This window comes from Myotis lucifugus, unplaced genomic scaffold, assembly GCF_000147115.1.
Source record: "Myotis lucifugus unplaced genomic scaffold, Myoluc2.0 scaffold_127, whole genome shotgun sequence".
Taxonomy (NCBI): Eukaryota; Metazoa; Chordata; class Mammalia; order Chiroptera; family Vespertilionidae; genus Myotis; species Myotis lucifugus.
In genome coordinates this window covers 2,550,557-2,622,645 of record NW_005871175.1, presented here as the reverse complement: position 1 = coordinate 2,622,645, position 72,089 = coordinate 2,550,557, and the positions used below count along the sequence as shown (strand labels likewise).

The 72,089-nt window shown below is 37.1% G+C and overlaps 1 protein-coding gene and 1 pseudogene across 3 annotated transcripts; one reads left to right on the top strand and one right to left on the bottom strand.

Moving 5' to 3' along the window:
• Nucleotides 1–21,071: 21,071 nt before the first annotated feature.
• On the bottom strand, nucleotides 21,072–54,558 carry CHIC2 (cysteine rich hydrophobic domain 2). 3 transcript variants are annotated; one of them, XM_014460199.2, is made up of 6 exons: nucleotides 51,760–51,812; nucleotides 49,339–49,393; nucleotides 49,122–49,193; nucleotides 25,919–25,975; nucleotides 25,693–25,752; nucleotides 21,072–22,487 (listed from the first exon to the last, which is right to left on the bottom strand). In XM_014460199.2, exons 1-6 carry the CDS (start codon nucleotides 51,795–51,797, stop codon nucleotides 22,437–22,439), a joined length of 333 nt encoding a protein of 110 aa, XP_014315685.1. In that variant the 5' UTR covers nucleotides 51,798–51,812; the 3' UTR covers nucleotides 21,072–22,436. The 3 variants fall into 3 exon arrangements, with proteins under 3 accessions (XP_014315685.1, XP_014315684.1, XP_014315683.1); XM_014460198.2 differs by lacking the exon at nucleotides 51,760–51,812 and adding an exon at nucleotides 54,521–54,558 and having other exon boundaries at nucleotides 21,075–22,487; nucleotides 49,038–49,193; XM_014460197.2 differs by having other exon boundaries at nucleotides 21,075–22,487; nucleotides 49,038–49,193.
• On the top strand, nucleotides 38,576–39,483 carry LOC102418260 (annotated as a pseudogene).
• Nucleotides 54,559–72,089: the final 17,531 nt, after the last annotated feature.

The following is a 72,089-nucleotide window of genomic DNA, read 5'->3' as shown; positions in this document are numbered from 1 at the left end:
CTTAAATTATTGTGTTACAACTATTCAGTTCAGAACCCCTGGAATCCCTTGCCCCTCTCTCTTTGTCACACTTGCTTAGCAAAACTGCAGTCTTGGCAAAACCCTACTCCTTGTGCCAGAACAGTTGACTACACCTGTGCTGACTGGCCTTGTTTTGAGTTCATGGTCGCTAACCCTTCAGTGGGCCTTGAATGCTGCCTCACATGTATAGTATGTCCCTCCCCCTGCCCTTCGCTTACTGTCCTGTTCTGGAGAACAAGTTCATACTTCCTCCTCCCCCTCCTCTTGGCTGATTACTTTGCTTCCCACTTCTCTAAGAAATCTGAGAGAACCAGATGAAAACTTCCACACCCACATCTACCCACCCCCACATTCCCTGCCATTTTGCCTGTTGCCATAGGCCTCCCTGAGTCCACCCAGAGCCCATCCCTCGCCCACTCAAGCACGTCCCTTTAGCAACTTTTTCTCCTCTTTCTTGCATCATCAACATTCACTCAACTGGATCCTTCACACAACTGGATAATGAGCACACAAACTTGCTATTATTTCTCCCTTAGCCACCCCCTTGCCCTCACCGCCGCCAGTCATCTGGTCAGACAGGCTCCCCCTTTCCCTCGGGGTTCTGACAATAGCTCCAAGGTCCTATACAACTAGTCCCCGGGTTCCTGCAGTTACTTCTCCCCCTCCAAGGCACACTGCTTCTTTGCTCTGCGTTCAATGTGCCTGGCAGGCTCCTGCCCTCTGGCCTTTGGACTGGCTATTCCCTTTGCCTAAAACATTCTGTCTCTAGATGTGGCTTAATCCCTCACCAACTTCAAATCTTTGCTCAGCATCACCTTCTCAATGAGGCCTGCACTGCTACCCTCGTGTACTCTATATAAACTTCCAGCCCATGCCCACGCTCCTATACCACCCGACTGCCTATGGGACTCTTACCCCACACGATTATTTTTCTTAGCACATGGAACTTCTAACATATCAGATACTTATTTTATTATGTTTATGGGGTTTTGTTTTGTTTTGCCTCCCATCCTTCTACCCTTGCTAGACTATATAAGCCTCATAGACCAGGATCTTTATTCTGTTCACTGATGTATCCCAAGCACGTAGAGCAATGCCTGGCAGAGTCGGCATTCAGTACGTGCTGAATGAATGAAATATTTTACTTAAACTTCCCAGGAGCCTCAGGAGTTAGGGTTTATGTTATCCTTATTTTATATATGAAGAAATGAGGCAGGAGGGGTTTTACAATGTACCCAGGTTCATAACACACGAAACAGGAACAGGTAGGAACCCCGTGTTTCTGACACCACAGTCCGCTTGCTAAATGGCCATCTCATGTGGCCTCTTCCATTGGGCCTGCCTCAGAGTTTGGAATGAACATGTTGAATTATATTCACCATAAAAAAAAAAAACCACCATCTAGTGCAGTGATGGCGAACCTTTTGAGCTCGGCGCGTCAGCACTTTGAAAAACCCTAATTTAACTCTGGTGCCGTGTCACATACAGAAATTTTTTGATATAGAAATTTTTTGATATTTGCAACCATAGTAAAACAAAGACTTATATTTTTGATATTTATTTTATATATTTAAATGCCATTTAACAAAGAAAAATCAACCAAAAAAATGAGTTCGCGTGTCACCTCTGACACGCGTGTCATAAGTTCGCCATCACTGATCTAGTGCCATCGTGTCCTCTTTGGTCCCCTCGGGGCATGTGACCCTTTGATAGTTTTGATCCAAGGTAGTAAGCTACTCATTTGACTCTCTCACTCCAGAAGAAATCAGGCTGAAAAGTCAGCCAGAGGGATTGGTTTTCAGCCATGTATCCACTCATTTATTCCATGTATACTTACTGAGCTCAATATACTGAGGCTATACCGAGCACTGCGCATTTCGATGCAGTCAGAAAGCCAGATTTCTCCCTAAAATCACCAGGAAGGGGACAATGCCCTCATCATTTTTGGACCTAAATCTACAGATTAAAGATGATCTTCTCTTTGACTTCGTCAGAACTAATGGCACTTTCCGAGCCCTAGAAAATCCTCCTGTCTGGGCCCTGCCCTGAGGCCTCCCTCCAACCCACGAGGAGTAAGGAAGCGAGTGTGCAGGGCCAGGCCCCTGCGTCTGTTGAGCTTCATGCCTGACGGCTGCTTGTTCTGAATAGCCTTGCGCTGGAATTTGGAAGGAATGTGTGCAGCCTCCATATGAAGCTCAGTTTGGCTTCAGGGACCATTTTAATTAAATTAATTATCTCTAGAAGAAACACTTAGAGCCATTTAAGCCTAAACAATAGGCACTTGTTCTCACTTCTAATAGGAGTTGCCTTGTGCAGAGTTCTCTTGGGGGAGCTGAGAACAATACCCCCACCATCTATTTAAGGAAGGCCCTCCCCTCCTGCTCCCTCTCCCTCCTCTTCTGCTCCCTCTTCATCTGCAGTGAAGGGGCGTTCAGAGAAGAGAGGTGCAGAGCCTGAGAGATGAGATGAGAAGCGAATGTCCGGAATCTGCATAAAAGCTCCCTACTGCTTCACTGGCTTCCTACCTGTGCACGTCTGCATTTCAGTGGCTGAGCCTGAGTCCTCGGCCTGGCTCATAGGGTCTGCACGGCCAGGAGGAAGGGTCCCATCCTAGCGGCCCTGTTGCTGCCCTACAGAAATGGGTGTCACCACGTTCCTATTACACTTTCCTGCCCATTTCCTCTGAGTATTTCCTTGTTTGTAAGAACTCTAACTTGATTTTTCTTTAAATTGATCTGGCTAATTTGTTCCATTCTATCTGTTCTTTTTTTCAATTACAGTGCTAAGTCAACATCCCCCACCTCCATCTCATCCCCTGCTCCTCACTGCCAGCCAAGCACCACAGCCCTGGCCCTAGAAAGAGGAGGGTGGCCGCAGGGAGGGTCCCTTCACCCTCAAGTTCACTCTTCAGAGCTGAGCATCATCTTCCAGGACGCATCACTCCTTTGTGGGAAAGGCTTGATACTGCAGATATGTTTCGTTATAAGCAAAGGAGGGAATGTTTAACGCCTTTCTGTGCTGTGCTAAGCCCTCCTCCCTGAGCCGTCCCTCTGAGTTTGATTTACTCTCCGCAGAGCCTTAAATGACCCCATTCTTTGGTGGCTCTCCCAGTGCGCAGGGGACATGGCACACAGCAGAGAGCCCGAAAGGCAGTCACTACTGTAGACTCCCTGACAGTGGCAGTACAGGTACCATAGGGCTGGGCTTGCTGGAATGCGTGCACACTAAGGATCAGAGCTTGTCAGCTTAGCTTCACAGGCTCACAGTGTGCAGCTGGTGCTGGAAGAGATGGCCAAAGCCGGGGCCACAGGCTGAGCAGGTGCCACCCAGCTCTGCCTATCTAGTTAGCAAGCAGGACATTGTTTTCAATATAAATGGTGACTCCACTATACTTGAACTAAAGTGATAAGTAATAAGGACACTCGGGATTATTTTAAATTTGCTTTTGTTATCTTCTAATTTATTAATAATGGGCAAGTAATCGAGAAAAGGAAAAAAAAGCAGACTTGTTTTATCTTCCACAGTTATTTTAAGAAAACAAGTTTTGTTGTCATTAAAACCTCATGACTAATTGTTAAGGTCTGTTTCTTCTTCTTTTTTATTTATTTTTTCTGGAATGATCTCATTCCCAACCTATTTGGCAAAACTGTTTCATTGTTTTGCACACAGTAAAGTTGCAAAGTAATGACCATTTTAAAAAGTTTTCCTAACCTGCCTGTGGATCATTTTGTTTTGTGCCCTAACAATACTGATGAAAACTGTGCCCTTTTACAGGCGAGGAGGGAGCTGAGACCTCGTGAAAGGTAACAGCAAAGTGAGCGTTATAAGAGACTAGATTGAGACAACCCTTAACGCAGGAGCTGCTAAACTTGCATTTAGCCTGTGAGTGACCTGGTTCCTAAGATTAACTCTCTTAGGATACAGAAGAGTTTCCACATTTGAAAACAAATTTGGAATAAGGGGGGAAAGGTGAGGTAAATAAAAGTAATAAACATACTCTACTTTCCACTTTTAAATGCTCAGTAAAGTTGACTCAGCACACACACATTCTTACATTAGGAGATACATTTGGGTTAATTACAACCAAGTTTCATTGTTTCACCAGCTTGAAAAAAACACCTTCTACAATTTCGAGAAAATTCATTTTGTGGTTGGGAAAAAAAAAGAGTATTGTTCTCTTGGGCCTATCGTCTAAACTTTATTTTGGACAAACACAAAAAGGGTAGAAATGTTTGTGCTGCTGCTCTTTCCTGTGTTTTTCCTCAGAGGACTGTCTGTGTGTGGTCTAAAATGATGACCTGTCAGAGATTTACATATTTTCAAAGGAGACTCAAGCCTTTGTCCCATTTCCCTTCACATCACAAAATACTGCATTACCTTCTCTAAGCCACCTCAGGGGAGTACACTTTATTTAAATCAAGGGTCGACCCAAGTCCTCCAGTGTGCAGATTTTTATGGCAGTGTCTCCATCTCTTGTTTTGGCCCATATTAATAACTTATGGGTGAGCTTCCTACCTGATGTTCATTCAAAGTACCATCATCCTTCTTTTCATTCTGAAGGGGGTTTGGAGACTTAAGTTTTTAACAGTGACTAGTATAGGTGAAAGCAGTGGGCAAGCTTCTCAGAGTGAGGCCTGAGGGAATAAGCCAGGAGCACACAGAGCCCGGGGAAAAACAAGCACCTTTCCTGCAGCCAAAGCTGTGGGTAAACCAGTGCGATATGGAAACAAACGTGGCTACAAAACTTAACTAGTCAACAAATACTTATTGAGCACTTATCTATGCCAGGCAATGCTCTTGCTGCTGGGACTACACATATCAAATGACAAAAATATAAGATGAATGCGGATAGTGAAAAGTATAATCAAGAAAACAAAGTAAGATACTGGCGGGGTAGAGGGGCTTGGATGGGGGGCTTGGGAAAGGTTTCACTGTTGAAGGGACATTTGTGCTGAGACCTGAATAAGAGGAGCCGGTCATTCTGGCAGAGGCAGCAATGAATGAAAGACCCCCTAGGGGACAAAAGGAGGACAAAACTTGGCCCTTTTGAGCATCCAAAACAGACCACGCGGCCAGACTGAAGTGGGCGACACTGGGTGCTGGGAGTAGGAAATGATGTCAAAAGCAAGCAAGGGCCAGCTGATGTCGGCAGTTGGGAGAACAGTTAAGAGGCTACTGACATAATTCAGGTAAGAACTGACAAAAGATGATGGGAGCTTAGACAAAAGTGAAAGCAATGATATGGAGAGTAACCAATGTACTGAGGATGTGTTGCCGAGGTACATTTTGGGGAATAGGGTAAACAACTCCTGCTTTTTTTGTCTTGAATATCTGAGCAAAAGGAGGTGAGAAAGAAGGAAGAACAGTATTCACAGGGAACAAACCAAGAGGCTGCTTTGACCATTTTAAGTGTGAAATGCCTAATTGCTATTCAAGTGGAGAAGTGTAAAGTTGGCACCTAGATATCTAAATTTATAGCTCAGTGGAAAGGTCAGAGCTGATGATATGAATTTGCATGTAGACGGTATCTGAGCCATGGATTAGACGAAATTGGGTAGAAAAGGAGAAGAGCTGAAGTCCTAGAGCTGGGCCCTGGAACACACAACATTTTTGCCCATCAGTAGATGAGTAGATAAAAAAGCTGTGGTACATTTACACCATGGAATACTATGCAACAGTAAAAAAAAAAAAAAAAAAAGGATCTCTTACCCTTTGAGACAGCAGAGAGGGACCTGGAGAGTATTATGCTAATCCAGTCAGAGAAAGACAAGTATCACATGATCTCACTCATATGTGGAATCTAATGAAAATAAACTGATGAACAAAATAGATCCAGAGACATAGAAGCATGGAACAGACTGATCTCAGAAGGAATGCAGGGTGGAGGGGTGGGGTGGGAAGTGATTAACCAGAGAACTTACTGGTATATGCATATAGGCACTGCCCATGGACACAGGCAATAGTGTGGTAAAGGCTGGGGAGGGGTGCGTGTGGGATGGGAGGGGTCAATGGGAACAAAGGTGGAGGTGGCATCTGTAATACTTTAAACAATAAATTTCTTTAAAAAGAGTTAAGGGGAAGGAGGAGCAGGAGACTGGAAGAGCATGCTGTCAGAGAGGACAAGAGAGATGCATAAAGATGGAATGGTCAGCTGAGAAAATGCTTTGGAGTAACAGAAAAGTAACTACTGAAGTGGCAAAGTGGAGGCATCTGGTAATCTTGACAAGAGCAGTTTCAGGGGAGGGGTAACTAAAACCTAGTAGGGGTCCGCAGAGGCAAGCTGGAATGAGCAAACCTTTTGGTTCATTGGTCAACACTCAACCACTGAGCCACACTGGTCTGGCAGTCTTTCATATTCTTAATGTTGTTTTCTGAGTTTTTATCTTTGGAAATCTGATCCAAAGATTTACTTCTGTTTTCAGAGTTTTGTAGTTTTAGCTCTCACATTTAGGTCTATAATCCATTTTTAATTAATTTTTGTGTATACGGGTTTAAATTCATTCTTTTGCATGTAGCTATCCAGTTGTTCCTATACCATCCTTTGATCTACATATTGTACTTACTAGTATACCAGTACCGCACTCTTGATTACTGTTGCTTTGTAGTTAAGTATTGAAATAATGAAATATAAGTTCTTCAACTTTGTTCTATCTCAAGACATTTTTTGTTATTCTGGGTCCCTTGCATTTTCATATAAATATTAGGATCAGTTTGTCAATTTCTGGGGGAAAAACACAGGAAGCAAGAATTTTGATAGGGATTGCATTGAATTTATAGGTCAGTTTAAAAAGAATTGTCATCTTAATATTGAGTCTTCCAATTCATAAACATGTAATGTCTCTCCATTTATTAAGATCCTTTTACTTCCTTCAGAAATGTTTTTATAGTTCGCAGTGTAGAAGTCTTGCACTTTTGTTACATTTATTTCTAAGTATTTTACGCTATTGTGAAAGGATTGTCTTAATTTTTTTAGAATTGGTCCTAGAAGCACATTTCACACACACACACACACACACACACACACACACACACACACACACACACTAGAGGCCCGGTGCATGATTTTGTGCACTGGTGGGGTCCCTGGGCATGGCTTGCAGGAATTGGGCTGAAACTGGCAGTCCAACACCGCCTGCCTCTCCCGCTTATCCTGGCTCTGCTGCGCCTGCCACAGGCTCCCGCCCAATCAGTCCTGATTGGGAGAGGCTCGCACTGCCGTAGCCCTGCTCGCCAGCCATGAACCCTGCATCTGGTGACAGTCCCAAAGGGGCTGGGGGGGCAGTACACAATCAGCCCTCCGGGTGGGTGGTGGGATTCCCTTGCTGGGCCTGGGATCAGGATCCTACTGACATTCATGCTGGTTGTGGGGAGCCACCCAGCGGCCACCTTTATATCATTTCTTCCTTGCAGAGCATCTAGGGAGGGGAAGCGGCCACGGTGCCTGAGGCTGACGTCCAGGAGGCCAGCGGTGTTATCGGGATTGTGCTGGTGGTGCCCGTCCCTCGGTGCCTGGGTGCCTGTCCCTCGGTGCCTGGCCTGTTCTCTGGAGATTGGACCTGCAGGACTTCTGAGGGAGTGAGTGGCTGCTGCTGGTCTGGTGGGCCACCGGGACGGGTCAATCAGCTGAGCGGAACTCCTGCTGTGGGAGCACACTGAGCACTAGGGGGCAGCTCCTGCGTTGAGCATCTACCCCCAGTGGTCAGTGTGCATCATAGCAACCGGTGAACCAGTCGTTCGGTCATTGGTCACTTAGGCTTTTATATATATAGATTTTCCTGTGAACTTGATAAAGTTGTTAGTTCTAGCAGTAGCTTGGTGGATATCTCAGCATTTTCTACATATACTAATTCATGCCATCTAACAAGGACAGTTTTTCTTCTGCCTTTTTGACCAAATGCCCTTTATTTCTTTTTCTTGACTTAGCACACTAAGACTTCAAGTACAATGTTGAGTAGGAGTGGTAAGAGAAGAAATACTTTTCTTATTCCCAATCTTTAGAGGAAAGCATTCAGTCTTGCACCTAATAAGTATGACATGAGCTGTAGGGTGTTGATACATCCTATCTGGATAAGGAAGTTTCCTTCTATTTCCATTTTGTTGACATTTTTTATCATGTATGGATGTTGGATTTTGTGAAATGCTTTTTCTCGTCTTACTCAGATATTTGTAAGGTGCTGTAGATTGTTTTAATAATTGATCACTTTTAAAAAATTTGATTGATTTGAGAGAAACAATGATTTGTTGTTCCACTTATTTATGCATTAATTGGTTGATTTTATATGTGCCCTGACCAGAGATTGAACCTGCAACCTTGGCACATTGGGATGACACTCTAACCTACTGAGCTACCCAGCCACAGTGGTGCTGTAGGGTTTTGTTTTTTTTACAAAACCCTTGATTCTCCTTTTTTAGTAATTCCTGGTCATGTGACTTGTTATAAGGGTTCAGAACCATAAAAGCCTTTATTACCCTGGCTCCAACGGAGGGAGGGCAGAGGACTAGAGTCTCATGAAGAGTCTGAGGCTTGTGGCTCTGGGCAGAGTGCTGAAGGGTCAGCTGCCAGGATCCCTGTGCTGAGTCATTCTTCCACACGGCAGACACCATCTTTCTTGTGTGGAGCACTCCTCTCCTTGCTGCATCAGCCTGGGGGAAAGCAATAGCCCCACCCTCTCGCCCACTTTATAGGGCTTATACCCTGCTGAGGAATCAGCTGCCTTGGCTGGGGTGTAGAGGTCTGAGCAGACTCAGGGGGTGTCAGTGACAGTTGTGTGGCTTTGGGGTGGAGACCAGTTCCCCCACTCCCCCATGAATCTATCACTTCTTCTTCACAAGAGATCTACTCTAAGTTCTTAAATAAGAGAGTCTAGTCAAAAAGCAGTCAGTAAAAACAATTCTAGACATTACTTTCTGCAATTGAGTAGTTAACACACTTTAAATTCATAGGATACATGATTTTACTCTCAGAAAACATGTTCTTCAATTATGGCCTAAAGCCATAATGTCACTATTACTGATGCCAATAACCAAAACTAGGGCCTTCCCCATCATTTCTCAGGCATCTTGTCAATTTACCCTCAAATGGCAGCTTACTTGATGGCCCACATAGACCTGATTTCCACCGCTTTAATTCATTACATTAGTCAGCCACTATTTCCTCCATGCTTTCAAATTCTTTGTAACTTCAGAGAACTTCCCAAAGTATAACATGCTTGAAAGAATGGCAAGCTGGAGTTGAATAATTCTATTCTAATCTCTAGTGGATGTTAATCATCAACTACTACATTTTTTTATATTCTCGCTCAGTACTGAGATTAATTTCTGTCCATGTGGATGCAGAACTAGAATGGCAAGTCTGTGGAGAACTGGCTTACCACATAGCTGAGCAATGGTGCTCAGAGTACCCTTCATCAGCCCGAAGACTTTGTCATATAAGGAACATTACACAAAGTGTGCAAGGATTTATAATGTAAAGCACAGTTCACCAAGATTAATGTGACTATACATTACAATTAGCTTATGCTTTAAAATAAAAAGGGAAATTAATGGCGAGGAAACAGGATATAGTTAGCATTACCTTATTCACTGTTTGCTTGAAAAATGCAATGAGCGCGCGCGCGCACGCGCACACACACACACACACACACACACACACCAGTATTTGCAGACCTGCCTTTGTAATTTAAAATGTTAATGAAATGTAAATGTTCTCTATACAAAATTCATGAATGTTCAACTCTAAGCTGCACTGTGTCCAACCTTGTTGGAGTCCTTTTTGTTTTATTAGTACAAAAAATCTCTCATTGTCCGTCTCTTCCATTTCATCACTACCATATATTTGACAATCACAGAAAATACATTTGATGATCACAATCAGATGGTGTCAGTAAAACATAAAATAACTTTAATTTAGAAAACACACCCCTCGCAAACTTTGGTAATGAAATCAGGTTTTAGGGTTCCAAGCTATTCATCACGAAGAGAATGTGTTTAATCTGATGTGAAGTTGGCTACCCAGCAGTCTAGTCAGGCTGTAGAATGTTTAACTCAGGATCTGGTAGGCTGCCAGACATTCTAAATGTTTTCACATGGACCAGCAAGACATAATTTCATGTCTAAGTCACAGTTCTCAGGTTGGGCAATAGGTAGAGAGCTAAAGTTTCTTCACTTGTGGAGTTAAGTATTTTGTTTTTTGGATTTTTTTGGTGTTGTGTTGTAACATTTTGCCTTTAGGTACTTTAGGCATAGATGATACTCTTTCTGGATTTCAATCACTTTTAGTTTTTTTTTTTATTGCTAAGTTTGCAAAAGGGAAAATTCTATTTATAGTATTTATTGCAGGAAATACCCCATATATGTATACTAGCGGTCACATGTCTGGAGTTTTAGTCCTAGCACTGTCACTAATAATCTGTGAGCTCAGACAAGTGACAAACTCCCTCGGTTAGAATGGAAAGGGAAGATGTCTTACCATAATTGGGAAATTTTTTAAATCATATACATGCTCTCCTTCCCTCTCTTTCCAGTTCTAAGTGATGGGGTTTGGGGGAGAATATAGTCATGTATGTTTAAAAACAAAACACTCTCCAGTTGACAGTTGATTATAATGCACATTCCCACTGGACACCTCTGGGGTTTCTTCCAGCTCTGAGATCCCAGCTTTTCTTAAGTGGGTGTGCAGAATTGGAAAATAAGATTGTGCTTTCCTACACACACTTTCTTCAAATCTCTTTCCTAGTGCAGCTTAATTATTGATGGTTTCGACAGTATTTAAAAACATGCCATGCATTTATAAGTTACCTAACTCATCTCTGCTCTAAGCAATGTATAGAAGAAATACTGGTCAATCAGGGCATAACTGGTTGATTTCTTACACTTGTATTCTTTTATACATCACCTTCCAGCACATAATAGTATGCTACAAACAGAAGACTGGGAAAAACTGGTTTTTCAAAGTTCATAAATATTACTGATACACTTTCTTATCTTTGGGAAATAATTTTATAAGTGTTACAGTTTGATGCTCAGAATAAAATTATACTATTTGTTTTATGTGCATGAACAGAACAAGTTTGCCTTCCTCTTCAGAGCAGTCTTTTTAAGTGTGAAAATTTTAAAGTGTAAAGTAATTTAAAAGTAAGTTTCAATAAATCATTTCTAATTTGGGGAAAGAAAAAAAAAACCCAAACTCTCAATATAAACCATAAAAATATTTTGTTTCTCACTACCTTTCACCTATAATTAATTCTTAGCTTTTTTCTCATTCTTACAATTCTTAAATTTAGGATTATACCATAAAAGAATAGTATCATTAATATGGAAACCACTGACAAATACAGCCGTAAGTACCAGATTGAAAATAAAATTCATTCCTATATTTTTAAAGTTTAGTCTTTAAGATGGAGATTAATTTTAAAAGCTTTAAAAATATTACAGGGGGGGAAATCAACCAGAAGTACATGTAAACCAAAATTTGGGGACATAAGACAAAAAAATAATACATTTAGTCTCAAAATTTGAATTTTATCCATGAAGCACAACAGTTGACAGGCATCTTTTTATTGGGGGGGGGGGGAGGAGATCTGAAAAGACATTATAATTATAGGAATTAAGAATTTCCTTTTCAGATTTTTAAAATAAATTTTTTATTTCCCATTGATAGCAGAATGCCTCTGCTATTTAGGCTTCTTGCCCAGACCATTCATTATTAAAGAACTGATAATTAGACTTTTAAATTGTTTTAACAGAAATACTCATTTTTATCGACTCATTTTTCATCTTCAAATAAGAGGGTTGTTCTTGTAACCCTTGATATTGCCTCCCTTACGATCAATTTTTAAATTCCTCAGACCTGTGCAGCAATTTTTCTTCAGTTTTATATTCATAATTTAAAAGGCCTAAAATTCATTCAAGTTGTATCAGTGCAGTATTTGTTCTCTGATTAAAAAACCCTGTGGATGAACACCAGCATGTCCGAACAATGTAACCACTCAAAGGGTATTACTGTGCCACAAAGGAATACCTTAGCACCTTCAGATACTGCAACCTAAGCCAATCACTTCACTGGTTCAAGGCAGGTCTAGTTGGCATTCTCCTTTCACTCACAGAAAGAATATGAGTTTCATAATAAGAAGAAAGTTTTTGGAGTCTAGAATATCATACAAAGTAAGGAGCATATAACTAAAACCTTCAGTTTAATCTGCCTAACATCCTTCTCACCTAAAATGACACACCAACAAAAATATTCCAATATGCTAGTTCCCATAACCAAAGAACTGGGTGATCCCTGGAGCTTCTTTAAAGGACAACTAAAGGTTGTAAGATATAGATGGTCTAGTCTTAAGTCACACTCTAGGAATGATTTGAAGAGATTTAGGGGTGAGAGGAACCATCTCTTTGCCACCTCAGAAAGTGTCTCCCTTTTTAATGGCCCTATATTAGTCAATGAGGTAACTATGGTGTGCCAGCCTGGGCTCCAAAAAGTGGGTGGTCTTTGCAGAGGGAGGTGCTCACTCACTCTACCTCTGGCCAGGGCCAGTTCCTGCAGCTGGACCTAAGGCAGCCCACAGACTACACTAGGCACATTTCTTCATTTCTCACTTGAGTGCCCTTCTTTAGTTCCCTTTCAACTGCCCACTTTATATCGGCTTCATTACACCACCGCTCCATTTGTAATGTAAATTGGGAAACTCGGGGAAGTTTTTCTTTTGGCCTTGTCTACGGAAGAATACAGAGAGGTATTCAAAACGTATTAACACAAATCAATGGCACCAATAAAAGCAAAATCTCCTTAGCAACATAATCTTGATTGCAAAAGGAGAACTGAGAGCATTTAGCAGAACACAGGCCCACATGGAATACGCATTTGTCTGGAAGAATCCAGCACAAAGCCTAAAAGAGAGATTTTGAAAAAATCCAAAATTAACTCACAGGGAACAGTTACTCTTTTTTTCAAAAGTACACAATTGGCTACATTAAATCTATCGTGTGCTTTTGCCTCAGCAACATTGTATCACACCGCTTTGCAAACTGAAATTACAACACCCTGCATGCTTCACATGAGTTGCAGGGTGTTTTTTGTTTGTTTTGTTGTGTGTTTTTTTGAAGTTTTTTTTCCTTCGTTGATTTCTTTAGTAAAGCAAACAAAAAAGTCTCAAGAAATATTCATCTCACATACAATGTAAAGAAAATTGAATGGCTATCTAACTATCTAAGACTATCTTTTCGGCTTTCTAAGATAGTTTAACTACTGCAAGCAGCAATGGCATTTTTGCTTAAGTCTCCATTTGTGAAAAAGGAAACTTAATATACTGCTGAGAATTCTCATTTTTCTTGGTAGGATAAAAAAAGTGAATAAAAAATAGAAATTCGGAAAATAAGGAATTATTTATAAACTATAATACTGAGATGACTCAAGGAAACATAGAAATAACCCACGAACACAAAATTTCCCTCTTAGTTTTTAAATGTTTAAAATAGAATCAATCTGATTTTGTATTTTAAGTAAAACAATCCAGGTGGCGGAGGTAAAAGCATCTTTACTTCCTACTGCAAAAGAGATGCCTTAGTGAACTGAATTACAAATACTTTATTTAAAATTAAGTATATATATATGCATATATACACACATATATCTTTTCCCATATATATGAAATTATTTCTTAAATGTTTACACTAGAATCTGGGTCAATCAAGTAAAATGAAAAAATAAAAATGTGTATGACAAATAGTCATTTGATACAATGTAACAGATAAACTTTACTGCTAAATATGTATATTTATAGGGTGGTAATTAGATTTCTGCCTCCCCTTGAACACTTAAAAAGCAATATGAAATCTAAATAGAATAACTGAGAACCCTATAAAAAGCTGCATTGGCTTTTAAATTTTAGGGACAACTTAAGATCTTTGGGAAAATGTCAATTATATAAGCCGAAGGACTTGTATGCATGCATATAAGCATAACCAATGGACATAAGACACTGGGGGGTAGGGGAGGCCAGGGGATTGTCAAGGGCGGGGGGGTGGGGGGGGAAGGACACATATGTAATACCCTTTGTAATACTTTAAGCAATAAAACAATTTAAAAAAAAGTTGTATTTTTTTCCTATTCTTTTTTCCAACTATAATGCAAGCTCATGAACACACAATATAATATTTTTGTTAAGTTTATTGCACATATTTCCTAAACTCATATTCATGTCAATTATTTTATTCCCAGATATTTGAACAGGTCGTGTCCACAGAAGAAATATGTATGTGCATTCATTCATATGGCCATTTCAACAAACATTACTAGTTTTGTCAATATCCTTTTAGTGGTTTAATCTCTAAGTTCCAGACTCTTTTTTCTAACTTCATCTAAATTGGTTTAAATTTATATTTAATATATTATAGTACTTAAACTAGCCCATATTTTAGTTCTAAGAATGAAATTATGTGCTGAAGTCATGTGTTAAAACAGACTCACTTAAAAACAACAACTTGCCTGGCCATTGTGGCTCAGTGGTTGAGCATCGACCTGTGAACCAGGAGGTAACGGTTCGATTCCCAGTAGGAGCATATGCCTAGGTTGCAGTCTCAATCAGTTTGTGCAGGAGGCAGCCAATCAATGATTCTCTCTCATCATTGATGTTTCCATCTCTCTCTCTCCCTGCCTCTCTGAAATCATTAAAAATATATTTTTTAAAAAATAACAACTCAACTAAAAGCATGTGACCAAGGTTCAAATTAGAACTCCATGTGTTTACTAGAAAAATTTGTCAATGAAGACTTAATTTTATAAGACTCAATATACAGCAATCAACATAGGGCCAAAAACCAAGCCACCCTAAATATTACCCATCTACATATTTCTTCACAATTATGACAGCCAACAAATTTTCATCTAATCAAAAAAATCTTTTTAACAAACACAGGTTATGTTTGGCAATGGCTTTAATTTCTTAATAGTGAAAAATATAATACATACCTTTAAAATTCAAGTTTGTACCAAAGTTATTTTCATTTTTTAAAATGTTACTAGACTTAGCTGAATGTAGCTAGAATTACCTGAAAGCATAATAGAGACCCTGGTCATGGGTGTGCATAATTGCCCAATCAGAAGTTCCTGATGAATTATACTTGAGAGCTATTCCATGCTCATTAAGGACATAGGAACAAATTCCTAGAATCATTTATTTAGTATTTTAATTGTTTGTCGCACAATTATAAAAGATAAACAGAATACCTTATTCAAGGTAGCCTCCCACTATCTTTTCAAAAGACATGATAGCAGAGGAAAACTAGAACATTTTTCTTTTTTAAAAAATAATTTCCATTATAATACACAAAGAATGTAATAAAAAGAAAGCTGTGTATGTGTAATTCCTGGCCACTGCATAACTTTCCCACTTGTAAACCAAAGTACAGGTAGGATAACAAAGTAGTTATTTCTCTTGGCCAGATTTCAGCATATTGCTTTCCAATCATGTTTACTTTGCTTCCACTGCCAATTTCACAATGCTAAACTCTTCTGAGAGGGCAAAATATCATTAACTCCAACAAATGTAAAAATAAATGGAAAATTTTAAGAGATTTTTGATAACTTCAGTTAAAACAAACTCCTGTTTATGAAGACTCCATGGCAATGCAATGAAACTAATTAAGTAAGATGCTACTAAAAGAGAAAGAGGAGGTGGTCTTTTATTTAGTATGAAAGATTTCTTGAGGAAATAGGCTACTCTTTCCTTCTAGAACATTTTAAGTCTATATAGTATTTACGTCAAAAAGAATTTGAGCTAGTTTTACTAAATTAAGAACCAGTAAGAGAGATAATAGGAGATAAAAATCTGCAGTTTGAGGTTACATTATTGTACAATAAAAATAGTACCCAAAACAGTGACACATTACTTATGTTCTCCTGAAAGCTGGTTGATATTACTTCTTTAAAAAGAAGGGGGGGAAAAAAGCAACAGATAGCTTATCTGCCAAAATGAATGCCTGGTGTGGTTAGTTCATTAAAATATTTCTGAGATAATTTCTGAGCTAGGAAAGTGCCTGCCGGTGTAACACAGCAGTTGAGCATCAACTCAGGAACCAAGAGGCCGCCTGTTCAATTCCTGATCAGGGCACATGCCCAGGTTGCGGGCTGGATCCCCTACAGGGGGTGTGCAGGAGGCAGCTGATCCGATATTTCTCTCTCATCAATATTTCTCTCTATCCCTCTCCCTTCCTCTCTCTAAAAAATCAATAAAAACGTATTTTTAAAAAAGAGCTAGGAAAGTAATATACTATATTTTTTATAAAGGGAAAAAAAGACTCATCTCTCAAATTCAGATAAAGCACCATGTTTATAATGTAGAGAAAAACTTGTTTTTAAGGCATGATTTTGCTTAAGTATCTGAGATGAAACAATAGTTTAAAAGGTATTAGAAAAAAGCTTTTCTCAATTACTATATTTAATGTCTGTCTGATTTTAAAACATGCAAAGCTTTACTATAGGTAGATATAGGGAGTATTCATTCTAATGCTTTAATTTTAAATGTAAAATTTGAAAGTAGCTCAGGTTTTTGCTGACACTGAAAATAAGTCAAAAAAGCTACTCAATCATTAGTAGTAAACATCTAGCTACTCCTACTTTTATACAGGATGTAATAAATAACAGCATAATAAATGATTTTAAAATACGAGGTAGTCATAGTATCTTCCTTTTGTGGAAATGAAAATAAAAGCAAAGAGGCCGAGTATCTTGATGATCTTGCAGAACATAGAAATGAATTAAAAATCAGGATTAGCATTCTGAATTTGTTTTCAGAATTGTCTATTAAGGCTATAAACAAACTCTGTTGTTTCAATTCACCATGGGGGAGGGGGTGGAATATTGTTCCCTATTGCAGAAACAAGTACACTGAAATATGACTAACAAACAATATATAGGCTTCTCTTAAGTTACTATCTAAAAATCTTTGTAAAAGTACAGAACAAGATAACTCAAAATTTAAAGACAAATCTCCTTCAAATATCCATTTATATGTTCCTAAAAATAATAGTTGGCTACTGTATATACAAAAATTAAAAGTTACTTTATATCCTTTTTAAAAGGGTAAACACAAACTATTATGGGATAATTAATAGTTTGGTTTAGGACTGGCCTTTAATCTATTCTTTCTTCCCTAATACTACATATAAATCAGCTTTCTTCAGAAATGGTGGTTTTGAGAAGCCCCATATGTAACTATCCTATTACTTCCTCCCTGAAATGTCTGGACTGATAGGAACTGTTGAAAAGAAAAATGCCAATTACACCACTGCACCAAATTGGAAATTTAAGTTAAGACACTCCATTTTAAAAATGCAAGTACCACCTTAGCAGAATTGAAAGTGTCAGCTCTTCATCACTTAATGTGACTGACTCACTTTAACTGGCCTTCTGAACACCTAGCTAAGAATGAGGAAGAATTAACATTCTTACTGAGAGCTTTGGGGAAGGATAATAGAAAGGCAATTCTGGACTATGTCCCTGCCTGAGGGGAGACTCTGGACATCAAGAGGGCAGCAAAAGGACCCACAGTGCTTCAGTAGGATAGGAGAAGGAAAGAGGCCTCAGGACTAGATGCTGGAATTCAGCTAAAGACAGTTTTAAACACACTGTACTTTTGATTTAGTACTACTGACAAACAGTTGAGCCAAAGCAAACATGTATAGTGAAAATCAGGTATGCAGCTAAATGTTATAATTGTGAAGCAGAATACCATAAATGCTGAAACAGTCTGTACACAATGTTATATAAAACTAGTGTGAACTCATGTGGCTGTGGGTCCAACTGTTCATGTTACTCTAACATTTTTTATAACCAGAAATTGATAAGAAATATCAAAATTTTATACCATTACCTTGTGTCTACTAATATAAAGAAGCAGTCAGAAGCTCTGTACAAATAACACTGAAAACACAACTATGGAAAAAGTTGTGGTTGTTCTTGATTTAAAATTATTCAATTACAAAACTAGTTTTTATACTAAGAAAATGAAATCATTGTTTACTGTTATTCAAAGTTTGAACACTTACTGATTTTAGACCTAAATCACATGTTCATATTTTAAATTAATGAACCCAGTCATTAAAGAATCTTAATAAAGCATCTGATGACCATTTTATATGGGTAAGGTGAGCCTCTTGTGAGGGTGGGGCAATATCTACCTTAGAAGCTAAATGGGCCCTTAAGTTTTACTATTGTCGTTAGGTTTTGGAGTATATATATATAAGCCAAATATATATAATTCATGTATTAAATTGAATAGAGTTTGCTAGGTACATTATTTGATAAAAGAATGTTTCTACACAGGAATGGTGACTGATTGTAAAATGCCAGTAATACATAAACAAAGATCCTAAGTTGTTCATTTAGCCTATGTAAAATCTATACATTAGATTTTCTGCCAATATTTTTCCATGGTCAGTTCTAAAAGTACCTATGATTCATGCTTCACAAACTTTAAGGCAGAAAACATGAACAGAAGAACAATCATCATTTTAAATATTTCTAATTTCCAGTAACATGGGCACTTATATTCATGACTCAAGAAAGGATAAGCCAGAGGGGTTATACTGGAGGCTACTAGCCCAGATACTCAAGCTCAAGGCATAACTGACTTATGGTAATACCACATATTAAGCATTCAGGGTTTTTTTCTATATATACATTAGAAATTATAAGAGTGCACATTTCTAGGGAATCTATATATATAAAAGCCAAAGCAACCAAACAACTGGTTGACCAGTCACTATGACGCATACTGACCACCAGGGCGCAGACACTCAACGCAGGAGCTGCCCCCTGGTGGTTAGTGCGCTACCCACAGTGGGAGCGCCGCTTGGCTGACTGGCATGAGCGGCTGCTCCCACTGCGAACCCCGGGCTGACGGGCAGGAACCCAGGCTGCGATTGTCGTCTCCTCACTCCCTGCTGCCTCCTCCAGATGCCCGCAGGCTGCGCAGCACTGCCACCACCTGGACTCACAGACCTGACCCAAGAGGCTGGGAGGCGGGTTCATGGCCGCCGCCGGACTGAGGCCTACTCTGCCGCCTCTCAGTGCTACTGTCCCTGGGCCCGGCCCCAATCAGGTCCCCTGGAGAGCCAAGTGCTCCGTCTCCACAGAAGATGCCAGACCAGGGAGCGGCTGCTCAGAGGGCAGATCCACAGCTGCTTGGCTGGGCTCCCACAACAGGCTGATCCCTGTCGGCCACGCCCCCCACCAGTGCAGGAATCCCGTGCACCAGGCCTCTAGTATGCATATAAGATCTTTGGTTTGCCCTAGCCGGCTTGGCTCAGTGGATAGAGTGTCAGCCTGCAGACTGAAGGGTCCCAGGTTCGATTCCGATTCCGGCCGAGGGCACCGAGGGCACATGCCTGGGTTGCGGGCTCGTTCCCCAGTGGGGGGTGTGCAGGAGGCAGCCAATCAATGATTCTCTCTCATCACTGATGTTTCTATCTCTCTCTCCTTCTCCCTTCCTCTCTGAAATCAATAAAGAAATATATTTAAAAAAAAAAAAAAAGATCTTTGGTTAATCTCTTCCTGCCCTCCCCACTCCCCCCTGATATTCATCAGTCTATTCCATGTTTCCATGTCTGTGCATTGAGCGTCTCCGCCCTGGTGGTCAGTGTGCATCATAGCAAACGGTCAAATGGTCACGTAGGCTTTTATATATATAGAGGCCCAATGCACAAAATCTGTGCAAGGGGCTTGGCCCTTGCAGCCCAGTTGCCTCGGCCGGCCCTCGCAGCCCCTCGCAGCCTCAGCTGACCCTTGCAGCCCTGGCTTTATCCGGAAGGATGTCCAGACAGTCATTCTGCTGTTTGGTGTAATTAGCATATTAACTCTTTATTATATAGGACTAGAGGCCCAGTGCACGGATTCGCGCACTGGTGGGGTCCCTCAGCCTGCACCCTCTTGCAATCCAGGATCCCTCAGGGATAGGGCCAAAACTGGCGGTATGACATCCCCCAAGGGATGTAGTAGTGCGCAAAGCAGCAGGTGGCCCGGGAGGAGCCTGCGCCGCTCCTCTCATCCCGGCCCCACTGTGCCTGCTGCCACTGCTGCTGCTCGGTAAGCTCGCTGAGCAGCACTCCCGCTGTGGGAGCACACTGACCACCAGGGGGCAGCTCCTGCGTTGAGCGTCTGCCCCCTGGTAGTCAGGGCGTGTCATAGCGACTGGTTGACTGGTTGTTCGGTTGCTTTGGCTTTTATATATATAGACTAGTGGCCCAGTGCATGGATTCGTGCACTGGTGGGGTCCCTTGGCCTGGCCTGTGGGGATCGAGCCAAAACCAGCAGTCCAACATCCCCCAAGGGGACCCGGACTGCAAGAGGGCGCAGGCCAGGCTGAGGGACCCCACCAGTGCATGAATCTATGCACCAGGCCTCTAGTCTTTAATAAAATTAAGGCTTTTAAAAATCCTATACTTAATATTATCAACTATGAAACTATCTTACTATTAAATATTCTTAAGGGAATAAAAATTATAACTTACAGAAGACTAATAATAGGAGAAAAATTATGTCTCAAAAGGTACAATTCTTCTTATAAAGCTAATCAATATGCTGTTCTACAAATTTATAAAATTTTAGATATGGAACACTATGTTGCATAGTCTATAGTCATATTTTTCTGCTCTTGCTGAATACTGAGGCAGATTTAGCATTCCCCATACAATTTTCCACACTGAAACCAGAGAAATACTAGAGCTTTTGAATAGCATTACCTTTTAATTGCATTACTTTAAGGTGTCAGGCCACACCCTAGACATAAGGTAAATGAAGTGAGAAGTGTTTAGATTCTTTCTACTTTGAGCTCTTCAGAAGAAAAATGTTTTATAAATTCAAGTTGTTAAGTATTTTAGGGGGCAAGGGAAAGAAATAATTCTCATATAAAAAAAAAATCTTAGTTTTTAAGATAGTTCCTAATGTCCAATATATGAAATATAATACTGGCATTCAACTATTCAAATTTATATAGAATTACAGTACTTTGGAGAAGTACAAAGAAATACTTTAAAAAATACAGGTATATAAATTAATGAAACTGGTATTTAAAAAATTTAATACAAGGAAAAAAGGTATAGTGGTACCAATTCTCAATACAAATTATTAAGCACAGTTTATATAATTTCAAAAGTTATTCACATTATTGCTCGATACCACAGCTGTATGGAACAAGTTCTTGACACACATTAAAATTTGTATAATTTCAAGTTTATAAAAACAAAAATTTACACATAGGCCATTCAGAAAGTTTTAAAATGCATGGACATATGTACAACCAAAAAGAGAAAAAAAATGTATGTTTGTATATATGTAAAAGAAACAAGCTGATCTAATTTAAACTTAAATGTCACCTTCTCAATAAAAAAAAAAAAAAGTACACATAACTGGACCAAAAGCAAACTAGTAGATAAAAACAGTACTAAATACGCCTTCCATTTTTTAGTAATAATCTGTTCTAAATATCAATGGGGTATTAAACACCAGCTTATTTTTAATTCTAGAATTTTTACTTTCTTTCAAAACTTTTTAGAAACATATATCCATTCTACAACTGTGTTAGGAGAAATATTTTCCTTAGAAACTTTTTAAAGGAGTATTTCCATACTTTTGTATATAAGATTTGATAAACAAAAAATAACCCAAATAAGGCATTATCATCTTGATAAAAAATATACACAGATTGTAATGATACTAAATTTTTATGATCCTGAGCTCTAGTAACCATTAGATGCATGCATACCATTCACTGATTTGTCTATTCTAATAAAAAATAATTTAATTCTGCCTTGCTACCTTTGAAACCAGAAATCCTTTCAAAACTTTTTTATACGTCTTCATAATGTTACAAATATTTCCGCTGTAAACAGAGCATTAGGAATTGTATGAGAAAGGATATGTTAAATGACAAAAAGCTATTAAAGAAAACTTACTATTTTAAAAGAATAACTGTTAAATTTAAAAAGGGTGAGAAAGAATACAAAGAGTGTGCTTGCTATAAATGATGAGTAGAGTCTTACAAAGGTGTTTTTCTATATTAAGGAATTAATAAATAAAAGACTGTGTATACCTTGGTGATAAAATAAAAAAGGCTGGCCATTTTTTATGCTAAGTTCAAATGTATTTTTTTTTGATAATACAAAAAAGTAACCTTGAAAATCAGAATACATAACAGAAAAGAGCACAATAACTTAAGTATTAAACATCTGTATGAAATAACTGTTGCAAAGTTGGACAAAAATGCACACTTAGAACATGCGGTTATTAAAAAAAAAAAAAAGAAAAAAACACCACACGATTCTGTAGAACCAATGTTATGTCACCACCAGAAGAGCACCAAGCAAGGCACCATTGGAAAGACAACATACTTGGAAAGTCTCTATAAATAAAGTAAATGCTAATCTGGTCGAAAAATTGGTGTCTTTGGTAAAAATTCTATGAGGATGACCTGTAGAAGGAGAAAAGAAAAAGTTTTAAAAATATTTAAATAGATTTTTATCTTAATAAAACTTCAGTTATATTCCAATATTTAAAACAATTTTGATAGTGCCTCTGACACACAGAATACATGCATGAATAAAGGAGAAAACAGAACTAGCACTTACTAATTATAAGTGTTTCATACTATCTGGATTTATTTAATCCCAACAACTTTTCTTATGAGGCAAACATTATCATCCTCATTTTACAGATGAGGAAACTGATGATCTGAGAAGGGTAACACCATAGATGTTAAGTCACTATTTGAACAAAGGTCATTCTTAACTGCAAAGTATTGCCTTTTCTACTATACTATGTGGCTGCAGCTTCTACCCATTCATCTAACCCAATTCCATGGGTCATTAGGTTCTAGAGTTGCTCTCATTTTACTGTAGCAGGATATGTGATCTCTATATAAAAGGTATTGATCCCTTCTCTCTTAATTTTTTAAAAGTCCTTTTCTTAAGTTAACAAAATTAAAGGTTGAAATTTGTTCCCAAGGACCTTTTACAAAAAAAGCTAAAGGAGCCCTACCCGGTTTGGCTCAGTGGATAGAGAGCTGGCCTGCAGACTTAAGGTCCCAGGTTCGATTCCAGTCAAGGGCACATGCCTGGGTTGTGGGATTGATCCCCAGCAGGGGGTGTGAAGGAGGCAGCCAATCAATGATTCTCTCTCATCAATGATGTTTCTATCTATCTCTCCCTTCCTCTCTGAAAGCAAAAAAATATATTAAAAAAACAAACAAAACAAAAAAACTAAAGGAAAATCAACAAAGAGAGAACACAGTAACACAGAAAGACCAGAGCTAATTTTTATTCCAAACTTGAACTGTCTTAAATTCCAATCAATTATTTCCCTTTTCCAACTCTGTATAAAATAGGTGCTAACAAAAAAAATTATTTGATTTGAACATTTCCAAGTTTGGTGAACTCATTTTCTTTTTCAGAAACTGTCTCTAAAAATTGATAATTAAATGTTTAAACTACTTATAAGTCAACATTCAATAAATACTTCTATATTTCAAACGTGTCCCCAATCAAGCAGTCTACACAGTTTCAGCTCCTGGATGTAGGCATTACATTTTACAGTGTATATGACAGAACGGAAAATAAATGCTATCTTTGGCCATATTTGCATTATTTTTTAAAGAATATAATGCATAGAAATTGGCCACTTTGTTGCATTCCTTCTAAATCATAGTGCTCTACCACATCAGAATAAAAGAAAAATTGGTATCAAGTTGATATTTTTCTAGATTATCTCCAATGTTCAAAATATAATCAAGGAGAACTATTTTCCTTTAACAAGTGAAATATCTGTAAGCTAAAGAAAAGTTCAGGTCAAAGAGAAATACATGATAAGAATACCCCAATTCATTAGATAAGAAGCCCTCTCTCCTTACTAGATTATTTGTTATCTTAAGTTTTTAAAATTATTTGTTAGAAAGTTTTTGCAATTATGCTATTCTCCCATTCAACTACCACAAATATATATATATTGAAATGTTTAGAAAAATATAAATTTTTAACAATTTTTAAAAAATTGTATTACTCTTCTGAGTATCTTCTATGATGGTATGGAAAATATAATGGTTTTAATAGTAGAGTTTAATTATCTAAAAACTCATAAAAAATTAAAGGAAACTACTTTACAAACAAAGCACACAGCTCATGATGTTTTGAAAGGTTAGTAAATTATTTTATTTTTAGTTAAAAAAATATAAAACAAAGATGAATATAAGAAGCATATTTTATGAATGAATGACATTCCTATAGTTCTATCTGGAAATAATTGCATTGGGAATAACTTTTGTTTTTCTTTCCAATATAAATTTAGAAATGTGAAAAAATAAATTTTAAAAGCCTTAGTTTTTTAAGCTTAGTGGTTGAGCTTATAGAGAAATTTTTTCACAAAATGCTTTAAATTTCTTACATATCCATTCCTCCCGCCAAAACACATAAACTATCTCTGATGAAAATATAAGACTAGCATTTTCATAGGTCAATCTAAAAACAAGTTATTTGACTATATTTCATTATTATTATAAAGTATCAAGTGTCTTTCTCATCAGTATAAAGTAACATGTTTTATATAAAAGATGATGATAAATTTTAAATTATTTGGTTCACTGAATATAGACCTATTCTATGAAAAAAGAGGTATTTTTAAGATGTCTTTTATGTTCAAAGCTAAAAATGAGATTTGATTGTATGATAATGAAAGAAAGGGTAAATACTATAGAGCAAAATGATATTATGACAATTTCCAACTATTTAAGCACTGTTTTAATCAATCTTTTATACACATACACACTATCTCTGATAGCTTAACTGTATCAAATAGAATTTGTCAGAAATGATGTGCCAGGCACTTCACAAAGACTATGACTTTAATTTCAACAATCAATTCTTCCTTAGATGTTTTTCAGGTAATATAATAACTTTTGATATTTAAAATAAAACACCCAAGCTCAAGACAAAATAAATAAAAATTCATAATTATTCTGAATTTTTCAAAAGGAGAAAAATTGTTCAAGTAAATTAAAGAGTCGGTAGATTAAATATCATACTGAATTAAGTTCTCAAATTCATTATATACATGTGCCAACTTGGATATCTTTTAAAGAATAAACAAAAGACAGGCAAAATCCCACCTCCTACATACTTTAAGGATAATTTTTATAAAACAATATTCTAATAACACTTTAAAAGATCCTTTAAAGGCCACTGAGGTATGGGTAGTTAAAATTTATAAAGGCTAAAGGTTTCTTAAGCTCCAATGGCTTGGCTGAAAGGTTTTCTTCCACACTTGGAAACTTGATTAGCATTATATAAAAAAGCCATATCTGACTTGCTGCGTAACCAAAGTTGTGGTTATTCTTTATACAGCACCTAAAATTTCACACTCCATCAACACATGTTCAGGCTATTTTATCTTGGCAATTAATTTATTATTTTTCAGAACACAGTGAAGCCTTGTTTTCAAGTCATTCATAACTTTATAAATCAGTCTTGCACATGAAACCATGCATCTGTGAACCGTAGAAAATCCTTGCACTCAGGAGATTAAGCTCCTGACACCTTTGCTGATTAATAATCATGGAAAGAATAAGATCAGAAGCAAAATAAATGATCATTTAATAGAGAAACTCACAAAACAGCCCTTTAACTTACATATTCCATCATGTTATTCGTTTCACATTTCCTTTTGCTCAGTCTCCAGTGCAAGCACAGCTAGACAAGAAGGAGAGTAAAAGAAGAAAAATGAGCTCTAGTTTATTGCAGCAAACAGACTAACCCATTTGTCCACCTTTCATATTTTTAGTTCAACAAAAGCATCTGTTTCCATACTGTGCAATTCAGACCCCAACAGTACGAAGCTGCTCCCTGTGGTACTCACCTTGTGGTATAACCTATTGTTTTCCCATTCTAATAACTTCTCAATCGATCTTCGTGTCTGGAAGACAAATGAGAAAAAAGTTTACTCTTGACTGGTTTTAGAAAAACTGTTTTGCAGCTGCTTTTTGTGTGAGAAGAGAGGTATAAGACAGTGACTGAATATAGGGTGGCCTATAACACTATCAACAGTCAAGCATTAAATAGTAATCTAAATACAAATAGTACTCTAATAAAGATACGTTTTGTTTTTAGCATTGATTCCTTTTTTCGCTGTTTCAAACTAACCTCTGATTTAAAACTATCAAACTCTAAAAAGCTAGTTATCTACCAAATGATATAAATTTAAATCCCCATTTAGTTCAAAAATAGATTTGCAATACTGAAATAATATGTAAGTGTTAGGTATTAAAACAGGAGCAAATCTGTATTTAAACCCACAAGAATGATAACAATATTAAACTCTTAATCAACACTACTGTTAAAGAAATTAACTGAGAAATTTATGTTTAAGATTACTTGACTTTTGCAATATGTACTATACAGCATGAAATGTTTCTTGCTTGGGAATAAGAATAAAGGAAAGGATAATTCATGGTGCCAGGTGTTAGGATGAGACTGACACAGCTGCAGGTGCAAAAAGGACAGTGTTTCCACAAGAATCAAATGCAACTTGGTACAGCTGCAGCTTCCTCACAAGGGAAGGAAAAAAGCATATAACACTATTAATGTGGCACAACTAAATAAGTACTAATAATCAAATTGTAAAAAACTGCATATCAAGCAAGGATGAGCTAGGTGAGAAACTGTAGGATCAAGCTGGTTTTCAATAGTCAAATGTTACATAAGAAAATAGTAGCTACTATTAACTACTTACCATATTACCTTTCAGCATGTTGAACATGCTGAAGACACATCACAGGCACATAGGTGCCAACTATATTTCATAACTACCAGTGAATTATCACTACCACCTTACATTCCCCAAGTATATGTCATAAAAATCAGAAAACCAACTAACTCTTTGGATAATAATACAACAATGACTAATTTATTACATTATTTTTTAACGTTTTTGGGGGGCAAGAATTTTAAAGGGAAAAAAGTGCCCTTGCTAACAATGATCAGCAGACCTCACTTGTTTCTTTGTAAAGATAGCCTTTTAGAGGCAGCTCTCCTTTTAAATGAAAATAGGGCAGCAGTTATGGTCACACTTTTTGTTAATTTAGTTGCCAGTCAGCCCCAAATCAAAAGAAAATAAGGCTGCAGAGTGTAATTAACATTCAGTTCAGTCGTTTTGTCCCTTGTCTAGCCCCCAAGCTTTGTTAAAATTGCCATCTGAATGCTGAAGGCTGTAGGGAAATCGATTTGATTCTAATCGCACCATGAAAAGAACATGATCTAACTGCTTTCAGCCCTCCGTAAATCTGTACTAGGTCTTTAGCACAATGCAACTTCTAATTTAAAAAGCACTGAATGTCTCGTCAATGACTTTGTGAAGAAAAAAGAACAAGGAGCAGACATAAAAATTCCAATAGTTGTTTAAGCATTAAAGTTCATTTGCATCACAGCAAACCTGAAAAGGGCTGACCTCTCAAACCGCCTCTCAGGTCTATGAAGTTGTAGCCTTGACAAGCTCACATTGACAGAGCTCATTGACTCTGAAAGGCTACTCTATCAATGGTGAAAAATGGCAATAGGTTCTACTCTGAGCAGGCATCTGCCTGCCCACCCGCTGCTAAACCAATGGCAAAACCGATTCAAAACCTGAATCTACCTTGTAATCTTCCTTTCTAGGACCTTTTAATAATAGATTAAGATTACTATACAATTTGAGGTTTTCCTTTTACTGATGGTTTAAGAATCGGGGGCTGGGGGTGAAAGAACTAGGGTGGGAAGAACAAGCTTTACAAGTCTTGTTTAATATTAAAGTATAAAAATTAAAAGCGTAAAACTACATTCTGAAAAATTTCATTACTCAAAGAAAAAATGTGTAGTTCCCACTATCATCTTTTCATCATAAATTTAAACCCATGTTATATTATAAAAAGAAAGAACCTCATTGCGAATGAATCTCGTGATGTATATGATACACACACTCACACACAATTTAAACATTTTTAAATATTTACTTTAAGTAACTTAAATCAACTAGCAGTATCTGAATAAAAATATTTACATAGAAATTCTGAATACACTCTTTGCCTCTAATTAGGAGTTTAATGATTTAATAATAGGGTTTGGTATAATAATTGCATCTTACAATATTTAAGAATGCTAAACCAAACAAACCCTGCTATGGCATATTCTGGATAGGCATCTAAATATAAAATATTTATAAAATTATCTAAATAAAAAATATTTCTATACAATTGACAGTCTGAAGTAAAAGCTGTGAATTGGCACCTTCTAATCTTGCTGTAAGACCTCTTTCCTGCTTGACAGGTGAAAAAAAAAGCACTTGCACGTGCAGCTTAATTAATCATTACACTTGACATTTCCATGATTTACAGTGAGGAGCAGGTGAGAACAGACAAAACCAGAAAGAAACCCTTGATCGGAGTGGAACATTTCTAGCACACTAAGGTGACAAGTACATAGATTCTATCAGAAAGAAAGGAAGAAGAAAGAAAGAGAGAAAGAAAGAAAGAAAGCAAGAAACTGTGCCACAAATTATTTGTTAGTAACAACAAAAGCTCAAATTAAATGGAAAAAAAACTTTAACTACTGAGAATGTTTAATATTCTGTAATTATTTTTAGTTAACAAAATCAAAATATATTTTCAAGATTAAACACAATACCAATTTGGCAGATACTAATAAAAAATATACGACACTTCAGCATTTATAAGAGCTATTTAAAAGCCTTTAAGCATGAAAAAAAGCACTTTATAATTGCAGTATTCTGTCCACAGGGTTGCCAGATATTATTTCTAATAAAATGTACGATTCAACATTGCCAAACTCTATAATTACTACTGAGTAAGCAAACTTAAGCATATAAAAACCTGTCCTTGATTTTTAAAAGTGTATTATCGACCACTAAATTCAACATAAATTAAAACAAACTAATCTTCATTAGAAAAAAATACTATGTATAGAGTCTGCCAACATGACATATATAAAAAAAAATCTTTCGGTATTCTAGGCCAGTGGATTTCTAAAAATAAGTCATCTTAATTTCTTAAAAAGAATTTGGTGCTTGTGAAAAGCACCAGATTGATAGTCATGGGAACTAAAAATCTTCTATTTAATAGAAAGAACAGAGGAAAGGGCAGTGCAAGCTTCAGTGCAAGCTTCCCTACAGTGGGCCTTAATCCTTTTCAGTGCTCACACCCTAGGGGTGAGAGGACAGGTTAGTGGTTCTTAACCAATGAATTCTCACTCATTCTGCATAAGATGATCAACAAAAAAATCTCATTTTATCGTGAATTATTATCCTTAATTAAAAGGGCCAAGACCACCAACTCACAACATGCAAGCAAAACAAGTTTTTTATGAGAATGACATCACATCACTAACCTGGTCTGTACGAGGACAGCTCCCACCCATCTCCCTCATCACAGAGCTCACTTAAACTTTTTTCACATATTTCCTTATTTCAACACCTTGCTAATCATATTTTTCTCACTGGTGAACTAATTCTAATATAGCCATTAAGCAATTTTAAAGTAAAAATTAACCAAGATTCAAACATCATTTCAATTATTAAATACCTATTTATTAAATAGATTTAACTTGAATAGCAAGTAGTAGCAACAGTTCTTTTTAAATTAGAACATAATGGTTCTTTTTAAATTAGAACATAAGTCAAAACATGAAAACTACAAGAGAAGTAAATGGCCTATAATTCACAAAATAGCTAATTACATAATAAATAATCAACAATTAATTTTAGGTATAGCATACCCCTTTATCAACTTCCAAAGACCCTGTATAGTAAGCTTACACTTGTAAAATACATATTCACTTAGAAATAATAAGTTACAATGGAAAATAAGGGTTTTCTGAAAATGAAAATTTATCTTACTATGAAGAAGCATTTTTGTAAATTTTTCTACATCTCATAACTTTTGAGAAATAAATTATTAAACAAATTATGTGCAATTAGATATAAATAAGTCTTTCAGGGAAGCAAGAAATCTTTTTAAAAATTTGAATGTATTACTTTCCTACTTTATTACCACTAGTACTTATAGCATACTCATTACTAATAATTCATTTATTTATAATCAGTCATTTGAAAAAGTGGTTTTTCAAATACATGATTTTCTAAAGTTGCTAATAAAATCAATGGGAATCTCATAGATTTTAAAGTACTTAGAGCCAAAGGGAAAAAAATGTGGAAGCTGTAACAAAATTTCTCTGAAATTCCCCCCCCTCCCCCCCGTAAGATAGCATTATAATCAGGTTTCAGAACATAAATATGCTAATATATGTTAACAAAATGTATAAATAAAATATCTCACTAATTACTATAAAAGTTAAACTATTTAAACTTGAAATTTATTTGAATAGTACTTATTCATAACATCACAGAATGTCAAAGTACAATTTAAACAATTTCTTATTTAAAACTGGTTTTAATTTTAAGCTCCCAAATTATAATGCATTAAGCTTTCACAAGAATAATGCTTTGAATGTATTCATAATCTTAGTTTTTAATTTTTCAGCATTTTTAAGAACTATACTTATCTCTTGACATCTGTACAAATTCAAATTACTAATATAAGTGAAACAAAAATGTTCTTAATTATAAGTCATTAGAAGAAAACCATCTAAAATTTTAAGTAAGTTATTTTAACGTAAGATAAAATTACTTGATTCACCTGTTTGTTCTGCATTAATAGAAATCTTATATTGCTGTGATGTGCAGAAAATTAAATTGCATATCTCAGTATCATGATACATGAAAAATCTGGACTCACCAAAAAGATAAACTAAAATATGGTCAGATTCCTCAAAAAAATTTCTAAACAAATTTCCTTGTACTTAAAGGCTCCTTTTAGGCGCCAAAAACACACAATGGAGAAAAGAAGGCCTCTTCAATAAATGGTAATGGGATAATTGGAAAGCCACATGCAAAGAATGAAACTAAATTAGTTTGTCCCATGTATAAAGATTAATTCAAAATGAATCAAAGATCTAACTATAAGATCTAAAACAATAAATTACACAGAAGGAAAACACAGGTACTAAATTTATGGACTTGGACATAGGAAACATTTTATGAATTTGACCCCCAAAACAAGGAAAGTAAAGGCAAAAATAAAATGGGACTGCATCCAACTAAAAAGCTTCTGCATGGCAAAAGAAAAATACAAAACAAAAAGGCAGCCAACCACATGTGAGATGTTTGCAAACAACAGCTCCAAAACAAGGGTTAATATCTAAAATATATAAAGAACTCATACAATTCAACACCAAACAAACAATCCAATTAAAAAATGAGCAGAGGACCTGAACAGACACGTCTCCCAAGAAGACATACAAATGGCCAACAGATATAAGAAAAGATGTTTAACTTTACTAGCTATTAGGGAAATTCAAATCAAAACTACAATGAGCCCTAGCTGGTATGGTTCACAGTTGGTTGGGCGCCAGCCTGTGCATCAAAAGTTTGCTGGTTCCATTCCCGGTCAGGGCACATGCCCAGGTTGAGGGCTCAATCTCTGGTGTGGAGCATGCAGGAGGCAGCCATTCTGCCTCTCATATCAATGTTTCTATCTCTCTCCCCCACCCCCTTCCTCTTACTCTAAGAACCAATAAAAATTTTAAAAAGTACAATGAAATACCACCTCACACCTATTAGAATGGCTATTATCAACAAGACAGTAATAACAAGTGTTGGAGAGGTTGTGGGGGAAAAGGAATTCTCATTCGCTGCTGGTAGGAATATAAACTGGTATAGCTACTATGGAAAATAGTATGGCGGTTCCTCAAAAAACTAAGAATAGAGTTATCATGACCCAGGAATCCCTCTTCTGGGCATCAACCTGAAAAACCCCAAAACATTTATTCACAAAGATACATGCACCCTATGTTCATTGCAGTATTACTCTCAGTGGCCAAGATATGGAGAACACCAAAGTGTCCAACAATAGAGGATTGGATAGAGAAGGTGTGGTGCATATATACTATGGACTACTACTCACCATAAGAAAAGACATAATACTGCCATTTGTGACAACATGGATGGACCTTGAGAATATTATGCCAAACGAAATAAGTCAGTCGGACAAAACTAAGAACTACATGATTTCACTCATATGTAGGATATAAACAGAAACTCATAGACACTAGGCAACAGTATGATGGTTACCAGAGGGAAGCGGGTGGGGCGGAGGTAATAAAGAGTAGAGGAGGCCAAATATATGGTAACAGAAGATGATTTTACTTTGGGTGGTGGGCACACAATGCGATATACAGATCCATGTATCATAGAAATGTACACTTAAAACCTATATGGTCTTATTAAACAATGTCACCTCAATAAATTTAATTAAAAAGATAAATAAAAAATAAAGCTATAGTAATAAAAAAAGGCTCTTTTAAAAAACTTTTATGTGATGAAAGAAGGTGAAGGGATTAGCCAAAGAGCATATAGGCATAACCCACAGACACAGACAGCAGTGTGGTGATGGCCAGAGGGAAGGGGAGGCAGGGGCAGGGAGAGGGTGGGCAAAGGGCAGGAAAATGGGGACATCTGTAATAGTGTCAAGAATAAAAATAAAGTTTAAAAAAGGCTTCTTTTAAAATTTTTATGTAAACATTACTTTTGAACATATATTTTTTATTGATTTCAGAGAGGAAGGGAGAGGGAGAGAGAAAAACATCAATGATGAAAGAGAATCATTGAATGGCTGCCTCCTGCATGATCCCCAGTAGGGGATCGAGCCCCCAACCTGGGCATCTACCCTGACCAGGAATCAAACGGTGATCTCCTGGTTCATAGGTCAATGCTGAACCACAGCCACACCCACCAGGCTATAACTAACTTTTAAATAACCTAGATACACTACAACATCCACCAAAGTATGATTAGAACAACCCTCTTAGTACTGTTTGTTAAAATAGTTTTAGATGAATATTAATTAAATACCTGCAAACCTTTTGCATATAAAAAATCCTCTGAGCAGTGATTTATAGGAACTACTCTTAAAGACAAAGGTATACTTAAATCAATTTCATAAAGAGTTTATGACCTAGGCTAGTAGTTCTTAACTTTTCTAGGTTATTGTGAGTACTTTACAAATGACAAAAGGCACATACACACAAATATAAAATGTTGCACACAATTTTAAGGGGGTTAGCCACACACCTCTGATAAAATTTCAGAAAATACTGTTAACATCCCAAAAAACTAAAACTGACTTTCTATTGACAGCAGAAAATTAGAAAAACTGTACATAAGACAAATGAATTTTAGATAACACAAAAAATATTACTATCAGGGATTTTGAAAAACTACATGATTACACAAGGAAGAATCACTTGATCAGGATCAACAAGTGGGGGAGGAGGGAATTATCTACCAACTGATTATAATGGACAACTGGAGAAACAAAAATGGGTAAGGAATAGTATCCGTTGATCTTCACTTTTGGTTTGATGCTAGGTAGGTGTCTTTCCTTTGTTACCTTATTTAATCTTCACAACAAACCTATTAAGGCAGCTTGTATTACTTTCTTTTTACATATGAAAATTACAGTTTAGAGGGGTAACTTAAAGCTAAACTATGAAATAGTGGAACTAAGATTTAAAACCAGGATTGTATGGCCTTCAGCATCATGCTCATTCCATCATACTATAGAGCCAAGAATTTGTAAAGAATCTGTAACTTGTTGACTAACATGTGTATGACATGCAAGGTATGTTAAGCCACTAATTAAGCTATTGTGCTTGAACAATCAAATTTACTCTAAAATTTGTAAAACAAAATGTACTGTAAAACTAAATTTTTTTTAAGCTCTAATATACTGTGATTCTAAGGCCTGAAATACCCATTCTACTTTATTCTGCAGTCTCAATATACTGACAATGCAATTTTAAATATGAAGTTTCAAACAAAATGTTAAAAAAAGATAGAAACAATCACATCATTTCCCTCCAAACATGCAAAAAACGGCATAATTCTTTACATAAAGGTAATTGGAGACATATACTTCTAGGTAGGATGTAGTAGCTAATGTCAAGCCAACATTCCCACTACAAATAGAAATGGATGAATTAAAGAAGAAAAAACCACATTACTTTAAAAATATCAGAAAATTCCATTACCAACAGGACTAGATAAAATAAAATCCAAAGATGGAAAAAAAGCCCTTCCTAGCCCTGACTGGTTTGGCTCAGTGGATAGCCCTGACTGGTTTGGCTCAGTGGATAGAGTGTGGGGCCATGGACTGAAAGGTCCCGGGTTCAATTCTGGTCGAGGGCATGTACCTTGGTTGCAAGCTCGATCCCCAGTAAGGGGTGTGCAGGAGGCAGCTGATCGATGTTTCTCTCTCATCGATGTTTCTAACTCTCTATCCCTCTCCCTTCCGCTCTGTAAAAAATCAAAAATAAATAAATAAATAAATAAATAAAATAAATAAAAAAAAAAATATATATATATATATACAGCCCTTCCTAAATCATTTGATGATTGATTACTGGCCATTTTCTTTCTTTTCTGATTCTAAGGGTGGGAAGAAAAGGTATATCAATATAGTGTGAACAGGTTGTGCAGGCTGGCTCAATGGATTAGAAATTAGTTGTGCCCTAAAATGCAGAGCAATTTTCTCTAGAGACATTACTGAGTTCTGGGGCAGCAAGAAGGGTGGGGGACAAAGCCTGAAAGGCAGAGAAAAATTAGTCACAGTCTACACTGCTTAGGAAACAAAATTCTGCTTAGGAGGGGTCAGGGGTAAGGGGAGAGGATCAGCATCAAACACATGACTGGTCTCCCCGCTCAAGAAACTTGAACCTGCATGGAATGAAAGGCTAAAATGCCAAACTCAAAATATGCTAAGGATACAAGTTTTAGGATAAAGGTGAACTGAATATTATTAAAACTTGCAACCCAGCTCAATCTTTTAGTACACCAAAGTGACCATTTCCCTCACACTATCTCCCTAATACAGAAAAGATGAGACAATTGACTGTCAAGTTAACTATGATTAATATGTTCAATAAAATAGAAGGAACAGAATATTCATTTCAGAATAAAGTGAGTGAAAACAATTTTAGAAGAGAATTCTATATATTAGACTCAAATATAGAATATTAAACATATCTGAAACTAAGAATTCATTGGATTAACAGAATGGACACTGAAGAAGCTAGGCAAATCTTTCTACAAACCACTACACTAATACAGTAGGTCCTTGGGTTACGTCGGAGATCCGTACGGCACGACACCTACATAAGCACCTATGTCACTCACATGGAGTACATACACAGCAGTAATGAAGTGAAACAGCAAAAAAAATTTAAAAGATAACAGTTCCTGACCTTTACTTGTGGTAAATAAATAATAAAAAACATAAAGCACATATGTACATACATCGAAATGATAGAACCTTTTTTTTTCATAAATAAATGGGAGATGGAGACATAACCACAAAACGACGTACGTCGAATACGGAGTAACCGAGGACTGCCTGTACTATCTTCTAAATATTCAGACAGAACTGAATTTCAGCTAGCTCTTGGCAAAACACATTTTCAAATGAGTCTAACACAAATTTAAAGTCCCAGCCCCTGCACATTTAAGACTCAAAGTTTACACTCTTTTGAGTATCCTTTTTCATGATGAGAATTTAGTAACATTTTTTCCAGTTAAAAGCAAATTGTCAGTGTAATTCACACTAATGACTGTAATTTATTTCGTTTCTATAAGTCAGTTTTCTAAATTTCAAGCTTAAAGTATTCTTCAGAATGAAACAGCAACAAATATATTCCTCTGGTTATGAGACATCTTTCAGAGAAGTAAAAACTGATGTTTACAGAGAGTGAACTGATTAATTAGTCACTCAGAAAAGTGCTACTTTCCAAACCAGTTCTTTCTAGCACCAAAGTACAGGTCCCAGCTACCACATGTTGCAGCCTACTTCCTTCCCTATACTGTATACTTCCCTATACCTAAGTGAATGAGTCTAAGGGGAATAGAAATATACACTATTTATGAAAAAGTCCTTACAGAGCACTTTTAGAAAGTCACACAATACTAATCATACGCAAAAGAGAGATTAAAGCACTAAAAATGGAGGAAAAACAAGATTAAGAAGTTGGTGTATAAAGTCTAAAATGTAGGGTTCTTCAGTCAGAAGGGATATGGCTAAGAGCATACATAAACAAAGTCTATAAAGTCACTAATATTGGGATATAATATATATGTGCAAAATCTCGGAAGGCTAAAACTAATAGTTACTTTAGGATAGAAAACAAAATACTATAACACATCATACAGTAAAATTATGACACTTGTTTCCTCAAAAGATGAGTCAGACTGAAAGCACATACAAGTCATAGAGAGTTCACTTACTTGGACATCAATTTTTTAAACTATAATACTATAATTAGGACACAATCAAGAAGCAAAATATAAACAAAAGTATAAAAAAATTAAAAAATAAATGTCAAAATCTATTTAATGAAGCATTTTATTCACTTGTAAGCTCCTCGGGCTCTTACAAAGAACCTACTAAAAGGCTGAGGTTTCCTGTTTTATTGTCTTCCAAGCACCACTATTTGTAATTATCTCATTGCTTTTTATCTCTTTTTATGTCCACAAGAGGAACCTTATAACCTCTAAATAGCATTTGTCATCTAAATGGCATCTAAACAGTACCGAGTCTCACAGTGCAGGTTCAGAAATATGAGTTAATGAATAAGTAACTTTCAGTAAATGGCACACTAGCAGCATAAAGAACTAGCAGCCAGCCCTAGTAGGTTTGGCTCAGTGGATAAAGCATCAGCCTGCGTACTGAATGGTCCAGGTTCGATTCTGGTCAATGGCACATGCCCGGGTTGTGGGCTTGATCCCCAGTAGGAGATTGCAGGAAGCAGCCAATTGATTATTCTCGCTCATCACTGATGTTTCTATCCCTCCCTCTCCCTTCTTCTCTGAAATCAATAAAAATATTTTTTTAAAATAAAAGAATCAGGTGTTGAACAAATAAAATTACAACTTAAAAAAAATGGCAGCTAAAACCAGCAATTTCTTAAGACAAATATGCTTATCTTCCAAGAGTATCAATATTCATTTTAAAGTTTCTATTAAAGCAAATATATGCAAAATACAACTGAAATTTCAAATGGGTGTTTGAAATATAATACAAGACTTCAAATACATTTTGTGGTTATAGGTGGCCAGTTCATATTTCTAGACCCTAAGGACACACATTTATTATCTTCTGATATTAGAGCTTCATGAAAAATATTGTAAGTACTGACAGACTTAAACTATCTCTGTACTTACCTACCAATTCTCCAAAGACTAGATGCTCTTTAAGTAGAGTATTAGTATACATCTTTCTATTCCTATCACCTAGCATAGTACTTATATGTCAAGACCACTTCTATTAAAAACAAAAAACATTCAAACTCTCATTTTCAGCACAGATAAAGCAATAGCTTTACCTCTAGCCTGAAACAACAACAAAAAAGAGACAGAAATATATGAAACTGTTTTCAAGACAATGTACAATGGGAAATGAAAGACAATGGTTCCTGAGAAACGAGAAATAAGTCAGATGGGCCCTATAATTCCTAAGCTTATGAGAGCTCCAGGTGGCAATGAATGGAGAGCTCAGACAAAGCCTGGAGATTCCCTGAATTAAGGAGCCAGCTGAGAGTCTAGGGAGACCAAGACAGCTAGAAGCCACAGAACAGATCACCAGAGAAGAGACTGCTAAAAAGATAATGAACTCCAAAGATCTGAACATAGTCCCTACTGACTATTTCAGTGAGTACTGAGCAGCATATGCAAATAAGGAAACTACCAGAGGTGGAGCAAAGAACTACTAAGGAAGAATTAGAGAAAACAGTGCCCAAAGCTCACAAAGATCTGGCACAGTGCCTCTTTCCATCAGCCAGACTAGAAAACATTGTAATTCTCAAGCCACTGAGTACACTATCCAGGAGGGTCTTGCCTCATTAATAGGTAATAACTAGCCCTAGACTAAACACTGCTCTGGCTCCTCAAAAAGTTCAATACAGGGTGGAGCAAAAGTAGGTTTACAGTTCTGAGTATGAAAAACACAGAGGTTATTCTTGTATTATTAATTATTATTTCCCATACAAACAACCTACTTTTACCCCACCCTATATAGACTTATCTTATAACCCCACACTCCTACGTATATACCCTAAAGAACTGAAAACAAATATCAAATGAATACATATACATCCATGTTCATAGCAGTAGCAGTCAACCTTTGGATGGGAATAGCCCATTAATGGATGAATGAATAAACAAATTGTGGTATATCCATATAGTGGAATATTATTCAGCCATAAAAAATAATGAAGTATTGATACATGCTACAACATGGATGAACCTCAAAAACATTATGCTAAATGAAAGAAGCCAGACACAAAAGGTCATATAATGTATGGCTCCATTTATATAAAATATCCAGCTGGTAGTAGCGGTTGGAAGCGGGCTACAGGAAGGCCAGTCCTCAGAGCAGGCGAATCCGGCGGGAATCAGCGCCATCAGAACTGCCACCATGACTGTGGGCAAGAGCAGCAAGACGCTGCAGCACATCAACTACAGGATGAGATGCATCCTGCAAGACGGTCAGATCTTCATTGGCACCTTCAAGGCTTTTGACAAGCATATGAATTTGATCCTATGTGATTGTGATGAATTCAGGAAGATCAAGCCAAAGAACTTAAAACATGCTGAAAGAGAAGTGAGTCCTCGGGCTGGTGCTTCTTCTAGGGGAGAACCTGGTCTCAATGACAGTAGAGGGACCTCCTCCCAAAGATACTGGCATTGCCTGAGTGCCGCTTGCTAGAGCTGCTGGGGGCCCAGGAATCGGCAGGGCTGCTGGCAGAGGAATCCCAGCTGGTGTTCCCATGCCCCAGGCCCCTGCAGGACTTGCAGGGCCAGTTTGTGGGGTTGGTGGACCATCCCAACAGGTGATGACCCCATAAGCAAGAGGCACTGTTGCAGCTGCTGCCACAGCTAGTATTGCAGGGGCCCCAACCCAGTACCCACCGGGCCGTGGAGGTCCTCCTCCACCTATGGGCCAAGGGGCACCCCCTCCAGGCATGATGGGTCCACCTCCTGGTATAAGGCCTCCCATGGGTCCCCCAAGGGGGATCCCCCCTGGACGAGGAACTCCAATGGGCATGCCCCCTCCAGGAATGAGGCCCCCTCCACCAGGAATGCGAGGTCTTCTTTGATCCTTGGCCACAGAGTTACAGAAGTAGCTCCACAGAGGCGTGGTCCCGGTTCACCAGGGCCACACTACCACAGACAGGTTAGTTGGTTATGCTGTTGTACTTCGAATCTCACCAGATTGTCTGGTTTCCCTTACAGGGCCCCCTCCCCCAGGAATGCACCCACCAAGGCCCTAGACCAGGGGTGGGCAAACTTTTTGACTCGAGGGCCACAATGGGTTCTTAAACTGGACCGGAGGGCCGGAACAAAAGCATGGATGGAGTGTTTGTGTGAACTAATATAAATTCAAAGTAAACATCATTACATAAAAGGGTACGGTCTTTTTTTTTTTTAGTTTTATTCATTTCAAACGGGCCGGATCCGGCCCCGCAGGCCGTAGTTTGCCCACGGCTGCCCTAGACTCATCTTGGCCCTCCTCAGCTCCCTGCCTGTTTCCTGAAAGCCTGTACATAGTCCTTTTATTTCTGTGTGCCCTGTGAAACAAAATTTCTTAATAAACTCTTAATAGGATAAAAATTAATTAATTAAATAAAATATCCAAAGTAGATAAATAAGAGTCAGAACATAGATTGGTGGTAGCCAGGGGCTGGAGGGAGAGGATAATAAAAAGAAACTGATTAATGGGTAAGGGGTTTTAGTTTGAATTGATGGAACTGTTTTAGAACGAGATAACAGTTGCACAACACTGTGAATGTACTAAATACCAATGAATTGTTCACTTTATCATGGTTACTTTTCTGTTATGTGAATTTCACCTCAATAAATTCTTTTTAAAAATAAAAAGGTGGAAAAATGAAAACTAAGAATTAATGAGGGAAAAAGAAAACAAAAGCAAAATGAAAGACTTAAATGTAGCTGTATCAATAATTCCAGTAAATAGTCCAAAATCCCTAATTAAAAGGCAAAAATTGTCAGACTGAATAAAAAAGCAAAACCCAACACTGCCTATAAAAAAATGAACTTTAATTAAAAGGCATAAACATGGGGAAAAATGTAAATGGAAGAAATATGCCATTGCTAACATTAATCAAAAGAATGTTGTTGGAATGACTATATTACTATTAACAAAGAAGATTTCAGAGAAAAAAATGTTTCTGGAGATAAAGAAGGTCAACATCTATTACTGGTAAAATCTCTCCACAAACTACTAGAATAAAATTTCCCCAAGCTGAAAAAAGACATCTAAAAATCCCTATAATTAACATGATACAGAATAATGAAAGTGTGGCTGCATTCCCCCTAAGATCAGGAGCCAGACAAGGATATCTGTTCTTACAACTGCTAATCAATGTTTTCTGGAGAGTCTAGTCCAGTGATGGCGAACCTATGACACGTGTGTCAGAGGTGACACGCAAACTCATTTTTTTGGTTGATTTTTCTTTGTTAAATGGCATTTAAATATATAAAATAAATATCAAAAATTTAAGTCTTTGTTTTACTATGGTTGCAAATATCAAAAAATTTCTATATGTGACACGGCACCAGAGTTAAGTTAGGGTTTTTCAAAATGCTGACACGCCGAGCTCAAAAGGTTCGCCATCACTAGTCAGTGTAGTAAAACACAAAAAAATCTACAGAAAGCATCCAGATTAGAATGAAAGAATAATGTCTTCATTGCAGACGATATGACTGTCTAAGAAGAATTTCAGGAGTCTACAAAAAAGTTAATGAAACTAATAATTTGAATTTAGCAAATTATACCCTAACAAGGAAAAATAAATAATTGAAAAATTTTAAACATATACCACTTAAAATAAACATAATAAATACTTATAGATAAGTCTGAAAAAATATATCCAAGACATGTACACTAAAACTACATAGCGTTGTTCAGAAAAATATTCAAAGACTTAAGAAAACGAGATACTGTTTCATGGGTCAGAAGATTAAGTATTTTTAAGATGCCAATTTCCCCAAATTGATCCATAAATTCAATGCAATCCAAACTAAAATCCCAATAGGATTTTTTGGTAGAAATTCACTAATTCTAAAATTCATATGAAATACAAACAATCTAGAAAAGCAAAACAATTTTGAAAAAAGTAGTACAAAGTTTAAGAACTTGCACCACCCAATTTTAAAACATAATTATAAAGCTACAATACTCAAGACAGTGTGGTATTAGCATCAAGATACATATAAAGATCAATGGAACAGAACAGAGCCAAGAAATAGACACATACATATACTGAAAACTGATTTCCAACAAAGGTCCAAAGGCAATACAGTGAAGAAAGAATAGTCTTTAAAACAAATGTTATTGAAGCAACTGGGTGTCTATATGCAAAATAAAAAGAACTTCAATCCATACACTGCACCATATAAAAAAATTATCTCAAATGAATCATAGATTTAAACGTAAAACTTAAACCTATAAAAGTCCTAGATAAAACACTGAAAAATATCTTTGTACATAGACTTAGGGAGACATACTAGGTATTACACAACAGCATAATCCATAAAAGAATGAATTGGATTTTATTACAATTAAAAACTTCTGCTCTTGAAAAGACTGTCAGAGGATGAAAAGACAGACCACTGGTTGGGAAAAATCTTTGCAAAATATAAACTTGCAACCAGAATACATAAAGAATTCTCAAAACTCGACAATAAAAAAACAACTCAATAAAATAAAATAAAAACACGGGCAAAAGTTAGAAGACACTTCACCAAAGAAGATACACAAGTGCCAAATAAGCATGAAAAGATGCTCAATATCACTAATCATTAGGAAAATGCAAATTAAAGCCATAACGATAATATTAGAATTATTGAAATAAAAATATTAACTAAATATTGACAAGGATGTAGCAGAACAAACTATCATGCACTGCTGGTGGTAGTGTAAAATAATACCATCATTTTTGAAAAGTTAAACAGATATATATCATATAGTCAAGCCACTCCATTCTTAGAAATTTTTACTCAAAAGAGGATATATGTCTACAGCAAGACTCAAAAAGAATATTCATAGCAGCTTTCTTTATATAAACCAAAAGAGGAAATAACACAAATGTCCTTCAAATGTGGTACAGCTATGCAATAGAGTATTATTCAACATGTAAAGGGAATGAACTATTAATCCAACAATATGGATGAACCTTGAAATAATTATGAGTAAAAGAAGACAGAAAAGAATACATACTGTATGATTCCATTTACACGAATTCTAGAAAATGCAAACTAATCTAAAGTGTCAGAAAGCATATCAGCATTTGCCTAAAAGAAACAAGAAGATTACAAAGAGAAACAAGGAAACTTTTAAATGTTTAACAGGTTCACTGACTTGATGTATACATGTATGTATGTGCTAACATGTGACCAAACTTACCAATGATACACTTTAAATATGTGCAGTTTACTGTATACCAATTACACCTCAATAAAGGTACTAAAAATATATATAAAAAAATTAAAGATGTTATTATCAAGATATATTGTATTTGAAGACATAAAACAAAACTTAACACATAAAAAATGTGTTATGGCATACCTCTCCATTTACTTACATCTTCTATTTTTTTTACCATTTTGTAGTTTTTGCATACCATACAGATCATGCACATATTGTGTTAGTTTTATATGCATGAATTCCTTGGTGTTTGGTGCTATTGTTAATGCTATTTTAAAATTTTTTAATTTCCAATTGTTCAAACTCACATTTTTAAATCCCAGTAATGGTTTTTCTGTAGATTTTTATGGGATTTTCTACAGAGATAACCATGTTGTCGGAAAACAGTGACAGTTTTATTTCTTGGTTTTTAATCTGCATACCTTTTGTTTTTTTTACTCTGCTTTTCACTGGGTAGGATTTCCAGTAAATGTTGAATAGGGATGACATGAGTGGATTATTTGCTTTAGTCCTGATTTTCTCTATTGTTTCCTGTTTTCTTATTTTTTTTTATACAATACAGAAACATTTGTAAATCATATAGTTGAGGGGTCTTAGTATTTTAATGACTACATACATATACACTGAGTGGCCAGATTATTATGACCCCCTGACGTTTGTAGGCAAATTAGCTATAATTTCACGCTGAAGTTGCTAGAGGGCCAGACCATTATAAATAGGAAAGCAGGTTGTTTACCACAGTAGAAGTGATTTTTTTCTGAAGATATGGGTAAACAATGTGATTTAACAGCCTTTGAACGTGGGATATATATGAACGTGAGTGGCCAGATTATTATGACCACCCCATCAGTACTTCGTTGGGCCACCTTTTGCCTTTAATACTACGGTGATTCTTCTTGGCATTGACTCCACGAGATGTTGAAAGGTGATGCGAGGAATCTGACACCATGCCTGATGAATAGCACTGTCCAGTTCTATGAGATTTGATGGTTGTGGAACCAGCTGCCTGATGGCTCTTTTAATTTCGTCCCACAAATGCTCAATTGGATTGAGATCCAGTGATTGTGGGGGCCACCTAAGCAAGGTAAAGTCTCCCTCATGTTCTTGAAACCACTCCTGCACAACACGAGCACCATGGCATGGCGCACTGTCTTGTTGGAAGAAGCCATCTCCATTGGAATACGCCATCAACATGATAGGATGAACCTGATCAGCAATGATACTTAGGTATGTTGTGCTATTCAGACGTTGTTCCACATGAATTAAAGGGCCCAAATCATGCCAGGAAAACATGCCCCGAACAATAACACTGCCCCCACCAGCTTGAAGGGTTGTACTCATGCATGTGGGGTGCATGCTTTCATGCTGTTTCCACCAAATTCTCACTCTGCCATCTGCATGATGCAACTGGAAACGTGATTCATCGGACCACATGACTTTTTTCCAATGCTCGACTGTCCAATCCTTGTGTTCCTGTGCGAATTGGAGAGGTTTTATCTTGGTAACTGCAGACAGCAAAGGTGTTTGAACAGGCCTTCGGCTTCCATATCCCATACGATGCAGTGTACGGCTATTTTGCCTACAAACATCAGGTGGTCATAATAATCTGGCCACTCATGTTCAAATATATCCCACGTTCAAAGGCTGTTAAATCATGTTGTTTACCCATATCTTCAGAAAAAAATCACTTCTTCTGTTGTGGTAAACAACCTGCTTCCCTATTTATAATGGTCTGGCCCTCTAGCAACTTCAGCGCGAAATTATAGCTAATCTGCCTACAAACCTCAGGGGGTCATAATAATCTGGCCACTCAGTGTGTGTATGTGTGTGTGTGTCCTATATAATAAAAGAGGAACATGTAAATTGACTGTCCCTCTGATACACTCACCAGACAATCAGGAGTGAGTATGCAAATTAACCCAACAAAGATGGAATTTGCATACACAGGCGTTGGAATTTGCAAAGGGTTAATTTGCATACACAGGCGTTGGGTGGAGAGCTCCCTCGGACGCTCCCCCTAAGCCGCTGGGTGGAGAGCAGAGAGGAGAGCTGGCGGAGAGTGGAGCAGCTTGGGGAACTTGGCTCCCCAAGCCGCCAGACCGAGAGCAGAGAGGGAGAGCTGGCGGCTTGGAGGACTTGGCAGAGTGGGAGGCCATGGGACGAAGACAGAGCAGGAAGGGAAAACCAAGAGCGCGGAGAGCACCAGGAATTCTGGGAATAGTAGTGCTGGTGGCAGCCTCAGGACCGGAAGTGGAAGCCCAGAGCGAGGGGAGCACTGGGAATGCTGGGAATCGTAGTTCTGGAGGCAGACAGCTCTCCTAGACACTAGAGCAAAGTGAGCCTGGAGCAAGTTACTGTTGTGGTGAGGGATGGAGGGAAAGCAAAGGTGAGAGACATAAGTAAAATCAGAGTGTCTAGGAATAATTAAAGTGAAGATATCCTAAAACTTCCAGGAAATCTCCACCAATGAAGCAAAGAAAAAAAAAATGCCTCTATTATTCTGTGAGCAACAAACCAAACTGAGTTGAGGTCTCAGACAATTCGTTCATATGATTGCAAAGACAGAAAGAAACTCCCAGATTGGAGAGGGCTCCCAGAATGGAGAGGGTGCAGGTCGGGCTGAGGGACCCCCACACCTCCCAGTGCACAAATGTCGTGCACCGGGCCTCTAATATATACACACACACATACACACATACACACACACACACACACACACACACACACACACACAAAGCTAATATGTTAAGTGTCTGACTGTCCAACCAGTCGCTATAACACACACTGACATCCAGGGGGCAGACACTCAACACAGGAGCTGCTGTGACTCGCACTGGCCATTTACAGAGAAACGGCACCACGGACCTAGTGCCGACAAAGCAACACTCGGCTTCTCCTAAGTGGGACACAGGTCCCGTCACCACCCTGGAGCAACACCCCACCAAATCACAGCTGACGCTGCCGAGACCCCATGGCACAAAATGCAGCCCACAGCCCATCCCAGCCCAGCCCAGCCCAGAAATGGTGGCTGTGGGCAACGGGTAATGACATCACATAGCAACGCCCAGCTTCCTCTCCCTAGCAACTAGCCTCCTTGGAGTTTCTTCAGCCTAGGAACACAACTTGCTTTATAGCCAGGTGGAAACATTTTACACTTTAACCAAATGTCTGTGAAGCCTTTTTCCGTGCCTCATCTCATTTGATCCTCACAGAAGTCCTGGAGTAGGTAGATAGGAGACTTGGTGAAATCCTATTTTCAGTAGCCAGAAAACGGAGATTTAGAAAGCTTAGAAATTTGACCCGGCTAAAAAGAAGAAATGGTGGACCTTGAAAATGACTTCAGGTTTTCTCACTGCACAGAATATAGTCAAACACTGCTGCAGTTAAATATTTTACCCTTTGTTCTCCCTGTGTGATCTACAATAATAATCTGCCTTGTGTTTATATTTATTGCTGTGTTGCTGATAATTACCTGAAAGAGAAGTTGGGGTGCTTCATTGGGCTGGAAAAAGTTTAGCTAAATCAGAAAGCAGGTCTAATTAAGCAAGTTTATCTATATATATAAATCTCTTGCTGGTGCCAATCGCACACGTGTGTTTCGATCTGTCATTGTCAATCGTGAATTTGGTTGACACTTCTATTATAAAGAAAGGGCGAATAGCAATATTAAAATATTTCTTCTAATTAATTTCCTTTCATTGTGCATGAATCCGTGCACCAGGCCACTAGTATGTTTTATATAATTGGCTCTCTTTAGAATCCTATGTATTTTATACATTTAAAATACATTAAATCTTGTAAAATACCAATAAAACATTATTCTAAGAAATTGTTCATAGGCTTCCGGAGACTACCATAGGTGTCCATGACAAATAAAAGATTAAAAATCCCACCCTAGCCATTTTACTCAGTGTTTAGAGCATTGGCGCTCTAACTGAAGGATCACAGGTTCAATTCTGGTCAAAACATGTACCTTCGTTGTAGGCTCGATCCCTGACCCCAGTCAGGGTGTGTGTGGGAGACAACCAATCGATATGTCTCTCTCACATCAATGGTTCTCTCTCTCTGTCTCTCCCTGTCCCTTTCATTTTCTCTTAAAATATCCTTGGATGAGGATTAACAGGAAAAAAAAAAAAAAGGTTAAAATCCATGCTGTAAATTACCCTGCTCCTATCTTACAAAGCACCCCTTTTTCAGGGTCTCTAATACCCTTCATACATGCATGAAGTGTCACCCTCTCCATGATTATATAGTTGACACCCAGAACAGAGAAATGCATAGCTTTTTTAAGCAATAATCATAATTGTTTATGTTTACTAGATAGTAGAGTCCATATAAAATTAAATGTATCAAATAAACATTCCATCTAACCACCTATATAGAGAGACCTTAAGTCAAATACTACAATGTCAAATGAAATATACTTTCTGAAACTACAATGGGAAAAGCCTGAAAATATCAATCTACCTTATTCCCAAATAAAAAAAGTTTAATGAAAACATCTGAAAAATGATCTTAAGTTGCTAAAAACATGGAGAATATGAAGTTTACTTTTTGTTTTCTCAATCCTATACTGTGCACACATTGCAGTATCTTGTTTACTCATTTAAAATGTGAAAAACAGAGGATATCAAATGATGAGTGGATAAAAAAAATGTGGAACATTTACACAATGTAATACCACTCAGCCGTAAAAAGGAAGGAAATCTTACCTTTTGTGACAGCATGAATGGACCTGGAAAGTATTATGCTAATTGAAATAAGCCAGTCAAAGAAAGACAAATACCATATTATTTCACTTACATGTGGAATCTAATGAACAAAATAAACTAACAAACAAAATAGAAACAGACTCAGATACAGAGAACAGATTGACAGTTGTCAGAGGGGAGGGGGTTGGGGGACTGAATGAAAAAAGTTAAAAGATTAAACCAAAAAACGAACAACAAAAAAATCAACTCATAGACACAGACAACAGTAAGGTGATTACCAGAGGGAAAAGGAGACTTCAGGGGGATGTAGAAGAGGATAAAGGGCGGGGGGGGGGGGGGGGGTGGACCAATGGTAATGGAAGAAAATTTGACTTTGGATGGTGAACACACAATATATAGATGATGTATTATAGAACTGTACACTTGAAACTTATATAATTTTATTAACCAATATCACCCTAATCAATCCAATAAAAACTTTTAAAAAGTAAAAAAACAAACAAACAAAAAAGAGAAATTTCGAATGAATCCTTGGGTTAAATGACAGAAAAGTATAAACCAAGTGATATACAGTAGTCATTTAGACAACAGAAACACCCAAACAGTTGGAAGTGAGAGGATCTAAACTACAAGAGCTACAAATTCAACTACAAATCCAATAACAACCAAAAATTTAAAAAGTTTAAAAATCAAAAAATTCTACAGTCTGAAGATGATCTGGTGAAAATAGAAATTATCTCCTTCCTATCAATAAGAAGTACTAGTTTAAAAATATTTTCAGTAGAAATATACCTTATTTTATAACAAAAATCAAGGGACAAACAGAATTTGCTTTTCTATATTCCTATCATTTGAAGATGAAATGTAGCCACACAATTATAGTCATTCAATTTCAACTTAACAGTATTTCATTTTTATACATATAATTACCATAACTTTAAAAAACTTTAACAAAAATGTAATACATTCAATCGATACCAATTTTTTATGTCGCTACCAACATCTTGAAAATTTTACTATAAGCACTCAAATTACAACACTTTAGATCATATTTTCTGATTACAAAATCATTATGTACTCATCACAGGAAACTTGTAAAATACAAAAGAAAGAAAACAGAATTCCCCATAATCTTACCAATTATAAATAAGCATTGTAATAATTTTATTTCTTTTATGGGAAGTATCTTATATATTAATAATAATGCTACTAATCAATATTAGACCCTTACTTTGAGCTACTTAGCTAAGAGCTTTAAAAATACTATTTTATTTTATCCTTATAACAACCCTGTTTCAGGTGAATATTTCCATTTTACAGATATGTCAACAAGAATTTAAAGAGGTTAGGAAACATGCCTAAGGTCACAAAGATAAGTGGTACAGCTGAATCCAGCATTTTAAATTATTATCCTATGCCACCATCAATATATACATACATAGAATGCTGTATTCTACCTACTCTAAAGTAATTTTAGATGGCTATTTAATATTAACAGCATGTGAGCATACCATAATTTAATTAATCACTCCTCTACTAGATCAGATTATTTTTGTATAGTATTCAGGATAGGATGACTCATTCAATACAAAAAAATAAAAACAGATAAATGCAAGACTTGCTTGTCTACTTCGAAATTTATATTAAAATATATAATTCAACTTACTCTTTTACTGAGACAAATAACTGGCCACATACTGCAACCTAATGTGCAGCAGCAACAAAGGCAGCCACAAAGTAGCCAACGTACATTAACAGGAAGGTTCTTCTTAAGACAACTGTTAACTCTGTTGATGCTGGCTTTAAATTCTTCAGGAGCTACCTAAAAAAAATTAAGAAATAACAACATAGCAATATTAATGTCAATAAACATGCATCATTAGTATAAATCTTTTTCCTAATTTGTTAGGAAAAGACTTCAATTTTGAGGTGTATAAATAGTATCTAAATAATTAACAGACACTCACTTTTCCAGTTAATGAAGAAGGAAATTCTGATTCAAATTTGTTGCTCAGTCCAAATCTATTTTAAAAAGGAGAAAAATGTTATTGCATGTCATTGCTGCACAAAATAGACCATTTAACTTAATCAAGGGTCAAGTAAATAGCAGCTTCATATACAGAATTACCACAGAAAATTGAGACACAAAAACATTCTAATCAGCAATATATGAAATGTAACAAGCAATTTAAGCAGCTGAATCAAAACTTTTGTATCATAAGAGGCTGAGAATAACTTGTTTGGGGTTATCTTTGCGAAACAAATATTATATAATGAAAAACAACACAATGTTTAAATGTTCAAATTTGTCAAAATTATGAAGGTTCTTCCAACTAAGAAACAAAGCTAAAATCTCTATTAATTACTCTTTAGGTCAAGAGTATTTGTTAACACTCAATATTAGCAGTAACATGTCTAAAAATGCAAACTGATTAGTTAACACTTTCTGAGATCTACACTTACAGCCAGAGAATGCAAAAACACCTGAAACAATGTGGTAGCTGGCCTGGCTATTTAAACTTTCAAATTTTAAGACATTTGCTATCTATACTCCCAAAGAAATGAAACCCAAGTAGTGCATTTTAATATCCTTAAGTGTTTAAATGTCTGAAAAGATCATGAGAATTGACTGGGCACATGACTACTTCTTCACATAAGTTATTAGGTAAGAATAAAATAAATACTAAGACACATTGGCAATAGCAGATCACCCTGGAAATAAATATTGAGATTCTTCAATATGATGACTTTTGTTGGACCCTAGAGCCAAAATTCTTTTAGTTTCATTGAGAGATAATTGACACATAATATATTAATTTAAGGTGTACAACACAATGGTTTGATACATGTGCATATTATTAAATGATTGCCAAATGAATTTAGTTAATATCACCTCACATAGTTACAAAAAATTTTTTCCTATGATGAGAACCTTTAAAATTCACTGTCTTAACAATCCTTAAATAGACAATACTGTACATTGGGTAGCTGGCACTGGTAAAAGGGATCCCCTGAGATTCTGTATTAAACAGCTGGCTAGATTAGGAATTTCTTATTCAACCATCTAGTAGAGCTGGACAGGGAAATCAAATGAATAAGGCAGGTTGTGTGAAGGCAATAGGAATGATGGGGCCTAGCTGCCGGGAGGGGAGGGGAAAGGAGAGAAAGGGAAGGGGAGACCAGATCCAGCTGATTACTGTCAATCTAGAAGGCAGACCCACTTTTGACAGACTGTATGATTTTCTTTTTCCAAGAGGAGTTGGAAAACCAGATTCCTATGCACTTTCCCATCTCTAAAACACTGTGCAAGTCAAATAAAAAACTTCTGTGGATCAGGTTGTGGTTTGCATCATGTCTAGACTTCCCTACCTGTGAACAGTGGGTTCTGAGACCATTTCTTTATCATCTTAAGTACTTTCATATACTATTTAATAGCAGCATTGAAATAACATTAATCTATCTTTAAAAATAATGGATACTATTTACAAAAAAGATTATAATACAATTACCTAGGTCCAAGCCCAAGTTCTTTTCACACTAAACATAAACTGGCAACCATTACTGTTTAATGTAATTCTGGCACTAATGCCATTCTCTTTCTAAGATTGGACGATTGAGCTAAACCTATTTTCTGTCTATGTAGGGGCCTCAGAGCAATGTGGTTCTACTGGAAAAAGCCTCCAGATAACCCTCTTCCAATCTTAAAGATCCTCCCAGGAGGAAGAGGTGTGAAGAGCTTGCTGATAGTTCTCAGTGAGGTCTCTACGATAATGTAATTCCTTTTCATCTATTTCCTTTAAGGAAACATTCAACAAATGTTTGCATATTCAACCTTCTTAATATAAACTTCCTTCTCTTACATGATCTCCCTCGGTCTGGAGGTTTTCTCCTTCAATCAATAGTTTCCATTTCAACCAGGTTTATTATTGCAATTAATTAACCATCTCCTTCCAACTGGTCTTTGACATCTTCTAGAAAAGCAATAACCAGATACCTCCAAGTCTCCCAAAGAAAAAGGTCCTCCTTACAGTCCCAGTGATTAAATATTTAAAGCAGAGAATACCTATAATTTGCTAGTTTATATGCTAAGTTGAAGACAGCAGTCCAGTATGAGTTTCAACCCTAATTTCCTTTCTTTCCAGTGCCTGGATACTTCCTCATTGGGTGAGTGGCTGAATGTTGACGCTTTGCCCAGGGAGCACTATGAGCTAACTGCCCTGCTGTTCCTGCAAGCAGAACTTTAAGCCAGGCTAGTAGTTAGCTATTTTTCCAAGTTAAGAACTGGTAATTTCAAGAATATTCTTTTGGCACTCAGTTCCTTTTCTCACACATTTTGTTAAGTTGTATCTTAAGAATAGATAGTAATTCTTCCTCTTCCTTCATCTCACCCCCAAAGTAATGTCCCAGGAAAGATGAAAAGTAACATGATTCACACCAGAAGGGAGTGTTCAGCTTTTCCAGCAACCATTAATTCAGTTTGGTGCTGATAATTTTCCATTCTCCCTTGCTTGTGTTTCTACCAGCTAAACAAGAATACCTGAAAGAAGGGTCAAGAAAATGCTGCTGTTAGGATACAAAATCAACGCCAAGAAATCTATGGCATTTCTATACACCAATAGTGAACTTACAGAAAGAGAGACTAAAAAAGCAATCCCATTTACCATCACACCAAAAAAATTAAGATACCTAGGAATAACCCTAACTAAAGAGGTAAAAGACCTCTACTCAGAAAACTACAGGACGTTGAAAAAAGAGATAGAGGAAGACATAAACAGATGGAAGAACAAACCATGTTCATTGACTGGTAGAAGCAACATCATTAAAATGTCCATACTACCCAAAGCAATCTATAAATTCAACACACTTCCCATTAAAATACCAACAGCATATTTCACAGACCTAGAACGAACTCTCCAAAAATTCATCTGGGATTAAAAAAAAAAAGACCCCAAATAGCTGCAGCGATCCTGAGAAAGAAGAACAAAGTAGGTGGGATCTCAGTAACTGATCAAGCTGTATTACAAAGCCACTGTTCTCAAAACTGCCTGGTACTGGCACAAGAACAGACATATAGATCAATGGAATAGAATAGAGACCCCAGAAATCGACCCGAACCAATATGCTCAATTAATATTTGACAAAGGAGGCAAAAACATACAATGAAGTCAAGACAGTCTCTTCAATAAATGGTGTTGGGAAAATTGGACAGATACATGCAAAAAAAAATGAAACTAGACCACCAACTTACACCATACACAAAAATAAACTCAAAATGGATAAAGGACTTAAATGTAAGATGGGAAACCATAAAAATACTAGAGGAATCCAAAGGCAACAAGATCTCAGACATATGCCAAAGCAATTTCTTCACCGATACAGCTCCTAGGGCATTGGAAACTAAAGAGAAAATAAACAAATGGGACTACATCAAAATGAAAAGCTTCTGCACAGCAAAAGAAACCATCAACAAAACAACAAGAAAGCCCACTGCATGGGAGAACATATTTGCCAATGTTATCACCAATAAGGGTTTAATCTCCAACATTTATAAGGAATTCTTACAACTTAACAAAAGGAAGATAAACAATCCAATCAAAAAATGGGCAAAGGACCTAAATAGACACTTTTCAAAAGAGGACATTTAGAAAGCCAAGAGACACATGAAAACATGCTCAAAGTCACTAATCATCCGAGAAATGCAAATCAAAACAACAATGAGGTATCATCTCATACCTGTCAGAATGGCTACATCAACAAATCAACAAACGACAAGTGCTGGAGAGGATGTGGAGAAAACAGAACACTCGTGCACTGCTGGAGGGAATGCAGACTGGTGCAGCCACTATGGAAGACAGTATGGAGTTTCCTCAAAAAGTTAAAGATGGAACTCCCATTTGACCCAGTGATCCCACTTCTAGGAATATATCCCAAGAAACCAGAAACACCAATCAGAAAGGATATATGCATCTCTATGTTCATAGCAGCACAATTTACCATAGCGAAGATCTGGAAACAGTCTAAGTGCCCATCAGCAGATGAATGGATTAGAAAACTATGGTACATCTACACAATGGAATACTATGCTGCTGTAAAAAGGAAGGAATTCTTACCATTTGCAACAGCATGGATGGAACTGGAGAGCATTATGCTAAGTGAAATAAGCCAGTCAATGAAAGAAAAATACTACATGATCTCACTCATTTATGGATAATAAGGACCATTATAAACTGATGAACAAAAATAGATACAGAGGCAGAGCAGCCTCGAACAGACTGTCAAACTACAGCCGGAAGGCTGGGGAGGGTTGGGGGGTGGGGGGTGGGGGGGTAAGAGATCAACCGAAGGACTTGTATGCATGCATATAAGCATAACCAATGGACATAAGACACTGGGGGGTAGGGGAGGCCGGGGGTTAGGGGGTGGGGGGGAGGAGACATATGTAATACTCTTTGTAATACTTTAAGCCAGGGGTCCTCAAACTTTTTAAACAGGGGGCCAGTTCACTGTCCGTCAGACCGTTGGAGGGCCGGACTATAGTTTAAAAAAACTATGAACAAATTCCTATGCACACTGCACATATCTTATTTTGAAGTAAAAAAACAAAACGGGAACAAATACAATATTTGTATTTGCATGTGGCCTGCGGGCCGTAGTTTGAGGACCCCTGCTTTAAGCAATAAAAATAAATAAATAAAATAAAATAAAAAAGAAAAAAAAAGAAAATGCTGCTGGTTAGTGGACTTAGAGCCTCCCCAACAAATTCCAACAGCAATTTGCTTTCCCTTTTTAAAATTTCTAAACAATATTCAAGTGAAATACTTCATGACTACAGGCAGAATGGGCAAAGATAATCAGGTACCCTTTCCTCATCTCCATTTGAAATATAGTATTCTGCTGCAGGGGTATTTAAATGTTTGGTGTCAGTACCTCTTTGCTTTTTTAAATCCTTGAGGACCTCAATGACCTTTCAAATGTATGCGGTTTACATTTATTGATATTTTGGATTAGACATTAAAATTAAGACATCTGAAACATTTTAAAATTGAATCCAAAATTTTTTATAGCCCATTATATGCTAACAAAAATAACACTTTTATGCAAAATACCTGTTTTTCAACACAAAAATCTTTAGTGAGGAATGTATCTTACATTTGCACGTATCTTTTTAACATCTGACAATGGAACACAGCTGGATTCTCACATCTCTTTCTGCATTCAACCTGTGATATGCTCTTTTGGTTGATGTTGATGAAGAAAATTGGGCCTTGCCAGATATGTCATTTAAAAATATATTTACTATACCAAAACCTGACAGATGGCAGTCTCTTATGGTTTTACAAGGAGGAAGCTAAAAGTCTATCAATGAACTTTTAATACTCTGCTAAATTTAAAATCTATTGGCATATATTTTGAATGAATTTTTTTTTACCCAGACCTGATTTTGTAACTTCATTCATTTGTCAAATGCTGACATACTTTATTTTATAATATAGGAATCATCACATTCATTAATATGATCACTGACCTCATCAGAAAGGTCTTTACGTATTGGGAAGCTGTCCAGCTCACATTGGCAGATACAAATTTTCTAAAATTCTAATTTTCCTCTGAAAAGTTGAAATTTTTATTGACAACAAATGCTATAAGTTGTTTTCCTTGAAATGACAGTCTTGCTTTATTTTTTTTAAAAAGGGGGGACAGCGGATGCTGAATGTTATTTAGCACTAAACAAAAGAAAAAATAAGCTACCACCTATACCTTAAAAAATGACTTGAAACCCTATTAATAGATGGCTTTTTCCCCTCGCTTTGAGTGTTACTAGTGGACATAAACAATGGCTATGAATTGTAATAGGTATCCTTGGTATATAAAAGCAATAAAGGCGGAAGAAGGAAAAATACAGGGAAAAGTGGATTAAGAGAAGAAGGAAAGAGATAAAAAAAAAAAAAAGAAAGTTTGGATTGGCCAACTGCTACCAACAACTGTTTTATTTATTATCCAATACCTATTAATTGCCAGTCTCTTAGTATGAAAGAAAATGACATGCTATAACTACATCTATTATTATTGCCTAAAAGACCTTTTCTTGAATCATGGCTAAAATACTCATGACCTTGGAATTGATAAAATACATAAACTATTTTCAAAGAATGGCAATATGCCAGAGATAAAATGCATTGAACTTAACATATTTTACTCTTACCTATTACAAGTTTACAAGTCTACTTAGTATTCCCAGAAAAGAGAAGTCTTCGAAATCACAACTATTAAACACCTTTTATGTAACATCTCATGATCACAAGGTCCTACAAAAAAAGACTTATCTCACTTTTTAAAAAAATTTTTAAAGAAAGCATGCACAAGTCAAATTTTTTACTTTTATATAACTTGAGGTAATTTTGAAAGTTCATGTAATATACCTGATAAAGCTTTGCAGAGGGACTGTAACTTCACACCTAAATCTAAGTGGCATTTTGAAACAGGCTTGTTTTACCCATATCCTACCTACTGCCATTTCACAGTCACCTGGTTCCTATAATCTGTAGCCATAACTCAAAGTGTAAGCCACTCCAATCTGATCGCCTGCACTCTCATCTTCATCCAATTCAGAATCTCCCCTTCCTGATAGATCCTTCCTCTTCCAAACTCCTTTTAATATTTAATCTGTTTTATATCCTACCTAGTTACCTCCTTGTATCTCTTAAAAGTTCTTTCTTCACTTTAACCAAAAAATCTTGTTGAAATGACACTTTCCTTAGAAATCCTCAGTTATAGCTCATTCCCTGGAGTCCATCTTCCAGACTCTTCTCTCCCATGTTCCCATAATACTTGATTATATTCTCTCTTATACATCTTTATCATATTTTATTATAATTATGTTAACAAGCCTAACTTCCAACTCTGATAAACACTGAGTTATTTATGGGTAGGTACGGTACCATAATTATCTTTAGACCTCAAATATATGGCCCAATGCCAGACATAAATATTCAATATTTGCTGAATAAATCAATCAATTTTCAAACCAGAAAAAAATGTCCAATTTCACTAACTCCTCAATGTAGTCTTCCACACCATTGTTTCTCTTCCTCTAATGCCCATGAATCCTGATTTATACCACATTGTTCCAAGTCCCAACTGTCATTGTCAGACTTCCAGATCACTCCCTCTGTGTTGGGGGCCCACAAGACCAACCTCAGGTTCAATGATTGATTAGACTCACAGGATTCAGCATATAGTTGCACTCACAGCTAGATTTATTGCAGCAAAAGGAGACAAAGCAAAAGCAGCAAAAGGAAAATACACATGGAGTGATAGACACAGACTGGGGGGCGGGGGGGGGAGGGAGGAGGACATGTGCTGGGGGGTGGGGATGCCTGGGGGAGAGGTCAATGGGGGGGAAAAGAGACTTATGTAATACTTTTAACAATAAATGAATAAATAACAACAAAAATACATTACAGATTTTTTTAAAAAAAGACACACTGTGGTGAAGTACAGAGAAAACCAGAAGCAAGCTTGCAAAGAGTCTCTTCTCAGTGAAGACACATAGGATGTGCTTAATTCCTCCACTACAGTAAACCCTCAATTTTGTAGACCTAGGTTTAACGAACTTTCAGATTTAGAGAACAAAATTTCTGGTCTATATGTCATATGTGGAAATTAACATCCTGTTAATTTTAAAATTCTCTTAACAAAATTTGTTTATAATTAACAGGTTATTTTTTTGTTATTGCTTCACTGTTATTTTTAACAAATGTTAGTGAATAGGTCATATGTTGGAAAAAACACTGTAGTAATTTCGCCAACATAAATATTACATAGTCTACATGTAAAATCCAAGAGTCATAAACAATGTTGGGTGAATGATTAGCAGGTGATCACATCACATTTCACACGGTAATTGGTTCTGTCGCGTGCTGTGACTTCTGTAGCAGTTTCAACTCATGTAGGCTGATGTTCCCAAGTGTGCTAAGCCACACCCCAGCCATGTGCATCTTTTTACTCACTGTGACTAGTGAATGTACATTTACTAGTCCTATTCAGTATAAATTGAAATTACAGTAATATACATAGAAAACTTTTCTGTGAAATTAAACGTTTATATATACTTAATTTTAATTACACAAACCTGTTTACATAAGTAAAAACACATTAAAAAACCACGTAAACCAACTAACTTGTCAATTTTTAACATACACATTCAGAAAACCTACTTTATTATATAACTAGTAGCCCGGTGCACAAAAATTTGTGCAACTGGGGGGGTGGGGGGGGGATTCCCTCAGTTATTAAACATTTATCGGCACAACTCTGACCACATTGGTGGTAGAGGTCTTGTCAGAATGTGTTATATTATGCAGATGAAAATCTATTTAAACAGATTTGATGTAGATATTTTCAAAGATGGAAGAATTGTCCCTGTAACTGTCATCATTGCCAAGTTTTCAGTCCCCATATGGATTGCTGGATATAATAGGTCATGCAGGTCATGCGCTGTCCCTGTCCTTTGTAGCCTTTGTTACCTTAAAGACTCTAGTTTTCCATTTATATGTTTAAGTACCAACCTTACCGGCTTAAAAATGTAAGCTTTTAACACTGCTCTCTCTGTTCTGTATCCTTCCGATGAAAAGTGGAGTTGGATTGCAGCACAGGAGAAAAATTCAGAAGGGCAATATTGAAGTAATGACTGCAGTAGGAAAAGAGGGAACCTATTTCCCTGGCCACAGGCGCTGGCGCCCTGGACCACAGGGCTGGCAGCTTCTCCGGGTGGCTGCAGCCTGGGACCTCGGGCGGGTGGCTTGTCCGTCCCCTGGGCTGCAGCCAGCCGCAGGCGCTGGCGCCTGGACCAAAGGTGGGCAGCTTCTTCTTCTGGCGGCTTCTTCTTCTGTGCTTCCAGGGAGGGCAGTCAGTTATGTGTATATGTGTGTGCATGCAAACATAGGCATGTACACATGTGTATGTGGAAATCTGCTGGGCAAGTCAAAACCATAGAAGAGTTGCCCCCGCCGAAACCGGTTTGGCTCAATGGATAGAGCATCGGCCTGCAGACTGAAAGGTCCCAGGTTCGATTCCGGTCAAGGGCATGTACCTGGGTTGCAGGCACATCCCCAATAGGAGATGTGCAGGAGGCAGCTGATCGATGTTTCTCTCTCATCGATGTTTCTAACTCTCTATCTCTCTCCCTTCCTCTCTGTAAAAAGTCAATAAAATATATTTAAAAGAAAAAAAAAAGAGTTGCCCCCTATCTCTTGAATCTTCCGGAGATATCCCCCACTTTTTTATTCTATCACTACTGGAGAGTCAGTATTTCCAGCCAGCCAGTCAGTGACTCTCTCAGTGTCTATTTCTGACTTCTTCTTTCCCTGTCTGTCTTCCAACCCCTAATCATATTTCCACCTGGATGCATCATTTTTACTCCCGATATGCTGTATAGAGAAGGAGTCAGGATGCTGTCTTCCCATGAATAGTACTCAGTAACAAACCAATTGCATTTTAGTTGGGCAATGCCCCTACCCACCCTTCAAATCCCTTCCACCATGCATTTCTGTTTCACTTTTTGCTTGTTGGATTGTTCTGCTGCTCCTTCTCCTCACCCCACCACCCTTGGATTGTAATGTAAAATTCTTTTACCATGTCAAGAAATTATTAAAAATACAGGCACTTTGAAAAAAAAAACAGGTACTTCTCCGAACTCCCGCCGGGGGCGGAGCAGGGGGGGGGGGCACGGAAGAGGCGGCTGCTGGCCGCCACCTCTTCCCTGCCCCACCCATCTTCTTCGATCACCGGCCGGGAGGAGGGCAAAGGCAGCCCTTTGCCCTGCCACCCGGCTCGTGCCTGCCGCCTGGGTTTCCGATCACCGTCAGCAGCAGGTGGCTTCTTCCGTCCTTCCCCTTTTGCCTCCCAGCATTGCTCCTACGTATGCAAATTAACCGCCATCTTTGTTGGCGGTTAACCGCCATCTTTGTTGGCAGTTAATTTGCATATCGCTCTGATTAGCCCGTGGGAAGTGTAGTGAAGGTACGGTCAATTACCATGTTTGTCTATTATTAGATAGGATGGGCTTTTGGCTTTAAAGGACATCCCCATGTTCGAATTAGTCCATTATATTAAGGTTTTACTGTAACTAGCTTTGACAATATGTATACAATGTTGTCTACCCAGAAAGCTCATTACTCAGTGTTTTGGTCACATGGGCACCCTCTCCTTAGCATGTACCAAAATTCCAGACTACCAGAAAGAAACCACGTGTTCAATATACATCACACTGTACAGGTTAGGCATAGTGAGCCATTCTTATAAATGCTGGGAATACTGAGAACTCTCCCAAATTCCAAGTTCCCAGACATAAGCCAAGAGCCAACACTGCAAGCAAGCCTTTCTAAGAATAGCAGTCTCAAGCCTGCTATGTTAAAACTTTCTGCCCACCTTCACACTCTAAGGACATAGACATCCATGTCAGTTTTTGTGTCTACCATGACTCTTATCTTCATTCTAATTAGTTTAATATTCAGCACCAGAACTAAGTGGTCACCTGACTTCACCTATTCTGAGGAAATTCACCTCTATTTAATTCAGCAACCTATTTCATTGTGAAATAGTCTGTATATTGTCATCACTTGGAACTGTATCTAAAATTCTGAACTGTAAAATTCCCCTTACCGCTACCATCAAACATTTCATTTCTCCCACCCTTATCAAATTTGTTTTTTCATCTCTGGCTGTATCCTACTGCTTACCACTCCTCCTTGCTTTTCCACTCTATACCAGCTCCCTTCTGACTCCCTTCCTTACTGTCTGCCAAAACTATACAATCGTTTTGACCATACTCCAACAAACACCCTTTATCTTCTGTATCTCTAGAATGTCTCATCAATCCAATTCAATTGAAATTTCTACTTTCTTTAATTCCCATTGCCTGAAGCTACAAGAGAAAAATCACATATTATAAATATATTATCTAACTTCAGTTAGGTTAACATTATAATAACCTTTATTCATTCCTAATCAACTCCCTTTTCCATACTCCACAGTTGTTGTTCCTCTATTGCTCAACCTTATCCTCACAACTCACATTTTTTTTGCAGATAACCATAGTCCTTAACTCCAATCAGAGAAAAAAGACCATTGAACATAATCTACTTTGCCTTCTCACCCTTTCATTTTTTAGATTTACCTATGTCTTCAGTATCTTTACCATCTTTCTGAATGGAGGCAAGCCAAAGCTAGCCATTTACTCCTAGTTGCAACTACTCTGGTCTCCTCTGCAATCCACTGAATTTCTCCCTTATACATAGCCTACAAACCTGCATAAGTCTACCAAAGCCTGAGAATCTGAACACCAATTTTCTCCCTTAAATATATAATGGCAACCGTCTCTTTTCCTTCCTCATCCAATGTCCTGAAAGAGTCCTCTACATTCATTATCTTTATCTCACCTCCCATTCATTATTCAAACTACTAGTCAGGCTTAAATCAACATTACTGATGAGTTTGCTCTCAACAACTGAAAACAGTTCTTTTCAGCAAGTTCTCCTTCATACACCATGCTTTTTCCTAACAAAGAGCTTGAGTATCAGAGTGGGGAATATCTTACAGACATAGCAAACAGCAGCTCCTCTGTTACGTGTTTCATTCCTGCTAAAGCCTTTTTTTAAGATTCTAGGTCAACCAAAGTAATACTGTCAGATAAAGTTTATAAGACCATCTTATTTTATTAAATGGGTAAGAAAAACCACACTTCATGTTTCTTAATATTAGCTACAAAATGTTACCTTTAATGATTTTAATGTGGCATAAGTTACTTAGTTTTCATAATACTTTGTTCCGTTTAGGGGAGGTGTGTTTTTTAAGTTTGGCAAGAGGTGGGGTTTGTTAGCAATGAAAATGAGATATATGTTTCAGCTTAACTTGACAGCATCATATCCATTATGCACCTTTAAGTTTAACGTTTTTAAATATGGTAAAAAGAATTTACTTTTTTTTAAGTCAAAGCACAATTAGCCCTGGACAGAATTGGAAAGGCCAAGTTTCATCCTTAAAATGATGATTTGATATGCTTGAAAGAGCAATGGAGTAGGAAGCTGAACTCCCTTCAAACCTAATAACCTGACATTAACCCAAAAGGCTGGAAGTAGCATTTAATTTTGAAAAATGTGATTCAAGGTGGCATCTTAATTCAGTTATCTCCAAAGACTAGTAAGTAAATAAAACAAAATAAGGATTTATGTTGGTAAGAAAATCTTAGGATGAAAAATATTATGCCCTGTCAGTGAAACTATAAATTATTAAAACCATTCCAAAAATCAATTTGGCATTAATAATATTTATACCTTTTTCACAGTTAATTTCTCTTTTAGGAATCAAACCTAAAAATAATCTGGAATGTAAATAAAATATATGCATAAACAAATTCCCTATCAATTCCTTGAAATGATAGAGAAATAAACATCATGTGAACGTTAAGTAAATTATAATATCTCAATATAACAATATTAGACAAGTATTAAAAATAAAGTTTGCAAATAAGATGGAAAGTACATATAATATATTGTTAAATAAAAAGAAAATACAAGAGAGTACATAAATCATTCTCTCAACTGTAAACCTCTGGCCGGTGTGGCTCAGTTGGTTGGAGCGTTGTCCCGTACACAGAAAGGTCTCAGGTTTGATTCCCAATAACAGCACACACCCAGGTTTTAGGTTTGATGGATGTTTTTCTTTCTTTCCTTCCTCTCCCCTCCCAGGAGGTCATGGTTCGATTCCCAGTCAGGGCACATGGCCAGGTTGCAGATTGCAGGCTTGATCCCTAGTAGGGAGCATGTAGGAGGCAACTAATTGATAATTCCCTCTCATCATTAATGTTTCTCTCTCTCCCCTCTCCCTTCCTCTCTGAAATCAATTTCTCTCTCTCCTTCTCCCTTCCACTCTGAAATCAATAAAAATATATTAAAAGATAAAATCAGTAAAACATATCCTCGGATGAGGATAAAAAAAACTTACAAAATTATAATCTTCAAGGATACAATTAGATAGTAGGTAGTCTATAAAAAATATTCATACCCTTTGACCCAGTAATTCTCATTCTAAAAATGTATCACAAGGAAATAATTACAGTGGCACAGATATGTTAATGAAGAATCAAGTATTCTGCAGTGTTATTTTGGTAAGGGAGTATTAAAGACATTTTATTTCATTTGTTTTCTTAAAGTAGTATGTTTTTTCAGCAGATGTATAGCAAGTAGTTGCTAAGTAAATACTTTAAATGTATTTTTATAGTATACATCATAATTTTTTTTCTATTTGAATGTTTTAGTTGGTATTAACTAGGTATTTTATTGTAAGTAAATAGGGAGTCTTGGGTTCACCAATCAATAGTTTTCCTGAATGCATTTCAACCTTTTCTGTAGTTCAAGCCCAGTCCTTTTTACTTGCATTTTTATTTCTTCTATGTTCCTTATATGCTTCATATTATTGTGTTAGGATTCACTAATGCATCGTTATTTTGAATTAAAATATATTTTGAATTAATGGTGAATTTTACCTTTTAAATGCAGACCTGCAAGAATCTGTTTCAATGTGTTTTGTTCTGTGATTATTTTTCTTACCTTCTAAATGTTGATGTTATTTTAACAGTGGTTTTTAAAACAATAGAAATGTACTACAGTTGTATTAATCATAATACATCAATATGAAAGAATACTATACAGTTCAAAACAATGTGAAGTATAGAATAACTGTTACTCTGAGTGCCTGACTAGCAGCTAGCTCCCTATGCTCTAGCAAATTAAAACACAAATGGGCATCTGCTTTAAGAACAGCTAATCCGCCCTAGCCGGCTTGGTCAGTGGATAGAGCATCAGCCTGCGACTGAAGGTTCCCAGGTTCGATTCCGGCCAAGGGCACACGCCTGGGTTGTGGGCTCCATCCCCAGTTCGGGGTGTGCAGGAGGCAGCCAATCAATGATTCTCTCTCATCACTGATATTTCTATCTCTCTCCTCCCTTCCTCTCTGAAATCAATAAAGAAATATATTTAAAAACAAAACAAAAACAACTAATCCCTGGGCTGCCAGCATATGGGATGGCAGGGTCCAACAGACCTATCCTATCCAACTTGCACATTAGCTAATTCAATCTGACACTCTTTCTTGAGTTATCCGAAAGTAAGAGGCAATTGTTGGTCACATGAAATTTAATTGAAGCCAAGATACTGTAAAGCCACAAATAAGTAGCAATTGAGATTAAGCTGAAGCCAATAGTAAGCAGAAACTATGAGATAGAGGGAAAAAGTGCTCTGCCAGTTTATGTTGCAACAGCAGAAGCTAGAATTGAGTCAGGTAAGTCACTGTGACAGACTACTAGACCAAGGAGCAAAGGACATGCACTGCTGAGAAAAATGACAGAATAATTTCATCACCAGAGCTGTACTATATCCAAAACAATATTCCAGTCTCCTTGAAGCCTGGATGGCAAAGCTTCCTGTCTTCCTTAGTCTCCGTGAATTTTTACAATAAACTTCCACTGCTTAAGGCCCCTTGGGTGGTTCTATTGTTTGAAATCTAACAGACCCTAATATTTCATACTTTTAAAGAACCCACAATGATATTGGCTTATATTCCCAAAATGTTAAACAGAAAATGTAGAATACAAAATACTTTATAAGCATGGTCTCAATTATTTTAATAAAAATATTTATATACACAGAGAAAAACAGAAAAAGTTAATCCATCAAAATGTTAACAGTGGTTAACCCTAGCCAATATTACGGGTGATACTGCATTTTTAACATTATCATATTTTCTATAATAGCATATATTATTATCTTAAGATAAAGATTTCTAGGGGAAAAATTTAGTAAGGACTATGAATAAATACACCAAAATATTAAATGACCGCTGCCTCTTAGTGACTATAGATGGTTTATTTTCTGCTTCACTGGGAAGTACTACTTACAAATTTTTAAATAATCATTATGTTTTTCATTATAATTAGGAAAAAGATTAAACCTGAAGGAAAGATAGAAAATTAAAGGGGTTTTCTTTTTAGTTTTAAGTCAGATGAAGGAAATATGTGTGCACAGTGGAACCTCCATTCTTGAAGTTAATTCATTCCAGAAGGCTATTCAAAAACCAAATCTTTTTTGTTTTTATTGTTAATTCCCATTGATTTTTTATAGAGAGTGGAAGGGAGGAAGAGAGAGAGAAACATCAATGTGAGAGAGACACATCCATTGGCTGCCTCCACATGGGGGATCGAACCTGCAACCCAGGCACATGCCCTTGACCTGAATCGAACCCACGACCCTTCAGTTACAGGCCAATGCTCTAACCACTGAACATACTAGCCAGGGTCCAGATTATTTTTCCATTAGAAATACTGTAAATTGAATTAATCTGTTCCAGATCCCCAAACAAATCCATTTTAACCTTTCATATAATCGGTACATGTCTAATTTACTATTTAATCTATAAACACTTTAAAAACAAAAAGGACGTGAAATATAAATGACAATTTAATTAAAAAAATGTACAGTAAAAAATGTAATAAGCAGCAACAAAAGCAAAAATCATGAAAACATTGACAGCACAATTTCCTGAGATGTTAACATGAGGTTTAGTAGTAAACTGACTCATACTTGAGCATTCTCTCCTGTTTGTCACCTGAGAGACGTGTGACTGGTCATGCAGGTTATCAGCATAAAAGGGTTGTCAGGTTGAGAAGCGAATTGTTTAGGATGGGAGACATTCTAGAACAGAGGTTTCACTGTAATTGACATGTCTAAGTTTCAAGATAATTCTACTTGTTCTAAAGTGTATTTTAGAGGTGTGTTAATTTTATCTTTTCATTTTTAAATTTATCTTTATTGTTTAAAGTATTATAGATGTCCCCATTTCCCCCCATTAACCCCCTCCCCACTGCTCCTGTCCCTCCCTGCTGCTCCTGTCCCTCCCCAGGCCTTCACCGCACTATTGTCTGTGTCCATGGGTTATGCATAGTTCTTTGGTCAATCTCTTCCCGCCTCCCCCCCTTCCCTCTGAGATTGGTAAGGATTTTTAAAGTTTATTTAAATATATATTAAGTATATTGTAAAGAATTTAGAAATTAAAGAGAAAAAATTCTAATTCCACAAAGTAGAATCTCAGAATCTGAGAGCTAAAAAGGGTCCTTAGTCTGAATATTGCATTTTAGATGAAGAAATTGATGCATAGTAGGCAAGTAACTTGGTTTTCATACCTAAAATGTAGGATCGAGACTAGAGCTTTACTCTTGAACCCAATAAAGCCCAGGGCAATTTCTACTATAAAACACTGCCTCTAATAACTTTCTCTGTAAGCATAGAAAATGTTTATCTCCTTGAACTAGAAACTTCATAGAGAAAATATTTGACAATTGAAGGAAAAAACTTTTTCCATCAAACAGAAATTATAAAATGAAGATTAATACATAACAAATACTAGGTGTACCGGTTAATAATGGCAGATTTTGTAATCAAAGAGAACACAATAATTTCAAGAGAAACCTCAAAAGTGCTTTATTCAAAGTAATGTCCATCGCTAGCTACACATGCCCCTATCTTTCAGGTAATTTGTGGATACTGTCCCGATAGAATGGTTTTGAGGCAAACCATTCAGAGACTCAATTTTCCACTTCTTCGTACGTTTTGAAGTGCTGCTCAGAAAGTGTGTGTGCCATCGATCGGAACAAGTGGTAATCTGAAGGAGCAAGGTCTGGTGAATACAGTGGGTGGGTTAATACTTCCCAGGCAAGATCTTTTAACATGTCTTTAACTAGTTTTGAAGTGATGGTGTATTATAAAGCAAAATTACTTTGCCATGTCTTCTGGCCCATTCTGGTCGTTTCATGGTCAAAGTGTGGTTCAAATTGATTGTTTGTGGTCGGTTTCGATCAGTATTAACGGTTTCACCTGGTTTTAGAAGCTCATAATACACCACACCTTCCTGACCCCACCAAACGCAGAGCACTGTCTTCTTTCCGAAGCAATTTGGCCTTGCAGTCGATGTTGATGGTTGACCTGGATCAACCCATGATTTTGTGCATTTGGGATTCTCAAAATAAATCCACTTTTCATCGCCAGTCACAATTCGATGCAAAAAAAGACTTTCTTTCGTGCCATTGAAGCAACATTTAACTGATGACTTTTCAGTTTTCCATTTGTCTTTCGTTCAGTTGATGTGGCACCATTTTCCTTCCTTTAAAATCTTTCCCATTGCTTATAAACGATCGGAAATTGTTTGCTGAGCAACATTTAATCTTTCTGCAAGTTGTTTTTGAGTTTGACATGCATCTTCATTCAATAATGCTTATAATTGTTTGTCTTCAAACTTTTTCAGTTGACCTGGACGTTCTTTGTCTTTCACATCGAAATTATCACTTTTAAAGCGTTTAAACCAGCGTTCACAAGTATCTTGAGATGGAGCATGTTCACCATAAGCTTCCTGAAGTATACAATAACTTTTTCTTCAAAATAAAGTAATGAATTAAAACTTCCCGCAAATGCTCTTTTTTTGGCATGAAATTCGACATTTTTAAGCGTAAAAATATCTATGATGTTAACACCTTCAGCAAATTTGACATATGAAGTTTTGAAGTTTGCTGTCAATACAGCAAAATAGCATACATATCAAATCGCATATATATTAACATATGTGTAACTCCATCTATTGAAAAAATCCATATTAACCGGTACACCTAGTACATTGTCATATGGATCTAGAAAAAAATATTTTTGAGCTTTTCACATTGGTACCTAAAATCCCTACATACATAGGATTTTGTTATGTGTTGACAAATAATACAGAGCACATAAGTTTGTTGCTTTCAGTCCTTGTATTTTTTTAAAAAGCATTTAAGCAAACAGATTCTGGAGGCAGACTATCTGGAATGTAATCTCGACACTGCCATTCACTAGATGTATCACTTTGAGCAAGTTAGCTACCTTTTCTGAGCCTCAGTTTCCTTATTTATACACGAGGGATAATACTTGGCCTTACTCATTAAATGAGTACATATACATAAAGCACCAACAGTGCATGTCATAAACCCTAGCTATATATATAAAAGGCTAAGTGTCCCTCTGCCCACCCGACCAGTACCTATGATGTGAACTGACCACCAGGGGGCAGACGCTCAATGCAGGAGCTGCTGAGCTGCAGTGACTTGGCAGCGGCGGTTCTCGGGTGACACACCCCGAAACCAGAGAGGAGGGAGCTCAATTCCTCGCGGGACCACGCAATTCCACCTTTGGACATGGGTTATGTTGCTGCTGGGGCACTGTCAGCCCCGAATCTGGTTTACTGCACACTTGCGTTTATGTTCCACACCCTGTATAATAGCAACTTTGCAGAGTGCCCTCTCATACTCCCACTCCGGGACCTCTCTGGGGATGTTGGAGAGCTGGTTTTGGCCTGATCCCTGTAGACCAGGCCAAGGGAACTCACCTGTCGGAGGGACCCCCGCTCACTCTGCAGATGCCAGGGAAGGACCATGGGAGGTTGGCTCCAGGGCATGTCTGGCCCATCTTGCCCAGTCTACCCCGCCGGCCACCTTCTAATTAATTTCCTTTCAATGCGCATGAATCCGTGCACTGGGTCACTAGTATGTTATAATGGCTTTTATAAAATAACGTAAATGTTTGCTGTGTTTTTATTATGGTTATTATACTTCTAATAAAGTGGGCAATATTATCATTTAATATCCACTATGGATAACTGGATAAATTAGAGAATGTCTAGATCTCAGTGACTTCATAAACACCATCTTCAAATAGTTTAGCAAACAGAATAGCCAATGATCAAATTGGCTAATGATAACTGTCAAAGATTTTTCCAACTTTTTGCCAACCTCTTCAAGTTCAGGGGGTAGTGTACAGGAAACAAGGTACACAAAGAGGTGCTGGGTTCAGGAAAGCCAGGCAATAATAAAGCATTTGTAGTAAATATGGGCAAGCAACGTGGGTCAGGAATCCAGGCAGGTGAGACCAAGGTTGAAAAGCACAAAGCAGTTACTGTGGTGAGATAAAAGAGCAGCACAAGGGAGAGACAGAATGCTCAAATTCTAATCCTGGTTCAGATATCAATTAGGTATATTGTTTTAGGAGAGCAAATCTCCTTTGTGGTTTTATTTGCCTCCGGTAAGACAACTGGCCTATCAGGGTCATAGATGGCCCAAAGGTCAAATACTATCCCAAAGTACTCAAGAAAACATTAGCAAGGGTTTACTGGGCTGACATTTCATAGGTGGACAGCTGCGGTAAAGCAGGAAGAAAGTTTTAAAACTTTATTCTTGTCAAATAATTTGAGGGTTTTTCTCTTTGCAAGTCTGTGCCCTTTATTAATTCCAGCACACTCACATTCTGACAGAGGAAGCACTATGAAAAAAGAAAAAGGTAGCACAGAATAAAGAGTAGGTAGATAAGTTTTAATTTTTAAAAAAGAGGAAGACAGGACTCATTAAGAAGATAACTGAAAGATTTAAAGAAGATAAAGGAGCTGGCATTGGATATCTGATGGGAATATCCCAGAAAGGGAGTGCAAAAGCCCAAAGCTGGGGATGTGCCTGGAATAATTCAGGGAATGAAAAAGAGGCTAGTGTGTTTAGAGTCCAGTAAACAAATGAAAGAATAGTAGAAAGGAAATAAAAGAAGTAATGATAGTCCAGATCAGTTAGGGTCTTATAGGCCACTAAAAGGGACTTTAACTCTGAAGAAGGGGAGTCTTGGGGAGGCTTAATACAGAACAGACATGATCTGATCTATATTTTTAAAGGATCACTGTGGTAAATGTATTGCAAAGGTTGAGAAAAGGTGGAAGCAGGGAGAAGAAAAGTATTAAGTGTGAGGCACAAAAGAGACAATGACAACTCATACCAGCAGTAGAGATGGTAAAAAGTGGCTGAATTTTGAATATACTAGTATTTTGAAGATAGAGTCAATGGATTAATTTCTTTATAGACTGAATGCAATGAAAGAGAAAGAGGGGACATCAAAGATGTGTTAAATATTTTTTAATCTAAGCAAGCAGGATGCCAGATCTGCCATCAACTGAGAATGGGAAGGCTGCAGGTGAAGCTGATTGGGGGAGGCGGGGGGGGGGGGGGGGGATGAATTCAGTTGTGGATATTTAGGAAAAAGGAAAGAGATTCAACCTGTACAAAACCATAAACTCACAAAAAAAAAGCGGTCTATGTTTATTACAAGACCTAAGAACATATAAACTAGAAATTTCAGATTCACACTGAACACATTTTTTTTACAGATGGCAACAGCACTTGTTTCCTAATGTTGAACTCTGAGCTCAGTGGAATCAGCTTGTTACCTATTTTGGAAGATGAAGTTATAACTAGAATTAAAATTCTTTAAACATAAAAATCATGCTTTAAATGAATCTGGCTGCCTTAATAAACACCTGAAGATCAATGTAGCTCAAGGAGGAAGGGCTAGAACTGAAAGTGTACTATGTTTATCCAAAAGATACAGAACCCCTAGAATTGGACACATACATATTAGTCTCAGAATAAGTCTAAAAATTTTAACTGTGTGAACGTTTAAATTCTGAACGTTTGGGTTCATCTGGCTCTGTGGAAGTACATGGACTAATGAAATCAAAGATTCAATTTAAATCATGTAGTACATTCACACTATCATAAATCTCATCATTATACAGTTCTATAATATACTAGCATTAGTTTTACTAATATTCAATTAAAATTATATTGTCAAGTATTGATAGATGATTATATATGTTGCTAAACAGTGAAGTTATATAAATGCATACTGATTAAACTTCATGGTATTAATTTCTGATAATATAAGGGTTCAACTAATCCAACTCAACTATTTTACTTTTTTAATTTTATTTTTCAAACAGTTGACATTTAATATTATTTTATATTATTTTCGGGTATACAGCATAGTGGTTAGACAATTATATAATTTACAAAGTGATCCCCCCAATATTTTAAGTACCCAACTGGCACCATACATAGTTATTACAATATTATTGGCTATATTCCCTATGCTGTACTTTACATTCCTGTGACAATTCTGTAACTACCAATTTGTACTTCCTTTTCACCCAGGCCCCCAACCCCACTTCCCTCTGGCAACCATCAGATTGTTGTCTGCATCTATGAGTCTGGTTCTCTTTTGTTTGTCACTTTACTTTGTTCTTTAGATTCCACATATACTAGCAAGTGAAATCATGTGGTGTTTGTCTTTCTCTGTCTGACTTATTTTAATTAGTATAATACCCACTAGATCTATCCATGTTGTCACAAATGGAAAGATTTCATACTTTATGGTCAAGTAATATTCCACTACTGTATATATATGTACAACTTTTTTATCCACTTGTATACTAATAGGCACTTGGGCCAACTCAACTACTTTAAATCATACATACCTGACCCCCTCAAAAAAAGACTTTGTGTACCTAATTTATACATATTTTAGAATATTCTTTAAACTTATATAAATCTTATGATCTATACAATGATGATAAATTATGTTCATTTAAGGATATATGGTTGAACTAGTTTATAGCATAAACTACCAAAAATATCAATTTCAAGTAAAGTTTATAATTGAATAGTTTAGAAAGGGCAGAGAAAAAAGGCTGGATACATAGGAACTTGAAAGGGCGAGGGCTAGGCCCTCCACCTTGCCCCAGGGTAAAGGCTACGCCCTCCATCTTGCCCCAGGGTAAGGGCTACGTCCTCTATCTTACCTTGGCCACGTGCTTGGCAAGAAGGTTCTCCCCGGAAGTCTAAGACTCTGCTAGCCACACCCAGGAACAAGACATCGACTTGCGCCTGGCCAATCAGCAAAGCACAATCCTTTCTCCTCCCCTTACTCCAACCCCCCCTATATAACCGGTCTCTAGGAGGGGTTCTGTCTCTCTCAGCCACTTGGTTTGCCGTTGTGTCGGTGAGTCTGGTGGACGGGGAGCCAAGCTAGCTTGAAATACAGATTCTTATGCTTTTTGCATCGGATTGGCTGGCTCCCTGATGTGGTTTCTTGGGAATCTTGAAATCTGGGCATAACAGAACTCATTCACTAAACTAACCAAGGACTCTACTAGTATTGTATCTACAATGAAAAATCAAAGAGAATAAACAAGGACCTCTTGCAGGAAGCACATATTTATATGCAGGCTTGTCAAATTAAATATACACACATTCACTTCTTATCAATCAAAAACCAATGATAAGTTATTCCAAAGTCCAACCAACTCTACCCTAAATAAACTTCATTTACTAGGTGGTAGGATGGAAAAAGGCTTAAGGGGAAAAACAATTTTTTCCAAAACTTTGTGAAAAAATTTTAGCCCTTATATACAAAGTTCAGTTTTAAGTGTAAAGATGTAAAAAACAATCTTTTCCTCCAATCTAATAAACAGATCACTGTCAAACACAACATATCTTGCAGCTAAAGGCTACTACTTTACAAAGGTCCTCATTCCAAAATCTATGATCTTGTGGGAAAGCCCCTCCCCACTTCCAGCACATGCAGATCTCTTGGCCTACTACCTGCCCTGAGGCAGCAGAACAGGAAATGCAGGTATGTCATCAAGACAGTCTTCAATCAACAGTAAGGGCAGCCACAGTTCTTTGACCTCAACCTCCACAAAGTCAAAACAAAACAAAAATAAAACAAACAAAAAACACAACTAAGGAATGAGATAGCAAAAGTGGCCACTG

Bases quoted from the DNA above. Each gene is read 5' to 3' on its own strand.
- CHIC2 (XM_014460197.2), bottom strand. From the start codon at position 51,797: ATGTTACTTTTCATCTTTCCTGGGACATTACTTTGGGG. The intron at 49,394-51,759 runs GTGAGATGAAGG...TTTTTAAAATAG, and splicing joins CCTGGGACATTACTTTGGGG to ATTTGGACTGAGCAACAAAT. The intron at 49,194-49,338 runs GTGAGTGTCTGT...AATTTTTTTTAG, and splicing joins CTTCTTCATTAACTGGAAAA to GTAGCTCCTGAAGAATTTAA.